This window comes from Lactuca serriola, chromosome 6, assembly GCF_051521515.1.
Source record: "Lactuca serriola cultivar US96UC23 chromosome 6, Lser_US96UC23_V15, whole genome shotgun sequence".
Classification (NCBI taxonomy): Eukaryota; Viridiplantae; Streptophyta; class Magnoliopsida; order Asterales; family Asteraceae; genus Lactuca; species Lactuca serriola.
Genome location: NC_136413.1, coordinates 74,079,163 through 74,151,251, shown reverse-complemented (window position 1 = coordinate 74,151,251; position 72,089 = coordinate 74,079,163). Strand labels below are relative to the sequence as shown.

General features: G+C 37.2%; 3 protein-coding genes and 1 pseudogene across 4 annotated transcripts; all 4 read left to right on the top strand.

The window, feature by feature from the left end:
• Positions 1-43,223: 43,223 nt before the first annotated feature.
• On the top strand, positions 43,224-48,067 carry LOC145059254 (labd-13Z-ene-9,15,16-triol synthase, chloroplastic-like). The gene is made up of 2 exons (XM_079007102.1): positions 43,224-44,234; positions 47,323-48,067. The coding sequence occupies exons 1-2, from the start codon at positions 43,250-43,252 to the stop codon at positions 47,916-47,918; spliced, it is 1,581 nt and encodes a 526-aa protein (XP_078863228.1). The 5' UTR covers positions 43,224-43,249; the 3' UTR covers positions 47,919-48,067.
• A 1,451-nt stretch (positions 48,068-49,518) lies between these two features.
• Positions 49,519-51,537, top strand: LOC145059126 ((S)-N-methylcoclaurine 3'-hydroxylase isozyme 2-like). Its single transcript, XM_079006982.1, has 2 exons — positions 49,519-50,562; positions 50,680-51,537. Exons 1-2 carry the CDS (start codon positions 49,600-49,602, stop codon positions 51,298-51,300), a joined length of 1,584 nt encoding a protein of 527 aa, XP_078863108.1. The 5' UTR covers positions 49,519-49,599; the 3' UTR covers positions 51,301-51,537.
• Positions 51,538-60,918: 9,381 nt separating this feature from the next.
• LOC145059125 (flavonoid 3'-monooxygenase CYP75B137-like) lies at positions 60,919-62,777 on the top strand (annotated as a pseudogene). The gene is made up of 2 exons (XR_013686644.1): positions 60,919-61,892; positions 62,079-62,777. The product of XR_013686644.1 is annotated as a flavonoid 3'-monooxygenase CYP75B137-like (transcript).
• Positions 62,778-69,568: 6,791 nt separating this feature from the next.
• Positions 69,569-70,261, top strand: LOC145058254 (uncharacterized). Its single transcript, XM_079006187.1, has 2 exons — positions 69,569-69,800; positions 69,974-70,261. The coding sequence occupies exons 1-2, from the start codon at positions 69,657-69,659 to the stop codon at positions 70,055-70,057; spliced, it is 228 nt and encodes a 75-aa protein (XP_078862313.1). The 5' UTR covers positions 69,569-69,656; the 3' UTR covers positions 70,058-70,261.
• The last annotated feature ends 1,828 nt before the right edge of the window (positions 70,262-72,089 follow it).

Sequence of the window (72,089 nt, the reverse complement as noted above, 5' to 3'; positions counted from 1 at the left end):
AACACATGCAAAATGAAACAATAGGTAAACAATTAACATAAGACAGTAACATTACTAATAAATAATACTCTTTTATTTAATCATCAAATGTTAATTACAGTTTATCTACTACATGTTTCTAAACTATCTAATCTAAACTAATATCGTCCTTTAGCCCGATGCTCCTAGCGTGCTGCAAGTGCTTAACCCTGCTCAGTCCCATCGTAAGCGGATTTACTGGGTTATCTTCTGACGATACCCTCTTTACTACGAGGAGTCCTTCTTCCACCCGATGTCGAATAAAATGGTATTTTCTGTCGATATGTCGAGATCTGCCATGATCCCTCGGTTCCTTGGTCAAGTCAATCACTCCTTCATTATCACAGAAAATTTCCACGAGCTTCTTTATGGCTGGCACAACTCCAAGATCTCCAATGAAGTCGTTCAACCATATTGCCTCCTTTGATGCTTTGCTCGCTGCAATGTACTCTGATTCGCACATTGAATCAGCCACGGTCTCTTGCTTGGAACTTTTCCAAGTCACTGCTCCTCTATTACAGGTAAAGACCCATCCCGACTGCGAACGGTAGTTGTCCCTGTCGATCTGAAAATTGGTGTCACTGTACCCTCACACCTTTAAGTCATCACTCCCACCTAGGACTAGAAACCATTCCTTAGTCCTCCGAAGGTACTTAAGAATGCTCTTGACTGCAGTCCAATGCACTTTGCCAGGGTTCCCTTGATATCTGCTAACCATGCTCTTAGCGAAGGCCACATTAGGTCGAGTACAAGTTAAAGCATACATAATCGAGCCAACTATGGAAACGTATGGTACTCGGCTCATTTCTGATATCTCGACTTCGGTACTCGGATTCTAAGTCTTACTCAACTTGGCATTACTTTGGATCGGTAACTCCCCCTTCTTTGAATTCTCCATAGTAAAACGTTTTAGTACCTTGTCCAAGTAAGTATTCTGACTAAGTCCTATTAGTCTCTTACTTCTGTCTCTCACTATCCTTATTCCCAAAATATAGGAAGCCCCTCCGAGGTCCTTCATAGCGAAGCACTTCCCGAGCCAGGACTTAACCTCCTGCAGTGTCGGGATGTCGTTTCCTATGAGTAGTAAGTCAGCGACATACAATATGAGGAAGCTAACTATACTCCTACTGGCTTTGACATATACACATGATTCATCCTCACTTCGTAGAAACCCAAACTCTTTGACTTTCTCGTCAAAGCAAAGATTCCATCTACGAGATACTTGCTTAACTCCATAAATGGACTTTTCAAGCTTGAACACACTATTGGGATGCTTCGCATTGACAAAACTCTCCGTATGAGACATGTAAACATCCTCAACCATCTTCCCATTAAGGAAAGCGGTTTTGACATCCATCTGCCATATTTCATAATCATGAAATGCGGCAATGGCCAGCATCACCCTAATAGATTTTATCTTGGTGACCGGTGAGAAGGTTTCATCATAGTCAACTCCGGGAGTTTGAGTGAAACCCTCCGCGACCAATCGCGCGTTATATGTGTGCACATTCCCATCCATGTCGGTCTTCTTTTTAAAGATCCACTTGCACCCGATCATCTTACGTCCGGGCACATGGTCAACCAAATTCCAAATTTGGTTGTCATACATGGACTGAATCTCGCTGTATATTGCCTATTTCCACTTTGTAGACTTTTGGCCTGCCATGGCTTCCTTATAGCTTTTAGGTTCGTCTAGATTTATTAGTGTACTATCAATAATATACGTGTACCCTTCTGTAGTAATATGAAAACCATATAACTGGGGTTAAACTCTAACTCTTTCGGAACATCTAAGAGGTAAGGATTCGTCAATCGGTTCAACCGGAGTTTCCTCCTCGGGTTGAGCGCCAGCGTTAGAGGTTCCTTCATCGCTCGACTCTTGAATCTCTTCAAGATCGATTTTCCTCCCACTGTCCCCTTGGCTTATGAGTTCTCGCTCTCGGAAAATCCATCTCCTCGCAACAAAGACAACATTTTCACTCGGTTTATAGAAGAGATATCCAAAGGATTTCTATGGGTAGCCATTGAAAATACACCGCTCACTACGAGGTTCGAGCTTGTCATGAGTCTCTCTTCTTACAAAAGCCTCGCAACCCCAAACATTTATATGTGCCAACGAGGGAGCCTTCCCTGTCCACATCTCGTGAGGTGTTTTGGCAACCTTCTTCGTAGGGACTAAGTTAAGGATATGGGCGGCAGTCTCTACGGCATACCCCTAGCATGAGATAGGTAGTGAAGCACGACTCGTCATGGAACGAACCATGCCCAACAAGGTTTGATTACGCCTCTTAGCCACATTGTTCAACTGTGGTGTCCTCGGTGGCGTCAATTGCGAATCGATTCCGCGTTCCTTAAGATAATCATGGAATTCAAGACTTAGGTACTCACCTCCTCGATCGGATCGAAGCATCTAGATTTTCCTGCCATACTGATTCTCCACTTCTTGTTTAAACTCTTTGAACTTTTCAAAGGTTTCTGACTTGTGGTTGATTAAGTAGATATACCTATATCTATTATAATCATCGATAAAAGTCACGTAGAAGCGGCTCGCATCCCTTGTGGTTGATCTAAAGGGCCCACACACATCGGTGTGTATGAGATCCAATAGACCCTCACCCCTCTCACAAGTGCCAGTGAAGGGTGGCTTGGTCATCTTTCCATGTAAACAAGACTCTCACACGTCATCGTCCCTAAGGTCGAATGACTCCAACACTCCATCCTTTTGGAGTTGGGCTATGCATTTCTTCTTGACATGTCCATGACGACAATGCCACAAGCATGCTTTATCCAAACCATTGGATGAATCAACACACAACACATCATTTCCTAAGTTATCTACAACCATCACAGTTTCATATATTCCATTATAAGGCAATACTTCAAAATAAAATACTCCATTTAGATAAGAATTAATAGAACTCTTTTCATTATCAAATGAATATCTAAAACCTTGTCTATATAAACCATGAAATGAAATGATGTTTCTTGCCATATCTAGCGAATGGAAAAATTGTCTAAATCTAATCCTAATCCACTATTAAGCATTAAAGAGTAAATTCCGATCTTGGTTACAGGCGACAATCTTCTGTTCCCCATGATCAAATTTATCTTCCCATGCTCAACATCCCTATCTCTTCTTAGGCCCTACAAATCAGAAAAATGTGAAAACCACATCCTGTATCAAGTACCCAAGAAATGGAATGTGATGAATCATTAGATATAATTATGTAAATACCTGCGTAGGATGGCTTGACGTTTCCATCCTTGATGGCATGCAGATATTCTGGGCAACTTCTCTTCCAATGCCTTTGTGGCAGTGGTGGCACTCTGCCTCCTTTGGGTTAGAGTTGGGTTGGCAGAACCAACTTTGGTTCCACTAGAAGAGGTACCATCTTCGCATTTACCCTTGTGGTTGCTCTTTGAAGGAGCCTTCCTCTTCTTACCCCTCCCTTGCCCAATTGCCAAAACAGGGGTAGCGGTTGGAGTGGGAGTTGATGCAACAGACTTATCCTTGAGCTTGCTATCAGCAGTTCTAAGCAAGCCTTGAAGCTTGCTCAAGGTGACCTCTTCCTTATTCATATGGTAGATCATGCGGAACTGGTTGTAGCAGGGAGACAGGGAGTGAAGGATGATGTCAATCGCCAACTCTTCATCAAAGTTGACATTTAACTTGAGAAGACGATCAACATATCTCTGTATCTTTTGTAGATGAGCGATAAGGGACTCTCCACTACCCATTTGGTTAGTGATCATCGAAGTGATGATCTCATACCTCTCTTGCCTCGCACTTTAGTGGTACCGGTCCAGCAAGTATTGATGCATCTCATAGGGATACATGTCCTCATAGGACTTTTGGATTCCAGAAGTCATTATCGCCAACATGATGCAATGGACTTTCGTGGCATCACGCTCGTGGACCTCAAACGCAGCAATCTCTTTGGGAGTAGCACTGTTCATATCAATCTCCTTCAGCTCCTTATCTAGGACATTCTCTTTGTCCTCATAACGTTTGACCATTCTAATGTTACGGATCCAATCATTAAAATTGTTTCCGTCGACTATCACCCTCCCATACAATTTCATGAGTGAGAATGAGTCGGAGGAACTTGAGCCGGAAGCGTTGTTGTTGTTGTTCATGTTCGACGTGTGAAAAGAAAAAGAACAATGTTTGATTAGAAATGAATCCCTAATTAAACACCCAAAATGAGAAATTAGGGCTAGGATCCAACAGCATTATTTACATATTAGAAAAGGGATGTCATAATCTAACATGCAAATAACTTGAAGGTAAGTGAATGAGGATTCACTAATTCTCCACCGTGAAAAATGAAAAGAACATTAAGTTTTAAATGTCTTGAAAAATCCTAGATTCTTTTAAGATTCATTGAACCTTTCAATGGCATGTTTAAATCTCGATATGCCCCTAAAGTTTGTGACTGGGATGTCGAGGATCAAAAAGCGGGTGTGAATAACTATGCAAATGTACATGGTACCGTCATTGTTACAGTCACCTATTCGATGTGCCGGTTAGCAACACATGCTCCATCAAACTATGACAAACAATGAGTCACCCTTTGCTACCTTTACTTAGACCCAATTAGTGTGCCGGTTAACCACACACGCTCCACTAACGTCTTAGTTACTTTAGGCAAATTGAATTGATGCAATCTAAGACGTTAGTGGAGCGTGTGTGGTTAACTGGCACACTAATTGGGTCTAAGCATAGGTAGCAAAGGGTGACTCATTGTTTGTCATAGTTCGGTGGAGCGTGTGTGGCTAACCGGCACATCGAATAAGTGATTGTAACAATAACGGCACCATCTACATTTGCATGGTTATTCACACCCGCTTTTTGATCCTCGACATCCCAGTCACAAACTTGAGGGGCATATCGAGATTTAAACATGCCATTGAAAGGTTCAATGAATCTCAAAAGAATCTTGGAGTTTTCAAGACATTTAAAACTTAATCTTCTTTTCGTTTTTCATGGTGGAGAATTAGTGAATTGTCATTCACTTACCTTCTAGTTATTTGCATGTTAGATTATGACATCCCTTTTCTAATATGTAAATAAAGTTGTTGGATCCTAGCCCTAATTTCTCATTTTGGGTGTTTAACTAGGGATTCATTTCTAATCAAACTTTGTTCTTTTTCCTTTTCAGACATCGAACATGAACAACAACAACGCTTTCGGCTCAAGTTCCTCTAGCTCATTCTCACTCATGAACTTGTGTAGGAGGGTGATATTCATCGGGAACAATTTTAACGATTGGATCCGTCACATTAGAATGGTCAACCATTATGAGGACAAAGAGTATGTCCTAGATAAGGAGTTGAAGGAGATCGATATAAACAGTGTTACTCCCGAAGAGATTGTTGCGTTTGAGGCCCACGAGCGTGATGCCACGAAAGTCCATTGCATCATGCTGGCAATAATGACTTTCGGACTCCAAAAGTCCTATGAGGACATGTATCCCTATGAGATGCATCAAGACTTGCTGGACCGGTACCACTAAAGTGTGAGGCAAGAGAGGTATGAGATCATCACTTCGATGATCACTACCCGAATGGGTAGTGGAGAATCCCTTACTGTTGGATTAATGTCTAAGTCCATAACTATAATAGGTAAGACTTGACCCGACCCGACATGGTCCATTTGGGTTGCATGGCATCATGCACTCGGATAGACTATAATGAGAGAAATAAGACACTTATGGTTATTAATATATTATAAGTTCTAGTATATTAATAATAAGAATAATAAGATTATTTAATTAGTATTGATCAAGAATTAATCTAGGATTAATTAAGTGATCAAAAGAAGACTAATTAAATATATGGGTTGATTGTGTAAATCATCCATACTTGTATAGTGGGCTAATGCTCCATGGATAATCAAGTTGGGCTAAAACCCATAGGATGGTCCATGGATGCTCCATGGTGTATTTGAACCCATGGATCCAAGGAAATGGAAAGTCATGACAATTAGGGTTTAACCTAATTGTAACACTATATAAAGATCTTATTCTTGACAAAATTGGCGACTAGTATCATTCTAGAGAAGGGCTAGCCGATTTCATGAGTTGTGGATTTCTCTCAAGTCATTCCAAGTGTATTTGGTGTTGTGTGAACCATTTGAGGTGTCACACTCGGGGCACTAGGCACTCAAGCTTCATGAAGACTTTCTACATCAAAGAGGTATGTATTCTATCTTGTTATATTGATAGTTTTATATGCTAGATTAGGATAATACCTTGGATGTTCATATTTGCATGTATAATAGAGAAAACATAGATCCAAGGTATTTAGGGTTGCATGTACACTTAGGAGTGTTAGAATGCTCAAAACCCAACAGTGGTATCAGAGCCTAGGCTTGTTTTCAATTATACTTGATGCAAATTGCTGAAAAATGCTAAAAAAACTCGATTTTCTGGCTTTCTGGGCACTGGACTCGCCGAGTCCACTGATGAACTCGCCGAGTCCATGAGTAAACTCATCCTACTCGCCGAGTAGGTTCATGCACTCGACGAGTAGGAGCCCCAGACAACATATTTTCGAGGTTTTTGGCTAGAAATGGACTAGGAACATTACCCTAAGTTGTTTTTGAACTTATAAACTTGTTTTTGATGTGGTAACGTTCATGCTAATCCAATTTCAAAGATAATTGTCAATAGATTCATGTTTTGAATTAGTTTAGTGATTAGACTAATTACATGAAAAAGTTTAATTTGAATTATCTTGTTCTTATGAGTTGCTTAGATTAATAGAAAAGTTAATTGATTATGTGTTTTCAATCCAAATTAATCTAAGAGTTGATTCTAAAATGTGTTTTTGTAACTTTTCCTCAAGTTATATGAAAAGTCACATTTAAGTTTCATAAAACTCATAAAAGTTGGCAATGGTTACAAAGATGAAGAGTCTTGTCCTTAAGTTATGGAGGTTCAAGAGTCACTTCATTAAGTAATAAAATATGTAACCTTAATTAATTCCATAAGTTATAAAATAAAGAAAAGTTAATTCTTTTATTAGTTTAAAGTCTTCCATAACTTGTCCTCAAGTTATGGAACTTGAAGAGTTTTTGGATTAAAACTACTTTAAACACATAAGTTATGGAATTAATTAGTTTTGAATAGTTTCAAAACTTGCCCTCAAGTTTTGGAATTTGAAAAGTTTTCACTTATGAATACTTTAATTGCAAGTCAGCCCTTTGAATTTTAAAGAGTTAAAATTCAACCCTTATACTTTATAATATTATAAGTTAATAATATATATATATATATATATATATATATATGTGTGTGTATAAGAGTAAAGTCAGTCTTACCACTAGTATGCCTCATTCACGAAGCCGGTCTATAAGGTGGGTATAAGGTTGTTGCCTATAAAATGGCAACTTAATGGGTGTCCACTCTCACCCACCGCTTGCTTGACTGGTGGAGGGTCGTTAGCCGAACGGGTTTGACAGGACTATAATTCTCCCTTCATTAAAAGTATTAATGATAAATACTAAGTAACTAAACTCTTAATAATACCCAATCTTAGTTACTTAGGAAAATGTGAATAAGGTGCTAATCCATGAAATTACACTTTGCACTTTGTTTAAGCCGGTTAGTGGAGCGTGTGTGGTTAACCGGCACACTAACTCGTATTTAACAAGGTAGGCAAAGGGTAACTTAATGTTTATCATAGTATCGATGGAGCGTGTGTGGTTAACCGGCACATCGATTGAGGGGTAAACACTTAAGGGTACCAAGTAATTTGCATGGTTACTTCACACCTTGTTTTGTGATCCTCGGCATCCCAGTCACAAAACCTGAAGGGCACACTCGAGATTGAAACATGCCATTGAACAGTTCAATGAATCTCTAAGATCTAGGAGTTTCAAAAACCAATTAAAACCTAATAATTCACTTCGTTTATCTTGGTGGAAATTGGTGAATTGTCATTCACCTACCTTCAAATATTCTATAGCTTGGATTACGGCATACCTCTTCTAAGTTATAAAATAGTTTGTTGGGTCCTAGCCTTAATATTTCATATTGGGTGTCATATTAAGGACTTAAGATCAACTATCTTGAATATCTCCCAAAAGATGTCTAGTTTAGACATTTATGATCTTCCCAAATCTCTTGAAACAAGCTTTCCTAAATGAAGATGATGTCCCATGGAAATCATACTTCTTTCACCTCCTCCAATTATTCTCCCTAACCCACAAGTTCAAAGGTCACTCTGTAACATCCCAAAATATCAAGAGTAGAGTTGAAGGGCTAAAAGAGTAAGTTGTGAAAGAGTGACTCGGCGAGTCCATGGATGGACTCGGTGAGTAGAGTCGCGACTGGGTCGCGTGCTAAGTAGCCGACTCGGCGAGTGAGTGAGGTGGACTCGGCGAGTAGGCGTTGATTGGAGAAAACCCTAATTCTCGGGGTTGAGCCCTATATAAAGAACATTATGTTTTCCTCCCAGCCTCTTTATCACCCCTAAAGCCCCAGAAAACCCTAAATCGCGGTGAAGCACCATTGTTGAGTGGATTGGAGCTTGGAGAAGTATTTGTTGAAGGAATTTTGGGAGATTGAAGGCTTGGAGCAAGGGGCTTTGCTTGGATCCGAATTACATTGCAGTTGGGGCATCTCTTGGAGGTAATATCTCGTTCTTGGGCTGTTGTTATGTTGTTTCTTCATTTTGGGGTTTGTGGGAACTTGTCTATGGATGTAATGGGAAGTCTAGAGGTTAGATCTGAGGTTGCTACCTCAGATCTGGAAGGGAGAAGAATCAGAGAGCATGAAAGTCCCTGTGTTGGAGTGTTTAGTGAAGCTTTCATGTCCCAAACCCTAGCCCAATGTGCAAATGGCCTAGATCTCTTTGGATTCACGTAAAGTTTGCCACTTTACGTGATGGATGAGTGGTATGAGGCTAGACCTATGTTTTGGAGCAATTGCATGGCCTGGAATGCTTCTGAATGGATTCAGACCGGTGGTACTCGGCGAGTCACATGGGTGTACTCGACGGGTTGCTTGAAGATGAGCTGGGACTCGGCGAGTTGTAAGAACAACTCGGCGAGTTGGATGAAGATGGCCTGGAACTCGGCGAGTTGTATGAACAACTCGGCGAGTAGGTTGATGATAGTCTTGGACTCGGCGAGTCTGTTCTTGGACTCGGCGAGTCTTGTCGAAGAGTCCCGATATTTCCTGGTTGAGTCGAGGATCGGTGAGTCAAGGGATGACTCGGTGAGTTGTGTGCGAGTGGACTCAGAGTTGTTGGACTCGGCGAGTCTCGGAGTGACTCGGCGAGTTAGGTCGCGGATTGAGTGAAGTTCTGATTATAGGAACTCGGCGAGTCATAGGGTTGACTCAGCGAGTAGGGTCAGTCAGGGGTTGACTTTGACTGAGGATTTTGATTTTGACCAAGGGTTGACCGTTGACTTTTAGGGTTTGGTCAGCAATGTGGCCTTTGGGCCAAGAGAGGGGTAAAGTAGTCTTTTACCCTTAAGAGGGTGCATTGAGAGGATTGATTCTAGTCTCGAGAGTTATAGTCATAAGAGTTTTGCCTTACATGTTAGGCGGTGGCGAGTTCGAGATTCAAGTATGGAGATATCTGCCTTCTGCTTGCCAGGTGAGTCTCCTCACTATACTTTACCTTGAGTAGGTAACCAGAGTTATGTGACAGAGTATTTGTATGCTATGTATGTTATGTGTTGTACTGCATTATTTCTATGTGATTTATGCTGTGCATGTTGCAGAGTTGGAACCGAAGGGTTCCTAGAGTTAGAACCGGAAGGTTCACAGAGTTTGGGTGCACGGACCCATAGAGATATAGCCTCGAGCGGCTAATATGTGTTATGTGTGTGGTATTTTGGGGAACTCACTAAGCTTCGTGCTTACAGTGTTTTGTGTTATGTTGTTTTCAGGTTTCTTTCAGTATCACGGGACGGCACCGGCTTGATTGTACACACCAGAGAAAGAGTCATGTTTGAGGATCCTGGTTTTCTATACAATTGAAATGGAGTCATGTTTTTGTAATTCGATTATGAATGAGATTTTAAACAGGTGTTTTTAAGAATTAAACGATTATTTTTAAATGAAAAATTGTTTGAAATTTTCGGTGTTACAAGTTGGTATCAGAGCCTTGGTTTGAGGGATTCGGATGCGCCTTCGGGCAAACTGAGGAAGTAAGAAAAGTTTTCAAAGAAATCATTTTATAAAGCGAATAAGAGTTCAAAGAGAAAACGAGAAAGAGCAGTGTGTACAATCAGCCAGAGCCCGAACAGTGATTTCCCAAAATACCCTTACTTTTGTGTTATGAGATATTTATGATGCACTTTATGAGATATTATTGCATGCTAGAGACAGGCTAGGTATTCCATATCTTAGGACTAGAGTGGCCTGATTTGTGATGCCTTAGCCTAGGAATTGCTGTGATATGCGATGTGCTTTTGAGTATGTGATGAGTGAGAATATTTGATTGGAATCCTTTAGGGGATTTGAGTAGAGGAGTAATCTAGGGGAGATACCTAGATGAGTACTGTGGTACTTGGAGAAAGAATAGTTAGAGCCCGCGAGGGGAACAGTTGCAGAGTTCGGTGGTACTTCCAAGGATGAGCAGAGCAAGCGGAGTTATCACCCAGAGTGAGTTATATATATATATATATATATATATATATATATATATATATATATATATATTCTTCGATGCTCGAATGCTGCTTGCTTCGTGCTTTGTGGAACTCTCGATGATGGGAGTCAGCTACCAAGCGAATATGACGATATTCAGGAGGTAGATGGCCGGCATCATTAGGAGCTCTTCAGCAGCTGATGGCAGAGAAGTGTGGGAATCTGGGAAGAGCCTAGGGAGTAACCTTAGCCAGATGAGTGCACTGGCAGAGTAGAGAATTTCGCTGGGGAGCGAGCGCGCGACGGAATTGGTGAACGAGAAGGTCGAGCAGCTACTTAGGAGCTCCGGGATAGTCCGTGTGGAAAGTATGGGTAGATGTGGCAGGTAGTATGGGCCCGTACTACTGAAAGCAGAGGACCCATACTTGATACAGGGAGTATTCTGAAGGTTCTAACGAGCGTATTAAGGAGTGATGTATGGTTTGAGTACCATACATCGGAGCAAATTGAGGAGTGATGTTATGGTTCGAGTACCATACATCGGAGCAGATTGAGGAGTGATGTTATGGTTCGAGTACCATGCATCGGAGCAGATTGAGGAGTGATGTTATGGTTCGAGTACCATACATCGGAGCAGATTGAGGAGTGATGTTATGGTTCGAGTACCATGCATTGGAGCGGATTGAGGAGTGATGTTATGGTTGAGTACCATACATCGGAGCAGATTGAGGAGTGATGTTATGGTTCGAGTATCATACATCGGAGCAAATGGAGGAGTGATGCTATGGTTCAGGTACCATACACCGGAGCATATTGAGAAGAGATGTCATGGGATGAGTACCATGGTTCGTAGTGAATGATGCTTGTGATTCTCTAGTTATCCGGTCACGATTGATGAGGTAGAGATTGGACGCTATGGGTTTTAGGCCTGTAGGCCATGATTGAGTTTGGAGAGGCGTCCCTCGAGAGGGAAGTCGAGAGCTTATCAGAGTATTTTAGTAAGGAGTTAGAGGGAGAGGAGAATTTCGGTCTGAGTTAAGCAATCAGTCGATAGAGGAGAGGTCACCTTCTATGTGAGTGGTGCTATTTATGTTCGTGTGCGGAACATGAGAGGCCTGATGTTTTAGTTTTGGGCTTGGGGGTAAACCCTGCAGGTCGTTATTGATGATGATTTCTCCCAGAGTATCAGGTAGCATGTGTGCTGCGAGACAGTGATTTACCATGAGCAGATAGTCAGCTGGGACTGAGATAGTCAAGGACCATGTTACGCCTATTTGAGCATAGTAGGGCGTATTGTAGAGGTATCAGTGGGGAGTCCAGTCGAGTTTAGCAGTGCAGAGAGTTTTCTATCTATGTTGGGTATTGAATATGGGAGTGGGTCTCTATTCTTGGGATGATCCCGGTGCGGGAGCGATGGTTGATGAGTTGAGGTGAGGGGTATGATGATTTTGTGGTTCAGTCTATGAGCCAGAGATGTTATTGAGCAGTTGAGTTGTTTGGTGCTAGATTGGTACGAGATTTGGAACGACTAGGGGCAGTCGTGTTGAGAAGTTTTTGAGGAGTCCATCAGAGGTTCAGAGTATATGAGATCGATTGATTTCCTTAAAGGGGGTTATCGAGCGTTGTGTAGCACTTTCCAGGGGCAGGTGCAATTTTGCTGGTGAAAATAGTTGTGGGTTGGTTGTGTGCTAATTGGTGATGGTTCGAACCTTGAGTGGGGGAGAACCGGGTACCGTATGTAAGAAAGCAGAGATTTTCCAAGAGCAGTTATAAGTGGAGTATAGAGATCTTCGGTAAGAAATCATGAGACCAGGGATGTCGGTGATCGAGGGAAGGGGGTCAGAGTGAGTTAATGCGGGAGGTACTTGTTTGAGAAGGATGAATGTCTCCACGGCAGGTGTCTAATGGTCAGGAACCTGGTAGTGGTCAGTGTTGTTAGAGAATGATTGGGCAGCCAACTCCCGAGTCGGTATGCGTATCCTTACGTGGATTTTGAGCAGTGGGAAAAAGGGGCTTCGGAGAATTATCAGCGTATTTCGTAGCGCTAGCGTTTTCTCGTATTCCAATTGAGAAATTGGATACACTGAAGTTGCATTTTGGGAAAGATGTAGATCTAATTATGGGGTTCAGAGAAAATGTATTATTGTATCTATATGATGCTTGGGGGCAGGAGATCAGTGGTTATGGCAGGATCTTGTGATGATTTGGTTGGGATATTCCGAGGTATCCGGGTATGATATCTTTATTTCGGGGTTACTCGTGAATCTGGAGTTGAGGCGACTTGTGGTGTATCAGGTATCTACGGATCTAGTGGGAGCCCTTCGAGTATGGGCATCCAGGGAGATTATTAAAAGAGTGGACCTTCGCAAGGGTGGGCATTTTGATATGTCGATTGCCTCCAGAGTCTGTGATGCATATTCGAGTCGAGTATGGGTAGCTGCCTATGATAGTTTGCGGAGCATGATCTAGTGGAATTAGAGGGTGTTGTGATACTGCGGGGAGCCGTAGTACTTACTAGTCAGAGGGTGTTGTGATACTGCGGGGAGCCGTAGTACTCACTAGTCAGAGGGTGTTGTGATACTGCGGGGAGCCGTAGTACTTACTAGTCAGAGGGTGTTGTGATACTGCGGGGAGCCGTAGTACTCACTAGTCAGAGGGTGTTGTGATACTGCGGGGAGCCGTAGTACTCACTAGTCAGAGGGTGTTGTGATACTGCGGGGAGCCGTAGTACTCACTAGTCAGAGGGTGTTGTGATACTGCGGGGAGCCGTAGTACTCACTAGTCAGAGGGTGTTGTGATACTGCGGGGAGCCGTAGTACTCACTAGATGGCAAGAGAATGTGATGATGGAATGATCTCTGATCAGTGTATGATGTGGAAGAGTTTTGGGCTTGAGTATCCCTAGTATTGAGTTCTGGAGCCTGGGTGTTGAACCGGGGGCGAGACTGGGGTCACCGTCTCTGTCGGGAGATACGGCGAGATGCGCAAGGGATATGCGCAGCAGAAACCAGAGATCAGAGTTGAGGCGATCCTCGGTGGGATTGTATTTTCTTGCATGAGGAAAAGAGAATTTTGTGACTTGTGCGTCCCTGGGCCGGGATAATGGTCACGGGGAGGAAGTTAGTGGGTTATTTGGATCATGATATGGGTGACCTTTGGAGGCTCAGCTGTGGAGTCAAAAGCTGGCCTGGTGCTCAGTCTCGAAGAGGGATATGAGAAATGAGCTAGAGCTTATCATGATGATGTCTGAGGACACTTCGGAGCGAGCGATCGATTCAGACGCTCGAAGACATGCTTCGGGCATGTGTATTAGATTTCGGAGGGAGTTGCGGCACGTATTTATCCTTGGTTGAGTTATCCTATATCAACAGCCATCTTTAGTGCATTGGTATGCCACCCTTTGAGCTGTTGTTTGGGAGGAGGTGTCGGACCCTCATTTGTTGGGGAGAGGTAGCGCATGGACCCGAGGGCCCTTGCGAGCAGATCCAGAGCATGTGTGATACATGGAGTAGTGGCAAGGTTGGCTAGTGGTTTCCCTGGGTAAGGGAAGAGAAACGTATGTAACCCCCGGGGGGGGAGTGTTGGGTCACAGAAGTGAAAGTAGTAGTGAGAGTGGATGATTTGGAGTATGGTGGTTGAACATTGTGTCTGTGACAATGGTATGGAATGACATCATGTTGGGATGTCTGCTGAGGACGCGGAAGGGGTTCCGCGGGAGTAGGGCCAAGAGTCTCAGGATGAATGCGGGGAGGGAGTCGGGGACTCCCAGCTTGATTCTGATCAGGGTATTGGATATGTACTTGAGGTTCATCCTGGGGGGATGTTGGAGGATATCATCAGTACATCGGGTTTTTCCCAACCCGAGGGTACTGGGCAAGTTCAGCATGCGTATGTGATTGCAAGAGGAGAACTCGTAGGAGTTGCTCTGAGATTGAAGAGTGGATCTTTCTATCAGCACGGAATGGACCGAGTGGGATTCGGATCAGGGATCCGATGGTTCATGGCTTTCTAGCCCTTATGGGTCGAGCGATTGTTGAGATTTGGAGCAGTGATACATCTCGGGTAATTCTCGATTGTTGAGTGTGATTATCAGAGGGTACAGCCGGTGCCCGGTTTGAGACGGTGGTCAGGACACCGCAAGGAAAGGGGAAGTGAGTTCGAGTTCGATGGTTATGCTTTGAGGAACCTGGTCCAGTTAGGGCCAGGTGGCGCGTCATGGGACTATTTTGGAGTCGAGTTGCCATAGGCTTCGAGGATGAAGCCTAATTTAAGTGGGGGAGAATTGTAACATCCCGAAATATCAAGAGTAGAGTTGAAGGGCTAAAAGAGTAAGTTGTGAAAGAGTGACTCGGCGAGTCCATGGATGGACTCGGCGAGTAGAGTCGCGACTGGGTCGCGTGCTAAGTAGCCGACTCGGCGAGTGAGTGAGGAGGATTCGGCGAGTAGGCGCTGATTGGAGAAAACCTTAATTCTCGGGGTTGAGCCCTATATAAAGAACATTATGTTTTCCTCCCAGCCTCTTTATCACCCCTAAAGCCCCAGAAAACCCTAAATCGCGGTGAAGCACCATTGTTGAGTGGATTGGAGCTTGGAGAAGTATTTGTTGAAGGAATTTTGGGAGATTGAAGGCTTGGAGCAAGGGGATTTGCTTGGATCCGAATTACATTGCAGTTGGGGCATCTCTTGGAGGTAATATCTCGTTCTTGGGCTGTTGTTATGTTGTTTCTTCATTTTGGGGTTTGTGGGAACTTGTCTATGGATGTAATGGGAAGTCTAGAGGTTAGATCTGAGGTTGCTACCTCAGATCTGGAAGGGAGAAGAATCAGAGAGCATGAAAGTCCCTGTGTTGGAGTGTTTAGTGAAGCTTTCATGTCCCAAACCCTAGCCCAATGTGCAAATGGCCTAGATATCTTTGGATTCACGTAAAGTTTGCCACTTTACGTGATGGATGAGTGGTAGGAGGCTAGACCTATGTTTTGGAGCAATTGCATGGCCTGGAATGCTTCTGAATGGATTCAGACCGGTGGTACTCGGCGAGTCACATGGGTGTACTCGACGAGTTGCTTGAAGATGAGCTGGGACTCGGCGAGTTGTAAGAACAACTCGGCGAGTTGGATGAAGATGGCCTGGAACTCGGCGAGTTGTATGAACAACTCGGCGAGTAGGTTGATGATAGTCTTGGACTCGGCGAGTCTGTTCTTGGACTCGGCGAGTCTTGTCGAAGAGTCCCGATATTTCCTGGTTGAGTCGAGGATCGGTGAGTCAAGGGATGACTCGGTGAGTTGTGTGCGAAGGGACTCAGAGTTGTTGGACTCGGCGAGTCTCGGAGTGACTCGGCGAGTTAGGTCGCGGATTGAGTGAAGTTCTGATTATAGGAACTCGGCGAGTCATAGGGTTGACTCAGCGAGTAGGGTCAGTCAGGGGTTGACTTTGACTGAGGATTTTGATTTTGACCAAGGGTTGACCGTTGACTTTTAGGGTTTGGTCAGCAATGTGGCCTTTGGGCCAAGAGAGGGGTAAAATAGTCTTTTACCCTTAAGAGGGTGCATTGAGAGGATTGATTCTAGTCATTAGAGTTTTGCCTTACGTGTTAGGCGGTGGCGAGTTCGAGATTCAAGTATGGAGATATCTGCCTTCTGCTTGCCAGGTGAGTCTCCTCACTATACTTTACCTTGAGTAGGTAACCAGAGTTATGTGACAGAGTATTTGTATGCTATGTATGTTATGTGTTGTACTGCATTATTTCTATGTGATTTATGTTGTGCATGTTGCAGAGTTGGAACCGAAGGGTTCCTAGAGTTAGAACCGGAAGGTTCACAGAGTTAGAACCTGAGGGTTCACAGAGTTTGGGTGCACGGACCCATAGAGATATAGCCTCGAGCGGCTAATATGTGTTATGTGTGTGGTATTTTGGGGAACTCACTAAGCTTCGTGCTTATAGTGTTTTGTGTTATGTTGTTTTCAGGTTTCTTTCAGTATCACGGGACGGCACCGGCTTGATTGTACACACCAGAGAAAGAGTCATGTTTGAGGATCCTGGTTTTCTATACAATTGAAATGGAGTCATGTTTTTGTAATTCGATTATGAATGAGATTTTAAACAGGTGTTTTTAAGAATTAAATGATTATTTTTAAATGAAAAATTGTTTGAAATTTTCGGTGTTACACACTCAAGCCCTATTGGCAAGGCAAGGTCTAGGTGTGATCACATCTTGGAGATGTAGTCACATATTGACAAGTCGGGAGAGTTGGGTGTCAAAGTCTTGAGAAAGTTGGTGGTTCAATCATTTTCTAAGTCACATAGTGAGCTCCTTTGGGAATCCTATGAACCAGACTATGACAAGACCCTTAATGATCTTATCTATTTGCTAAGATCAAATTCCTATAACTTTATGGACATTGACAATGATGACATTGGATATCCAGTAAAGCTCTCTCTTCCCAATGGAAAGGGATCGGCCATAGTCAACACGGTTGACCAAATGGTAAAGAGAGAAGCTAAGTCTGTGATAGTCCTGTGTACCATTATCAAAGGGTCCATATGTTTATATTGCCAAAGAAAGGGGCATTGGTTGCAAAGCTGCCAATTTACCTAAGGGTGTTAAAGTCAATAAGTTTGACTCTACTTCAGGTAAAGTCCACTATCTAACTCTGCTAAGTTTATATTATGAGATTCTTGATACATGATGTGACTGGGTCACATGTTGATGTTTTAAGAATCCAAGAAAAGTAAAGAAACTTAAAGAAAGAATATGTTGAATCTGATCGCGTAGATGGATTTCTATCGCATAGTTTGAAGATCGGATTCTTGAGCTACTTCTTAGGAGTTATGATATATTGCTTAGGAATAGATAACAACAAAGTTTTCATGTGATTTTGCATTGTAAGGATAGTTTTTCCGCAAAGTTTTAAAATAAAAGGAAAATTTTTTATTTTATTTATTTTAAAATATCCTTACAATGGCATTTGTGAAAATCTATGTTGCTTATAAGATTCCATTAATAGCAAGAGTGGAAATATGAAATTGATTCTTTCATTTGTGGCAATGTCAAAATTTACCAAATAAGGAAAGATTCTCATCACCCAAGTTTCAATTGGACCGGAACTTGGAATCATGCAAGTTATATAGCATGACGAATGAGAACTTTCAAGTATTGGAAAAATTAAGACTAATTACTCGTTAACATGGATGTGTGAGTCAAGTAAAGGACTAAGGGATCGAGTACACATTCTTGTGCACTGATTAAGTGCACCACAAAAGATTGATAAGACTATTCGTCATAGTTTACTAAAGGTCAGTAAATATGGTTATACTTACAAGCTTAAGTGTAATTCTGAGACATTGGAAAAGGTTCCAATGTAAGGCAGAGCGAATAAGAAGAATCAAATTAGGCAGAAGGATAGAAGTTTCTCAAATCTGAAAAGATGGGAGAGTACCTTCGTATTAGTTTTTATGATTATCTTAATGATTTAGAGACCTTATCACAATTCATCCTCTAAGTGCTTTCTTATAGCTAAGAAGAGAAACTATGAATTGTTGAAGTGGTTAAATCAAGAAGATGATTCATACTTCGTTCCAAAAACAATTCTTAGAGTCATACTCCAAGATTGTAACTTGAGTGACATGTCTTAAAGAAGGTTTAAAACACTTGTTAAATGTAAGAGTAAAAGTTTTCTACTCTTGTACATTTGAAATTGGTAAGTTGTGATGTTTTGGATAAAACAAAGACCAACTGAGGCCAATTGTGTGAAGTGTTTGTCTTGATTAGAATCCGCACTATCTCTTGGATGTTTGACAAGGGAGTCTTATATGTCAAGAGGATAGTGGGAGTCTTAAAGGTCTTGAAAGTCTCAAGAACTAATCAAGAATAAAACCTGAAGTTCTTCACTAGCACACGACTTGAGGTTTATAACCTATCGTGTTGACATATTTTGTGCCCATTCCAGTTAAAGTTGGCTTTGCATATGAGTTCTTAGAGTTCTCAATGTGTTGCACAACAACTTGGAAGCAATGGCAGGCCCTTGAGCTGCCAGGTGGTAAGAAATTAAGATTGAGTTCAATCCATATGAGTTTGGATTTGTCATTATCCTTGTCTTGTGACTATGGTTTTGAAAATTCACATGGATAAGAACACATACACCATTAAATCTAAGTGTCATAAGGTTTCTCTCCGATTCATGAAAATGATGGTGAGGAAACACTTTCACTAAGTAGATTTTAGCTAGATAGAAATTGTGATATTTGCATTCTCAAAGTCGTTAGTGGAGCGTTTGTGGTTTACCGACACACTAACCTGGACTTGTGAGAAGTGGCAAAAAGGTCTAACCATTATGATTACGGCATCCCTCTTCATAATTGTTTAGACACACAAGTGTGCTACCTAAGGGAAGGTGTATGATTTTGATAAAGTCTTATCAAAACAATCTAGTATCAGAAATCTGAACTTTGGTAAGAAAGTCAATGAAGTATTGATTTCTAGAAGTCCAGCTGATTTCTGAGTACATGTCAAAGCTAGTGGGAGCATAAGTGTTATGCTAATAATCATCATGTTAGTGGGAGCATGATAATTATGATAAGGTTACAAGTTAGCAACGTTAATTATAGAAAACAAAAGGTTTCAATTGGGAAAAAGTTGTTTTGCTATAATTAAGGGAGAGGAAATTATACTTCATCTCAAATCTATAAGCTTAGATCGTGAGATTTTAATCATTTAGTCAAGGAAATATATATGAATTTTATGTTGGAATGGCTCAACATAAGGAAATTCTGTATATGGGTCCATTATTTGCGTTCTAAAATTCGATTATGATTACGGCATCCCTTTTCATAATCTGAATTATGAGAACTTGGCAATATAGAAATGGAAATGTTATAGCAAAAGACTGGTTTAGTCTTTATGTGAAACATCATGAATCGTGTCCCATATGCTTCGGATATAGGATCGATTACATGTGCTATATTCATGCTTTCTAAAATTTTCCAAATGCCTGGGGCATTACGAAGGGAAAAGGTTTAGAACTGGATATGACTAAAAGGATTAAAAAATTTTCGAGGACAATCTAAGGTTTACCAAAGATTGGTTGCTCAAGGACAGTTGGAAGTATAGTGATAATTCTGGAAGGACCATATTGACATAGTCTGTAAGGAGGAAACTCTTGTTCAGAAGTGATAAGTCAAAATGGAATCTGGGAATGTTTCAAAGTTAGAAATTATTCAATCTATGTAAGATTAGGAAACTTAATGCAAGAAGGATGTTTCTAAGGAGCTGATCTCCTTTGGAATACTTTGTAATGATTGTTGTCAAGTGTTTCTGACTTTGTGCATAATCATTACAAGAGGATCAATGCATATAAGTTTAGAATCTAACAGATTTCAGTAAATGGCATGAATTTGGAATTCTTGCATTTGCAGTAAGGATTTGGGACTGTGAAAAGAGGATCATTGGAGTTATGTTCAATTGATCTAGTTCACAAAGTAAAGATCATAGACAAACATAGTATGCATACTTGGTGTGTGGCATGACTAGTGTTTAGAAAACATAGTGTACATGCTTGGAGCATGGGACAACTATTGTTTTAAATTCAAGAATAAAGTTGATAGCTGAAACAGTATACAATGAATAATGTGTAATCATATGGTGATAAATAAAAGGTGTTTTATTTATGTTCATAGGTTTTGATACCATATTGGATTCAATTATTATTGTGTTTCACTTTGCATGTTTTGACTTCCCAAATAAACTAGGTTATTCTTCCGGAATGACTAAGTTATTCAAACCATCCACAGTCGGTCATATGTTGGAAGTAGATATGAATTAAGACTGTCATGGGTTGGCTTGTATAGGTCTAAGGTGTTGGACAAAGGGCTACAACACTCATGAGTGCTCATAAGTTCTGAGTATTGGATTCAACCCGTGCTCATTGGAATCACTTCATGGATTTTATCACGAGTGATCATGAGACGATAATATCTTATATTCTTCAAACCTAGAGATATGAGTTGTTACTATGAGTTGGTTGTACATTGATTGCACGAAAACGCATTCGGTAACTCGCTGCTATAAAACGTGCCTTTGGGTATGATTCAACAAGTAGTAGAACAAGCCATATGAGTTGAAGTTTATCCATTCCTTTTACCTTCGGGATAAAAGTGATATCTATGGGCCCCTAGATGATTTGATGATGACAAATGGAAGTGCTCGGCCGGGCCAGGACTGATTTGATTTGTTCAATTAGTTAGTCGTCATAAATCGGAAATCGGGAAACAACAAATGGACAGAGAGAATGATTATAATCCATGTCTCAGTCCATACGATATCTAGAATGGAGGAATATATGATCCCTTATCTAATGGACAAGTCACTGACAAAGGTCAGAGTTCATCTACAAGGTCAGAGTTCGATAGAAGCTTTTGAGAGCTACGATTGCCAGTCGGTTCCTTAAGTCATACGCAATATTTGTTTTAGACTTATCCAAGTGGGAGACTGTTGGATTAATGTCTAAGTCCATAACTATAATTGGTAAGACTTGACCCGACCCAGCATGGTCCATTTGGGTTGCATGGCATCATGCACTCGGATAGACTATAATGAGAGAAATAAGACACTTATGGTTATTAATATATTATAAGTTCTAGTATATTAATAATAAGAATAATAAGATTATTTAATTAGTATTAATCAAGAATTAATCTAGGATTAATTAAGTGATCAAAAGAGGACTAATTAAATATATGGGGTGATTGTGTAAATCATCCACACTAGTATAGTGGGCTAATGCTCCATGGATAATCAAGTTGGGCTAAAACCCATAGGATGGTCCATGGATGCTCCATGGTGTATTTGAACCCATGGATCCAATGAAATGGAAAGTCATGACAATTAGGGTTTACCCTAATTATAACACTGTATAAAGATCTTATTCTTGACAAAATCGGCGACTAGTATCATTCTAGAGAAGGGCTAGCTGATTTCATGAGTTGTGGATTTCTCTCAAGTCATTCCAAGTGTATTTGGTGTTGTGTGAACCATTTGAGGTGTCACACTTGGGGCACTAGGCACTCAAGCTTCATGAAGACTTTCTACATCAAAGAGGTATGTATTCTATCTTGTTATATTGATAGTTTTATATGCTAGATTAGGATAATACCTTAGATGTTCATATTTGCATGTATAATAGAGAAAACATAGATCCAAGGTATTTAGGGTTGCATGTACACTTAGGAGTGTTAGAATGCTCAAAACCCAACACTTACCGCTCATCTACAAAAGATACAGAGACATGTTGTTCGTCTTCTCAAGTTGAATGTTAACTTTGATGAAGACTTGGCGATTGACATCATCCTTCACTCACTGCCTCCCTGCTGCAACCAGTTCGGCATGACTTACCATATGAATAAGAAAGAGGTCACCTTGAGCAAGCTTCAAAGCTTTCTTAGAACTGCTGAGAGTAATCTCAAGGATACGTCTGTTGCATCAACTCCTACTCTAACCGTTGCCCCTGTTTTGGCAATTGGGCAAAGGAGGGGTAAGAAGAGGAAGGCTCCCTCAAAGAGCAACCACAAGGGTAAATCCCAAGACGGTACCTCTTCTAGTGGAACCAAAGTTGGCTCTGCTAAACCCAACTCTAACCCGAAGGAAGCAGAGTGCTACCACTGCCACAAAATAGGGCATTGGAAGAGAAGCTGCCCAGAATATCTGTAGGCCATCAAGGATGGAAAGATCAAGACATCCTACACAGGGATTTACACAGTTAAATCTAATGATTCATCACATTCCATTTCTTGGGTACTTGATACAGGATGTAGTTTTCACATTTGTTCTGATTTGTAGGGCCTAAGAAGAGATAGGTATGTGAAGCATAGGAAGATAAATTTGATCATGTGGAACAGAAGACCGTCGCCTGTAAACAAGATCGGAATTTACTCTTTAATGCTTAATAGTGGATTAGGATTAGATTTAGACAATTGTTGCTATTCGCCAGATATGAAACACCCATAAAAATTGAGCCAAATTAAAACTTTTTAATACATTTTAAAACCATCAGGTTATTATAATTTGTTTTCAAAATAGTTTCGACATCAGAGTATCCCCAGAATCAATTCATAAAACCATAAAATATGAGGAGTTGTACGATCACGCCTTTGCCTTCCTGCGATCATCTGATGTACCTGAGACAATAAACTGAAACTGTAAGCCCGAGAGCTTAGTGAGTTACCCCCAAAATACCGACCTCAAATAGCCATAATCCTATCATATCATATCAACAAATATAGAACAGCATGCATAATGAATCATCAACCTGAATGGACCGCCTCACAGGCCTTCACTCTATCTGGAATGCTCTTCGAGCCTTCGGCATAACTGGACCGCCTCGTAGGGCCTACAGCCTATCCGCACCGCTCGTTGGGTATGTTGGCCTGCAGCACAAAGCAAGACCGCCTCAACCCTACCCAACCACATATGTTGACATACATACAACACATAATCGAACAATAACACAAATCATACCGATTGTTAAGCATAGCATCACCCTATCTACCAAGATATCGATCTAACAGATCATGATAGCATAACAACACCCTAACTACCAGGATATCGATCTAACAGATCATGATAGCATAGAAACACCCTAACTACCAGGGTACAGATCTAACAGATCATAACAACATAGCAACAACCTAACTACCAGGGTACAGATCTAACATATCATAACAGCATAGTAACACCCTAACTACTAGGGTACAGATCTAACAGATCATAACAACATAGTAACACCCTAACTACCAGGGTACAGACCTAACAGATCATAACAGCATAACATACTAAATCCAGGATAAAATCCAAAGGGACCGACCTAATGTCATAGACCCTGTCAGTATAGTGAGGAGAGCTCACCTGGCACAGCTGAAGTCCTGCCGATAAAACTCCAGCTGTTGGTTGACAGATTCCCGAACTGTCAACATCAAACAACACCCAATTAATAATTGGGTTCCAAGCCCAAAGTCCAACTCACACACTAAAGGCTCAATAGTCAAGTAATGGGCCAAAGCCCAACATATGGCCCAATTTTCCAAATTGGGCCCACACCCTCATATGGGCCTTACCCTAAGCCCATCAACATATTCTAGTTCATTTGCTTGATCTTGGATGACCCATTAATAATCTAATCATCAAGGTCGAAGAGAAGGCCCAACAATAAACCCAAGTAAAATTAGGGTTTCTCATAAAATGACGATTAGGGTTAAGTGTTTCTCACTTAACCCATTAAGGACTTTAACCATTAAGTCCGTTATTGCCTTAGGTTAATTTACCAATGACTATTATTTAATATTTCAAGTTTATCAAATAATTCTCACATGTGTGTGTGTCCTGATCGATTTCCACAATTTAGGGTTTTATGCTCTTAGGGTTTTCTAACCCAATACTAGTTCATTAGTCCATTGGTTGGGCCTTTAGGTCACATTGGGCCTTATTGGGCCCATTAGGGTTTTAGTAGATCAATTATGGTTTCCTTGGGCCCATTAGGGCTTCATTGGGCCCACTTTAGCCAGGCATTCCCCAAACGAGTCAATCACAACAAAGCAAGCACACCGCCACCCGACACGGCGGCAGGAGGCGGCAGTCACCACCTCACGGTGGTGGTTAGGGTTTCTTTTCATTAACACAAAATCTAATTAAACTTTACAAAGGTTGAATTTAAAAAAAAACACACACACACACACAACCACTAAGAAACACACACCCATGGTGGTGCATGGCGGTAGCCACCACCTCACGGAAGTGGTGGTGGTTGTTCTTGATTTTTTCCCAGCCAGCAAATCCTTACACAACAAAACCATACACCTACATGCCCTTTATTTGCTCAAAAGGTCTAGCCACCATCCCCCCGGCGGCTCACGGCAGCGACAACAACACCAAAAAAACAATAGCAGCGATGGCGACGACGATAGCCACCACCTCGCTGTGGTGGCGGCGTTTCCACCTGATCCCAACCCAGCAGCACATCCGCTCACACGATTACACGCCGGACTTGAGTCCAAACACAGCCACCTCCTCGGTGGTGCCTAAAAATCGGAGAAAATGAAGAAGCAACCCCTCCCGATGGTGAAACCCGACTCCCGTCGTCTTTCACGATGACCTTCTGTTTATCCTCGACCTCCGACAGCGAGGTGGTGATGGCGATGCTTGAACCCAACTGGCAGAGACGCAATCCTCCCTACTTGCGACTGAAATGGCGCACCCCATCGATTTCCATCTTCAGCCTCCAATAAAAGATGACGGCAGTGGTCATTGACATGGCGGTGGCTATGGTGGTTTCTGACTTCGACGCCAGCGATGCAGCAATGGGTCCGAGCTTACGGTGGTTCACCATTAACGGCGACTGGACAGGGGGTGTAAGGATGGTGAAGTTGGCGGCTGAAGTATTAAGGTAGGGTTAGGGTTTTAGGTGGTGACGGGTAAAGAGATTAAATACCCGATCCATTGAACAAATTTCCATAATAACACATTTAGTCCCTCTCTTCCCTTTTCATACAAAATAAAACCCTAATTTACCCTTTAAACCCTTGTTTCCAATAATCCTTTTCATTACAAGTCCAACATTTACAAAACAACCCCTTCCTCTATAAAATATTCTCAATTAAGATCCGTAAATTACCATTTGACCCCTCCTTCTAGAAATCCTGACAATCCAAGTCCAAAATGTTACCAATCAGCCCTTGACTTATGAAAATCTTTACAAATTAAGTCCTACAATCACACTTTAACCCCTAGAGATTGAAATCTTGTCGTTTGGCTTCCCGAAACCAACTCTCAGATAATTATTATTTCTCGGGGTTCCCGAGTTTATTATTTAAATCCCTATGTTTTAAACGGGATGTTACAACTCTCCCCCACTTAAATTTGATTTCGTCCTCGAAATTGTCTCTTATCATTTAGTGCCCACCAGACAACTTGACCTACATGGCCAGCACTACAAGAATACCCAAGCCTTCCCATGGCAACCGAATGCCACCCTCGCAGGGTTTCGAAACCTGAAGATAAACGAATTCCTTGTAAATGATCACATCTACCCAATCCAAAATCTAAAGTCTGGGGATGGTCTAGCTCCCTGACAGACTGCTCATACTGAATCATCTGTAACATCCCCCTCTGGCACGTATCACAATATTGTCCGCTTTGGGTCCCCAGTTTGAAAATTGAAATCACAAAACCAGTTGAGTTTACGGCCGTACAGGGTTCATGGTCGTACACAGAATTTGATTCATAGTCAAGAGTTGAACACGGTCAAATAGTAGTTCACGACCGTACACAATGATGATTTCGCGGTTAATGAGTGACTTACGGTCAAGCAATGGAGCACGATCAAAAGATGATCACAGTCAATGAGTAAGAATGGTTCACGGTCAACTACGAAGAACACAGTCAATGAAGATGAACGGTTCACGGCAGTACACAGAGTTCACGGCCATAAACACTTCAAACAGTAAACTGCAAACACCTAGAAACTATTCAGAACAGATGATTTTGATGCTAATTTTGATTCCTTTTGTCTTGAACTTCATGATCCAATGCAGAAACTCCGTAATTAAGCTTTAAACAGTCACGTAATTGAAGATTACTCCAACAAAGAACACTACTCGAATGATTTTTGACACCGGATTGGCTCTGATACCAATTGTAAGTCCCACAAACATGAACCAACCAGTGATCAAAACCCACAATCAAGCAGATGACAATAAGCAAAGAAAGATTAGAAGCAAGGAAGTTCCAACAATGCACACGTTTGAATTCAACCGTAAAAGTCTAGTAAATTCGGAACACACACACGTCTGACTAACTAACTTTTACTTTGACACAATTTGACACTATTTATAGGACACGACCAACCGCAAATGGGTTCATAGCCGTGGACACCTTACAACCGTGAGCAACCAGCCGCAAACACCAAAACACATGACCAAACCCTAATCAAGACCTATACAAGATAAATGCCTAGCCCAAACCACCTAATTGTGACCTAACAAGTGTTTTTCCGCAAAATATAATATCTTAATAACCTAGAAGACCTATCAGTGGTATCAGATCTTTAGTTTTGTATTTAATTGTGTACTAAAATGAATTGATCAAAATTAGGGTTTACGAAAATTAAACCCTAAATTCATAAATTTTGACTTGGCTAGGGTTTTTCAAAACCCTAGCTACCATCCCGTTATTTTCGAAATTTTGTATATATCAGTAGCATTTTCTAGTTTCCATAATTATTATTCTAATAGGATTTAGAATTACTCCTATTTTAATAGGATTTAAAATATGAATAATTAAAACCTGATAAACCTTACCCTTTTTCGATAATTTGAAGGATAAATGATTAAGATTAAATTTGAATTTATTTAATTCATTATTAAATTGGTAAATAATTATATAATCAATGTGTTTAAATTATTTAATTAATTGTTTCATTTCTAAATAATATGATTTAAATTTATTTAAATAAGATAAAAGATTAAATCATTATTTAGTTTAAAATTAATTATTATCAATTGTTTAATTCGAAAGATTAATTTTAAACCCTAGTATTTTGAAAAGTTTTAAAATACACCTTATACTTTATATATGATTAAAAGTTTAATATATTATATGTATAAGACAAGCTATTCAATCGCTAGTACACTTCCTTCACGAAGCTATACTATAATGAGGGTATAAGGAAGCAGACAATAAAATGATTGTCATTAGGTGTCCACACTCACCCACAGCTCCCTTGTATAGTGAAGCATCGTTAGCTGAACGAATTTGATAGGACATAACCTCTTAAAAGTATAATGCTATTTAAAGTACTAGAACCTTTTGAATAAGTCTCAACTCTAGTTACTTTAGAACAAAAATGTGAAGTGTATGTTAACCCATGAAAACGTACATCACTCCTTATATGTCGTTAGTGCAGCATATGTGGTTAACCGACACAATATTTTGGGACTATAAAGTTGAGTGATGGACAAATCGAAAATTGTCATTGTTAATGGAGTGTGCTTGCTTTACCGGTACATTAATTTGAAATGATAAATGACATCGAGCTTGTCAAGCGGGTTTGTGTGGTTATTCACATCTTATTTGTGTTACGCAACATCCTAGTCACAGATTTAAAGAGCATAATCCGAGATTAAACATGTCATTGATAAGATTCAATGAATCTCTAACGTTCTAGGAGTTTCACGCTAGATTGAAATTGGTAATTTTTTATTACCTAGCTTGATAAATTCACAATTAGATTACGAAATCCTTATTCTTTATTGTGAATTGTGTTTTTGGATCATAGCCTTGAATATTTATTTTTGGTTAAAATATTAAGCATTTAAATCACTAACTAAAAACTATGTCTCTTTACAAAGATGTCTGGAAATGGTGATCTCGCTATTACTCAATCCTACTCCTCTAACTTAAATTTCTTTGTACTCTCGATTTTGTCGAAAGAGAAGCTCACCAGTTCCAACTACATGTACCGGATGAGAAAATTGAAGATGAATATTTGATATGATGGTATGTCCTCGGAAAGCCTTTTGTTGAAATCGATTATTCCACTGCTATTCCTAAGTAAATTACCTCATACAACAAGCACTCTGATGACGCCACAAATGTTACTTGCATCATGGTGGCCACTATGGCACCTAAACTGGCCAAGTTCTATGAACATTATTAGCCATATGAGATGGCTCTCGACCTTACTGGAAAGTTCCACAAGAAGGCGAGACAAGAGTGCTATGAAGTGGTCAAATCTTTCATGGAGTGGAAGCCTAAGGAAGGAGAATTGGTTTGTGCTCACAAAAAAGCATGCAGAGGTACATGGAGCAACTGTTGGATTAATGTCTAAGTCCATAACTATAATTGGTAAGACTTGACCTGACCCGGCATGGTCCATTTGGGTTGCATGGCATCATGCATTTGGATAGACTAAAATGAGAATAACACTTAAACTTTATTAATATATTATAAGTTCTAATATATTAATAAGATTATTTAATTAGTATTGATCAAGAATTAATCTAGAATTAATTAACTGATCAAAAGAAGGTTATGTAAATATATGGGTTGATTGTGTAAATCATCAATACTTATATAGTGGGCTATTGCTCCATGGATTATCAAGTTGGGCCAAAACCCATATGATGCTCCATGGTGTATTTGAACCCATGGATCCTAGGAAATGGAAAACCATGACAATTAGGGTTTACCCTAATTGTAACAACTATATAAGCATCTTATTTTGTGCAAAAATTGGGGCAAGAGAAACAAGGGAGGGCAAACCGATTTTTGAAGTGTTATAATTTCTCTCTAAGTTATTCCAAATGCATTTGATGTTGTGTGAACCATTTGAGGTGTCACACTTGGGGCACTAGGCTCCCAAGCTACATGGAATTAAGCACCAACAAAGAGGTATGTAATTCTACTAGATTTTATATTACTTGTACTTCATAATATGCTAGTTAGGATAAATACCTTGGAAATTGATATTTTCATGTATAATAGAGAAAACATAGATCCAAGGTATTTAGGGTTGCATGTACACCATAGGAGTGTTAGAATGCTTAAAACCCAACAGTGGTATCAGAGCCTAGGCTTGTTTTCACTTATACTTGATGCAAATTGGCTGAAAATCGAATTTTGGTGCTGTCTGCACAGCAGACTCGCCGAGTCCATAAAGGGACTCGATCAGTCCAAGTGTAAACTCATCTGACTCGTTGAGTTTGTTCATGCACTCGACAAGTTGGACCTCCAAACAGCATATCTTCGAGTTTTGGTGCTGGAATTGGTCTAGAATCATTACCTTTGACTGTTTTGGACTTATAAAACCTATTTTTTAAGTGGTAATGATTATGCTAAACCAATTTCAATGCTATAATCAAATTTTCATGTTTTATATGTTTTATGTAATTCTTGAAAAATGTTGATTATGAATGTTCATGCTTATGAGTTTTTGTTAGATCATATGAATCATGTACAAATTGTTTAGTTAGTATAATTCTTGATCTTAATGAAATTGTATGGACTCCATAATTTGTCCTCAAATTATGGATTACCAAAATTTTTTGTGTTACCTTGTTTATGAGTTGATTTAGATTAATAAAAAAAATTATGTGTTAGTTGTTTTCAATCTATATTGATCTAAAAGAAGTTGATAAAATATGTTTTTGTAACTTGTCTTCAAGTTATGTGAAAAGTCATATTTATGAATCTTAAAAAACTCATAAAAGTGTCATAGGTTACACAAAAATGAAGAGTCCTTTTCATTAAATGGTTTTATGACTCCATAACTTGTCCTCAAGTTATGGATGTTGAAAAGTCACTTCCTTAAAATTGTTATTAAAGAATAAGATGTTACATAAAAATGAAGAGTCTTCATTTTAATGAACCATTAAACTCATAAGTTATGAAATGAAAGGTTTTGAATAGTTTCAAAACTTGCCCTCAAGTTTTGGAATTTGTAAAGTCTCACACACATTAATGCTTTAATTCCAAACTCTACAATATTAATAGTTAAAATTCAAACTTTATGGACTTCATTAAATTAATTGAAGTGTTTAATTAAAAGCGTTAATAATTCCATAAAGACATGGTTTAAGTTTAATTAAATTAATAGTATAGTTTAATTAATAGATTAAACCATCAAGTATTTTAAATGTTTAAAATACACCCTTATACTATTATTATAATTTTAATTATATAGATATCTATAAGATAAAGTCAATCTTACCATTAGTAGGCCTCATTCACGAAGCCAGTCTATAAGGGGGGTATAAGGTTACTGCCTATAAAATGGCAGTTTAATGGGTGTCCACTCTCACCCACCGCTTCCTTGACTGGTGGAGGGTCGTTAGCCGAATGGGTAGGAAATGACTATAATTCTCCCTTCATTAAAAGTATAATGATAAATACTAAGTAACTAAACACTTGTTAATTCTCAATCTTAGTTACTTAGGAAAATGTGAAATAGGTGCTAACCCATGAAATTACACTTTGTACCTTACCAAGTCGTTAGTGGAGCGTGTGTGGTTAACCGACACACTAATAAGGACTAGTAATAGTGGCAAAGGATAACTAGACTTTATTATAGATCGGTGGAGCGTGTTTGGTTAACCGGCACATTGATTAGGTGATAAAGTTAAGGGTACCAAGTCAATTTGCATGGTTATTCACACCTTGTTTGTGATCCTCGGCATCCCAGTCACAAACTTGAGAGGGCACAATCGAGATTCAAACATGCCATTGAAAGTTCAATGTATCTCAAAAGATCTAGGAGTTTCAAATCCAATTAAAACGTAATTATATTTCGTTTTCATGGTGGAAATTGGTAAATCGTCATTTACCTACCTTCAACTATTTTATAACTCGGATTACGGCAACCCTCTTCCAGTTATAAATAGGTTATTGGATCCTAGCCTTAATATTTCATATTGGGTGTTATATTAAGGACTTTAAATCAACTAACTTGAATTTCTCCCTTATAGACGTCTCCTTCATACATCTATGGTCTTCCCAAATCTTTAGGAACAAGCTTCCTAATGAAGATGATATCCCAAATGGCAACCAAGGTGAAAGATCAATCCCTTTGTTGCGCATTAGTGGGACTGGAAATCATACTTCACCTCCTCCAATAAATCTCCCTATCCCACAAGTTTCAAGACTTGATAAGTTCTAAGTCACTCAATCTCTATTGGCAAGCAAAGTCTATATGTGCTTACATCTTGGAGATTAAGTCACATATTGACAAGCCGGGAGAGTCGAGTGTCGAAGTCTCGAGGTAGCTGGTTGTTGACTTTGTTCTTCAGTCACTCCCGGATGGCAGATCACGACATGACCCTTAATAATCTTACCTATTTGCTTGATGATGCTGAATCAGCAATGATTTGGAGCATTGCCAAAGCAAATTAGATTGGAAGATCTACTTCCCAAACCTATTTGGACATTGACATTGGTAACATTGGAAGTCCAGAAAAACTTTCTCTTCCCAATTGAAAGGGATTGGCCATGGTCAAGTCATTTTGACCCAATGGTAAAGAGAAAGGCTAAGTCTGTGATAGTCTCGTGTACCATTTCCAAAGAGTCCATATTTTTCTTTTGCCAATGGAAGGGGCATTAGTTGCAAAGCTGCCGAATTTACCTAAAAGTCCATAAGGATAGTAAAGTCAAATGTTTGACTGTACTTCAGGTAAAGCCCATTATCTAACTCTATTAAGATCATGTCTGGAGATTCTTAACACATAATGCAATGTAATTGCATTTTGATGTTTTGAAAGAATCAAAGGAAGCTTAAAGAAAGAGTGTGCTGATTCTGATTGCATGGTTCAATGACCAAAATTTTGAGCCGTTGCAAAAGAGTTATGAAATATTGCTTAGGAATAGATAACAACAAGTTTTTCCATATGAATTGTAAGGATAAGTTTTTCCGCAAGTTTTAAAATAAAAGAAATTTTTTTTATTTGTTTTAAGTATCCTTACAATGACATTTGTGAAAAATTGTTGTTTATATGTTTCCATTGATAAGCAATATTAGGAAATGGATTTGATTCTTCATTTGTGGTAGTGTCATAATTTACCAAATAAGGAAAGATTCTCATCACCCAAGTTTCAGTTGAATAGAAACTTGGAATCATGCAACTTGTATTGTGTGATGAATGAGAGTTTTCATCTTTGGGAAATTAAGACTAAGTCCTTGTTCACATGTATGTGTGAGTTAAGTACGGGACTAAAGGATTAGGTTCACTTGGTTGTGCGCTGGTCAAGTCCACCACAAAGGTTGATAAGATTATTCATTATGATTTACTAAAGTTTAGTAAATATGGTTATGCTTACAAGTTTAAGAGTAATTTTGAAACATTGGAAAGGTTTCAATGTATGTCAGAACGGATAAGAAGAATCAAATAAGGCAGGAAGATAAAAGTTTCTCCAATCTGAAGAGATGGGAGAGTACTTGAGTATCTTGTTTTGTGACTATCTTAGTAATTATTGAACCATATCACTATTGATCCTCTAAGGACACCTTATTGTATTTGTTGGCTAAGCAGAGGAATCATGAATTGTGGAAATGGTTAAATCAAAAGATAAATCATACTTTGTTCTAAAATCAAATCATAGAGTCATACTCCAAGATTGAGCCTTGAGTGACATAATCTTTAGAAAGTTTAAAACACTTGTCAAATGTAGATTAAAATGCTTTCTACTCTTGTACATTTGAGATTGGTAAGTTGTGATGTTTTGGATAAAACAAAAACCAAATAAGACCAATTGTGAGAAGTGTTTAACTTGATAAGAATCCGCACCAACTCTTGAATATTTGTTTTATCAATGGATGGTTCTTGACAAGAGAGTCTTAAATGTCAAGAAGACAGTGGGAGTCTAAAAGATCCTGTAATAATTTCATGAACTAATCAAGAGTATTGTTAATCACTAGCCCACTACCTTTAGTCCATTTGAGTTTGGATTTGTCACCAACCTTGTCTTTTGATTATGGTTTTGAAAAATTCACATGGATAGGAACACATACACCATAAAATCTAAGTGTCATAAAGTTTCTCTTCGATTCATGAAAATGATGGTGAGGAAACGCTTTCACTAAGAAGATTTTAAGTAGATAGTAGTTGTGATATTTGCATTCTCATATAGTTAGTGGAGCGTGTGTGGTTAACCGGCACACTAACTAGTGAGAATTCCAAAAGGTCTAGACAAACATGTGAGCTATCTAAGGAAAGGTGTATGATTTTGATAAATTCTTATCAAAGCATCTCGTATCAGAAATCTGAACTTTGGTAAGAAAGTCAATAAAGTACTGATTTCAAGAAGTCCAGCTGATTTCTGGATACATGTCAGAGCTAGTGGGAGCATGAGTGTTATGCTAATAACCATCATGTTAGTGGGAGCATGATTATTATGTTAAGTGTTGCAAGTTAGCAATGTTAATTGTAGAAAACAAAAGTTTCAATTCTGCTTTGAAAAGTTGTTTTGCTATAATTAAGGGAGAGGATTTTATACTTCATTCTAATTCTATAAGATTAGATTGAGATTTTAATCAACTTTAGTCAAGGATATGTATGAATGTTATTTTGGAATGGTTCAACATAAGGAAATTATATATATGTTGCGTTCTCAAAATTCGATTATGATTACGGCACTCCTCTTCATAATTTGAATTGTGAGAACATGGAAAATAAAAAAATTTATAGCATGAATCGTGTCCCATATGCTTCGGACATAGGATCGATTGCATGTGCTAAATATTTATCCATTCAAAATTTTCCAAATGCTTAGGTCATTAGGAGGGAAAAAGGAATTGAACTGGACATGACTAAAATGATTAAACAATTGTTGAGGACAATCTGAGGTTTACCAAAGATTGGTTGATCGTGGACAATTGGAAGTATAATGTAAACTTTGGAAAGGACCACATTGACATATTTTGAAAAGAGGCAACTCTTGTTCAGAAGTGATATTCAAAATGGTAACATGGAATTGTTTCCATAGGTGGAAGTTATTCTCTGAATATGTGCAAGATTAATAAAAAAAAACTTAATGCAAAGAAGGATGTTCAAGGGAACATACTTTGAATTTGAGACTTCATTTCCATGGAATTGCTTTCCATTGGAATACTCTATAATGTCTGTTGCCAAGTCTTTGTGAGTTTGTGCATAGTTATTGCAAAGGGATCATTGCATATAAGTTTAGAATCTAACAGATTATAGTAAATGGCAAGAGTTTGGTGTTCTTACATTTACAGGAAGGATTGGAATTGTGAAATAAACATCATTGAAATATTGTCAATTGATCTATTTCACAAAGAGAAGCCGTATGTAAACATAGTGTGCGTACTTGGAGTATGGCATAGCTATTGTTTGGAAAAACATAGTGTGCATGCTTGGAGCATGGCATGACTATTATTTTAATTCAAGTATTAAGTTGATTAATCGAAACATGAATAATGAGTAATCAATATGGTGATTAGATAAAAGGGTTTTTATTTACACTCAAAGTGTTGAGGCCATACAAGATTAGTATTATTTTTGTGTTTCACTTTGCATGTTTTGACTTCCAGAATAATTAGATCATTCTTCCCAAATGATTAAGTTATTCAAACCATCCACGGTCAGTCATATGTTGGAAGTAGATATGAATCAAGATTGTCATGAATTTGGCTTGTAAGATTTGTCTAAGGTGCATTAGACATAGCAATGGTTGCTACAACATTCATGAGTGCTCATAAGTTCTGAGTATTGGATTAAACCCACGCTCATTTGAATCACTTCATGGATTTTATCACGAGTGAATCATGAGATGATAATATCTTATATTCTTCAAACGTAGAGATATGAGTTGTTGACTATGAGTTGGTTATACATTGATTGCACGAAAACGCATTGGTAACTCGATGTTATAAAACGTGCCTTTGTGTATGATTCAACAAGTAGTCAGTACAAGCATATGAGTTGAAGTTTATCCATTCCTTTTACCCTCAAAGGGATAAAAGCGATATCTATGGGCCCCTCGATGATTTAGTGATGACAAAACATAAGTGCTCGGCAGGGCCTGGACAGATTTGATTTGTTCAATTAGTCAGTCTTCATAAATCGGAAATCAGGAAACAACAAATGAACAAAAGGAATGATTATAATCCATGTCTCAGTCCATATGATATCAAGAATGGAGGAATATATGATCACTTATCTAATGGACGCGTTATTGATTTGTTCAGAGTTCGACAGAAGCTTTTGAGAGCTACTATTGCCGGTCGGTTCTTGAAGTCATACTTGCAATAATATTTTTAGACTTATCCAAGTGGGAGACTATTGGATTAATGTCTAAGTCCATAACTATAATTGGTAAGACTTGACCCGACCCGGCATGGTCCATTTCGGTTACATGGCATCATGCATTTGGATAGACTAAAATGAGAGAAATAACACTTATGCTTTATTAATATATTCTAAGTTCTAATATATTAATAAGATTATTTAATTAGTATTGATCAAGAATTAATCTAGAATTAATTAAGTGATCAAGAGAAGGCTATGTAAATATATGGGTTGATTGTGTAAATCATCCATACTTATATAGTGGGCTATTGCTCCATGGATTATCAAGTTGGGCCAAAACCCATAGGATGCTCCATGGTGTAATTGAACCCATGGATCCAAGGAAATGGAAAGCCATGACAATTAGGGTTTACCCTAATTGTAACAACTATATAAGCATCTTATTTTGTGCAAATATTGGGGCTAGAGAAACAAAGGAGGGCAAACCGATTTTTGAAGTGTTCTAATTTCTCTCTAAGTTATTCCAAATGCATTTGATGTTGTGTGAACCATTTGAGGTGTCACACTTGGGGCACTAGGCTCTCAAACTACATGGAATCAAGCACCAACAAAGAGGTATGTAATTCTACTAGATTTTATATTACTTGTACTTCATAATATGCTAGTTAGGATAAATACCTTTGAAATTGATATTTGCATGTATAATAGAGAAAACATAGATCCAAGGTATTTAGGGTTGCATGTACACCATAGGAGTGTTAGAATGCTTAAAACCCAACAACAACTCCGTAGGCTTAATGTGTCATTTTATGATAAATTGGCCATTGATGTGGTCCTTAACTTATTATCTCCTTGTTATGAACAGCTCATTTCGACTTATCATTTGAAAAATATGGAGACAACATTGATTGTCTCTATAATTTGTTGCAAACTGTTGAATTGTGGATGAAGAAAAATCATGCCTTTACTACAACGAATGCTCATGTCGTGGCCATTGGATATGACAAAGGGAAAAAGAGGAATGCTCCTTCCCAATCTTGCAAGAAAGGGAAGGCCCATACTGGAAGCTCTAGCAGTGGGTTAAAGTCAAAGCCAAACTTTGATGTCCCTATGATCAGTGATCCAAAGGAGGTCACTTGCTTCCATTATGGAGAAAAGGGTTATTGGTGAAAAGGCTACCCTAATTACTCGCAAGACATGAAGGACGGTAAGATCAAGGCGTCCTCTTCAAGTATTTACACTATTCAAGTTAATAACACATAACTTTTTCATTATTGGGTCCTTGACACAGGATGTGGTTTACATATTTGTTCTTGTTTGTAGGGGCTAAGAGAAAGTGAAGAGGTGGAGCATGGGAAGCTCAATTTGATCATGGGGAATAGGCGATCTTCAAATGTTACCAAGATTGGAAATTATGAGCTTATGCTTAGTAGTCATGTTAGGGTTAATTTTATTAATTGGTGTTATTTGTTAGATAAGACGCGCAACATTATTTCATTTCATGCATTATTCAGACAGGGTTTTAGATATTCATTTGATAATGATGTTGATTTTATTTATGCTTATTATAATGGTGCTTTTATGTTTGAAGCTTTACCTTGTAATGGAGTGTATGAAACTATGACTTATGATGATAACCTCGGAAATAGTGTGTTTCATATTAATTCATCCAATGGAGTGGACAAAGCGTGTTTATGGCATTGTCATCTTGGGCAAATAACCAAAAAACACATCACCCAACTCCAAAACAATAGAGTGTTGGAATCATTTAATCTTAGGACAGAAGATGAATGAGAATCTTGTCTTTTGGGAAAGATGGAAAAATCACCTTTCACTGGAACATGTGAAAGAGGTGAAGGATTGTTGGGCGTAATACATATGGATGTGTGAGGTCTATTTAGATCAACCACAAGACATGCTAGTCAATACTACGTGACATTTACAAATGATTATAACAGATATAGTTATATCTACTTAATCAAACATAAATCAGAAAGCTTTGAAATGTTCAAAGAGTTTAAGCAAGAGGTTGAGAATCAATTAGGCACGAAGATAAAAATGCTTAGATCTGACAGAGGTGGTACTTATCTTAGTATTGAGTTCCACGACTATCTTAAGGAATGTGGAATTTTTTCACAATTGACTCCTCCCAAAACACCACAACACAACTTAATGGTATGTGTGAGAGGCGTAATCAAACCTTACTAGATATGGTTCATTCCATGATGAGTCGATCTTCTCAACCTATTCATTTATTGGGGTATGCCTTAGAGATAGCCACTCATATTATGAATCTTGTTCCAATAAAGAAGGTTGTCAAAACAACTCATGAGACGTGGATAGCTAGGGAAGGCTCCCTCGCTCGCACATATCAAGGTATGGGGTTGTGAAGCACTCGTAAGATGAGAGATGCATCAAACACTTGAACCTAGAGCTGATAAGTGTTATTTCATTGGGTACCCACAGACGCCTTTTTGATACATGTTCTATAGACATAGTTAGAATGTGGTCTTTGTAGCTTGAAGAGGAGTCTTTCGCGAGACAGAGCTCATATTCAAAGAGGACAGTGGGAGTACTATTGATCTTGAAGAAATTCAAGAGTCATTCAATGAAAGAACTTCAAAAAAAACTAGCACTCAACATGAGGAAGAGGTTCCAATTGAGCCAGTTGACAGCTCATTACCCATTCGTCGTTCTAGTATGGTTAGCATGCTAAGTTAGTTCTATTGTTTCCATATTAGTGTAGATGGTGACACATTTTCTGGTGATCTTACACTGGTAAATATGAATGATCATGCTAACTAATAGGAAGCAATGGCAGCCCCTGAGGTTGCTAAATGGAAAAAGGCAATAAACGTTGAGATTCAGTCCATGTATGATAACCAAGTATGGAACTTGATTAATCATGCATCTGGTCGAAAGAGAGTCAGGTGCAAATGGATCTTCAAGAAGAAGACTGACATGGATGGGAAGGTACACACCTATAATGCTAGGCTTGTTGCAAAGGGATTTAGTCAAATCCTAGGGATTGACTATGATGAGAACTTTTCACCAGTAGCGAAGATTTAGTCTATTAGGATCATGCTTGCGACTATTTGCACTTCATGATTATGAAATTGGAAAGATGGATGTTTAAACCATTTTCCATATTCTGAAACCATTTGAGGACGTCTACGTTAGTCAGCCAGAGGATATTTTTACTTGCCAAATTTTCTAATAGGGTCTGTAAGCTTGAAAAATCCATTTATGGATTAAAACAAGCATCTCGTACTTGGAATGTTTGCTTACACAAGAAAGTTAAAGAGCTTGGGTTCTCTAGGAGTGAAAATGAGTCATGTTTATATGTCAAACATAGTGGGAGTATGGTGACTTTCCTAGTCTTGTATTTTGATCACATCCTCCATATAGGAAACAAGATCCCAACTTTGCAAGAATTTTACTCTTGGCTTGGGAAGTATTTCCCTATGAAGGATCCATGGGAAGAGTCCTATATTTTAGGAATAAGGATTCATCAGGATAAAAAGAATCATCTTCTTGGTCTTTTCCAGAGTACATATTTGGATAATATACTGAAGCGTTTTAGTATGGAGAATTCAAAGAAAAGGGAATTGCCTATTCATAGTACTATCAACTTGAGTAAGACTCAAAGTCCAAGTACTGGTGAAGAGAGCTGACATGAGTCAAGTCCCATATGCTTCGGTTGTAGGGTCACTCATGTATGCAATGACATGTACATTCTCTGATGTGTCTTATGCATTCAGCATGGTTAGTTGGTTTAAAGGAAATCCCGGTAGATACCATTGGATTGCGTGTGAAGAATATTCTTATGTATCTACGAAGAACGAAAGAGTTATTGCTAGTTCTTGGCAGTAGTGATACGTTAAGAGTACGTGGTTACAATGATGCCAGTTTTTAAACAGACCAAGACAAATTTTGTTCACAGTTTGGCTGGGTATTCTTACTGAATGGATGAGCAGTTACTTAGAAAAGTTCCAAGCAAGAAAAAGTGGTTGATTCCACGTGTGAGTCTGAGTAGATTACAACAAAGTAAAGCATCAAAGGAAGTGGCTTGGCTGAAGAACTTTATCGGGGATCTTAGAGTTGTTCCAATTATTTAGGAACATATGGAACTCTTCTGTGATAATGAAACTGCGGTTTCTTTGTTAAAAGAACCAAAGGATGATGGTAGATCCAAGCATAACGACATAAAATACCATTATATTCACCATTAGGTAGAACCTGGACACCTTTTGGTGAAGAGAGTATTATCATAAGATAATGTTGTAGATCCTTTCACAAAAGGCTGCGAGCATAGTCAAACATTACCAACATGCTAGGAGCAAACGCCTAAGAGAGGATATTAGTTTTAGTAGTTAGTGATATGTCTGAAAGTTTTAACACAATAAATTTAAGTGATTTGGTGAATGAATAATAGAGAATTATTTATGAGTATCGTAATTCCTTATTCAATTATTTATTCTTGTGTTTCTTTTTGCATGTTTATACTTCATGAGTAATTTGAATTATTCAAACTACCACAGTCGTTCACACTTTTGGAAGTTAGTAGTGAATTAAGATTGTCATGAAGGGAATGTAGATTGTCGATTGAGGTTAAGATATTGCAATTTGAGTAGCTACAATATTGATGAGTATTTTGAAAATAGAGATTTTAGGTATTGGATAAACTCACGCTTAAAGATTACTGCAGGGATCTTGTCATGAATAATTCTAAGATGACAATATCTTCTATTCTTAAAACAGAGATATATAGTTCATAGTTTACGGATCAGTTATACATTGGTTTACTCAAAAGCATCTCGTAACAGGATGTTATAAAAGGTTATTCCATGTGTGATTTGTTGTGTGAATTGTATGAATATGTAGTCAATATAAATCGTTCCATTTGCCCTAATAGGAAAAGCGATATCATTGGGCCTCATCGATGATTTGATGTTGATTAAATAGTGTTGGGCCAGCCATGACTAATTGATGTGTCATGGAAATCAGGAAAAAAAATCATGGACGATGAGATTGATTCTGATCCATTTCTCGTTTCCATATGATATATTGTAGAATAAAGGAATAGCAGATCTATTCTCATAGGGCCAATAGCTGATTTAAATTAGAGTTTGACAGTGGCTTTTGAAAGCACTATTTGCTATTTATTTCAATGTCTATACTTGCAATTATAATTAGCGAATTATCTAAGTGGGAGACTATTGGATTAAGGTATCTAAGCCAATAACTAAATTGGTATATTCTATAATTAGAAGCAAAGTCCTTTTTGGTTACCCTCAAAACTAGTATTTGGATAGAACGACTTTTGGAGGAAGAGGCTGATTTGTTAATTTATTATATGGTTAATGAATTAATTAGAAATTTAAATAAATTAATTATTAATATATAATATGCTCATTACCATGAACCACCTATACAAATATCAACACGAAACTCATCTTGAAAATTTGAAGTTGTCTTGTTTTTCCTGAGGAATGACAACTATAGCCTAGGGACTACTCACTTATGTTCGTTATATTCCTTAACCTACAAATGTAGAGTTATATATATAAACTCGAACCCTCGATTTAGAATACAACGCAAGGTTTTAGGTTAGATATCTTAGAAATGTTTATACTACATGGTCTAAACCACAACTAAACATAAACTCATCACTTATGTTTAGTTATGGTTAGACCAATACATAACTAAACTTGGATTCGATAGTTAATAGACTGAAACACAAAGGTGAACACTTAAGCGTACCATTAACACCTTACAAAATAAACTTTACATGTCAAAAACAAACCAAAACACATACTCTAAAAACACGCCGAAAATACTAAAATACCAAGGATAGACATATCACTAATCATCATCCTTATCACGACCCTATTGGGTACCAGTTGGACCCGCCTCATCATCTGACCTTGGGAATGGTGGATGATCAAGCCCATGATAGCTAGTAAACTGCTCATAGCATTGCCCACCCACTAATACCCCCTCTTAAGAACCTCGATATCTTGAGCTAGGTAATGAATATCAATCTTTGGCTTTGGTCCTGTTGTATTGTCGTTGTAGCATGTCTAGATCGATGCTCTCTCTGTGGCATAGGCTAGGACATTACCTGCTGAAGTGACAGAACATTATCATTGACTTGAATTCTTTATGTATCATCAGGACTTCGCTTAACCGTGTGAATCTGCTCCAGAGCTTTAACATCCATATCTCGACGAATGAACTAAATCATTTCCTTGGTGTTAACACCAAATGAACGGGAAACCTACTGACAAAATTCCCTCCATATATCTTGCTCTGATGACCTAGTGGCCATACGTGCTACAAACACAACCAGTGTAAATGGAAGGACAAAGTGAACCTGGAGATTTATGACGCACCACATATAGAACAAATCACTCTTTGACACCTTGTCACACTCGCCTCGGTGACAAATACTGGTAGTACCTTGTCACACTCGCATTGCTCCTTGGTATGCCTAGATACATAAGGTTCGTTGGCATGCACCTACATACCAGATGATCTATAACCAGTCGGCTGCAAGACAATACAACTCTTTAGATAAGGCATAAAATAAGGATTATTTACCTCCTAGTGTAAATACCCAACCATAGTTCCAACTCGATAATGCTACTACAACGTGGCATCCCTCTAATCCAGAAGGTAAATGCATATCGGTCGCTCCAATATCTAGAGTCGGTATCGTATCATAGGAAGGTGCGATAAAGCAGTAGTTGTGATTCTAAGGTTATAGTAAGGATGGTAGTTTTAGTTTTATTTTTTTATTTTTTTTTCAAATCAGAAATTTAAATCTTTGATGTGGGAGGTTTCAGCCGACGTCTAGGTTTGTTAGAGAAGAAAGTAAATCTGAGATAAGAAAGACGAAGGTTAATCTTATCGGAGACAAGAGAAATGAAAACGAGGAAGATGATTAGCTTAATGAGAGATGAATTTGTAAGCGTACGTATTAGTGAATCCAATTCAAATTTGAAAGATAATTACTTCCTGATTTCTTGCAATTAGCCGATTGATTTGTTAAGAATTTTTGTTGATTTTATGGATGTGAAGGGGATAGTCGGTATTTTATATTGTAAATTTTTGGGTGGGAAGAAAGTTGAAAAAAAAGTGACGAGATGAGACTTGAGAATAAAAATATACGCTTTTATTAGGCTATCCTGGTTGTGAACCCACGTCGTGATCTTCCTATGTGGCATACATGTGACAAATTAACTCACCGGTGAACACTTTCTCGTTCGTATACCGGTGGGTGGACTGTGGAGTGACTTCTAGTTGATGGGAAGACGGAACAAGGCAGACCTTTTGATTGAATCATTCATTTTTCCCTCACATTTTCTCTCATTCTCTCTCCTCTTTTTGCCCCTTCACTACCAACCCACCGTTGAACACTATTTCGACCACCTAGTAGGTTGGTTGTGAAATAGTAAAATACCTATATGATACGGAGTTGGGTTGTGGTTTGATTGTGACCATTCCCTACAACCTTGACGTGATATACTCATCTATCTTGAATTTATTTTAGTAAACTCAATATAAGAACGTACATTAATAGATTATTAGACAATATATAATAATCTTATCGATTATTTAAACAGCTTCACGTGGCTTTAACTTTTGCATTAATTGCATACCAATTTTGACCTGATTTTCTCTTAATTAAAATATCTTTGTTATTTTATTGTATCCGTTGTACTATAGTGTTTTGGCGCCTTTATCCACAACTTGGGGTGTAATTGTGTAAATCCTGCCATTATACTTGCATTATTGTACTCATATTCATCGATTGCAAAATGGCACAACTAAACAGCCTGTGGTCATGGTGGTGGGAAGTGATGAGCAGCAACAAAAACGAGCTTACTCTGCCCATTTCAGCAATAATCTTGACTGGTTTGTGGTACATATGGACAGTTTCAAGCTCCTCCAATGGCAGATCACCACTGCCACCAGGTCCATGTTCCTTGCCAATTGTAGGCTACCTTCCATTTCTTAGCCGTGATCTGCACAAACAGTTCGTCAACATGGCTCACAGTTATGGTCCCATTTTCAAGTTCCATCTCGGAAGCAAACTTCATGTCGTGATAAACAACCCTGATTTAGCAAAAGTGGTGGTTCGTGAACAAGACGAGATATTTGCTAACCGTAATGCCACCATCGCTGCATTAGCAATCACTTACGGCGGCCAAGATGTAGTAATGTCTGACAATAACTCGGATTGGCGAAACCTTCGTAAGATATTTGTCCATGAGGTCCTAAGCCACAAGAATGTCGAAGCATCCAGGTACTTTAGAAGGGATGAAGTTAGGAAAGCTGTCAAAAATGTGTATAGTAAAATCGGGAAAACAATTGACATTAGTGAGATTTCTTTCTCGACAGAGGCCAAAGTCCTAACAAGCATGCTTTGGGGAAATACTTCAGAAGAAAAAGCAAATGGTGGCCAGATTGCAGCCGAGTTGCAGATCATTGTTGCCAATATTGTCGAGTTGATGAGCAAGCCAAATATGTCTGATATCTTCCCTAGTCTTGCATGGCTTGACATACAAGGCATCAAGCGGAACATGAAGAGGCAACTTGATCGATTGGACCGAATTTTTACAAGAATCATTCACGATCGAATCGAATCTAACTCCAACAAATCCAACGATGCAGTTGGTCATGAAGGAAAGAATGATCTTTTACAGACCTTTTTAGAGTTCAAGGACCAAAAAAATCCAACATCAATTAACATCACGCAAATAAAGGCACTTCTCCTGGTAATCGTTATTATAAATAATTTAGTCCAATCTCGAGTTGATATTCTTTGAAAATGGTGTTACATCTCCATGCTTAATAAAAACCTCTCCTACATGCCAGGTGTCCTCTTATTAACACTGTCTCTGCCACGTGTCTTTCCACCATCAATCTCCTCTTATTAACACTGTCTCTGCCACGTGTCTTTCCACCATCAATCTCCTATCTGCTTTTCCCGCCCATACAATCACACCATCCATTGAAATTGAAATAGTTAATTGATAGAGTTTCCATATCTATAGCCGATAATATTTCTCTTTATATGTATGATCCCAATTTTTGTGGAAGAAAAATAATTCTTCTTCTTTTCTTTCACACACACAATAGACAAGGTCGCACCCATACTTCCCCTTACTCTATCGTCGCCACCACTAATCGCCTTCCCCACCCAGGTTTGCTTTCTCCGCTGCTCTTTGCTTCGTGTCTCTGTGTCTATGTGGTACTTAAAATGGAGGAGATGAGAGAGGTAATGCAGATTATGGAAGATATGAAAGGAAAATTATCATCATCGCCACCACCACTATCTCGATCATCATCACCACCACTCATTGCCGCATGTGGTTTTTAGAAATATAAACAAATTCAAGGTAATCTAATTCAAATCAAACCCCGGAGGAGGCTAACATGTATTTGGATTAATCTTGTGAGTATTATTGGTAACAAATGAAATTACCCTTTGTACAAGTTAATCTTTATTTTTTTTTTCTTAAACAACTCTTAGAACTTTGGAGCTTAAAGCAACCCTTCACATCCAGTGATTCTAATTTGGGCCTTTTTTCATTACTTAATATAATAAACATATATCGTTAAAATTAATAGAATCTAGGGCTATTTCAAGAAAACAGTAAATAAAATCCCAATTTTTGTAGTTTTATTGTTTGCTGATCAACTGTAAATTTTAGATAAAAAATGGTATATTCTGGAGCATAACATTTTAGATTTGAGCATGTATTTGGTTCTTATTGACTTTATGGTAAAACAGTTTTTATTTGGTTTTTATTTGAATGTTTGTTTTTTGCAACTTTTGATTAGATTTGGTTTTTAGAAAATCGCATGTATTGTGAGTTTTAGTTTTGGTAGTCTAATTAATAGATTTCATTTAACCGGCTGGTTAAGATGAACTCTGATGTTGATGAAGGTTGTATAGATGTTGGTCCATGTTGATGAAGGTTGTATTGATGCTGATCCTGAGTGACTAGGGTTAGAGGTTAAATAGCAGGTTTCAAGGTTGCAAACTTGCAATTGGTAACCCTCATTCTGATTTGCAATTTTCTTATCGATATAGTTTTTAGGTTGAAGGTCACATGGATCATTTTGTATAAAAGTGCTAATCATGTTTGCTTCACTTTCCCCTCATGAAACACCATTATTTACAACATTTTTTTGAACGAATTGTAACAATAAACTCAATTTTCTTTGTGCTTTCTACACCTTCTACAGAATTAAAGACCTCTTTGTGGGTTCATTTTGTCATTCGAAAGTCCAATTAAAGATAATTGTTTCTTAAAAAGTGGTGTTCATTTAAATCTTCATCTATATATAAAGAGAGTTCCCATGTATCCTAATTTCAAATAGGAAACAATAGCCTTTTGAAGGCTATACTGGGGAGATTTGGAAGCTTTATGTCTTTAGGATACAATGTGTTCACTAAAAAGATCTATAAATGTGTATTGGATGTTCTTACCAAGGCATGGGTGAAGTACACCTTTACAACCTCTATGGACGGATGGTTTCTCATGGGTAAACAATGATTTTTGGATTTTTTTAAAGTTGTCATCTATTTTGATGCAATTGGTTTGTGGTGGTTCTCCATTTACAAAGAAAAAATATGGAGTTGCTCCCATTTACAGGTAGGGTTAGAGATATTTTTGTTTGTGTTTATGAAGTTAAAGAATAGAATATTTGCTAATTTTTACTATTATTTGATCCATAGAGAAAATGGAAATAAGAGCAATGTTCTGCATCAAGTTCGTAGTCAAATCACAAGCTACAATTTATGATGGTTATCCTTGGTTTTTGTTTCTATGTATAATGTTTTGATAATGTTTCCACTGAATGTTTGTTACAGGATTTTATTTCCATTTTGGTGGGCAATGGTGTACCTAATATAATGAGAAGATTTTGAATTTGAGGAACTTCTGAGTCATCCTCTAAAGATTTCTTGCATTTTCGTTAGTGTATAATGAATTTGGTGGATAGTTGTATACTTATTGGAGAATAGTTGTTATTAGCTCATTCTTTCAGGTAATTCAATGTTACCTTTCCTTCACAAGATTTGGTTATTTAGGTTTACAATAAATAAAAAAATTATCCAATTATAGAAGTTCTAGATTTGTGTTCCGTTGTTTTTTTATGGCATCTTAATTTCTTGTGTTTACATATCAAGCGGCCAATGTAACCGCAACAAATGTCAATGAGTTTGACCTAAGGGTGGATTTGTGATCTATTTAGGATCTGCTCATAGTTACTACCTCATTTATCAAAGCACATACTGTCATACTTTATGTTTAGAGTATTAGAGGTGAGTTGTTAAGTAGCTAATTTAAAATATTTGCACCCAGGTTTGTTTGTAAAAACGTAATCATCTGTTACTACATGTCAAAGTGGTCCTTGACCCTTAGTTCTAATATAAAAAAATGATAATTTCTCTAGAAAATTGGAAAAGATCCAAAAACTAGGATGTTTGTAAGATTCTCATGTTTCTAAACTCTTTAATAAACTGAATAGAATAATTTGTGTTAATACGTCATGGAATCCAAGATCTAATTATAGAACCAATATTGATGATTAAATAATAAATCATATATTGTTTTTGGTTGTTTTTTTAGACCACTCCGCCTTACTCATTGTTGTGGTATCTTGGATGTAATGAGTCTACTCAATATTTACTCTTTTTATATCTTTTTGTTGAAGAGACACAACCCTCATGTTTAGATGATTGTGTTTAGTAAGAAATGTAGTGAATCATAATATGTTTACTTATCCATAATAGCAACATAGTTTCCTTTCTTCATCCATTTAGATGATTGAATGTCTATGTTTTTATTTTCATTTTATATAATTATATCTCATTATACAACGACAACATTGATAGAATGGGCAATGGCTAAGATTATGCATAATCATGACATAATGAAAAGAATTCAAGAAGAATTACTAGAAATCGTAGGACCCAACAAGATTGTCGAAGAATCTCATCTCCCGAAACTACAATACCTCGATGCAACTATTAAGGAAACATTACGGTTGCACCCTGTACTCCCTTTCATACTTCCAAGGTCACCAAGCCAAGATTGTGTGGTAGGTGGATATACCATTCCGAAGGGTTGTACAGTGTTTCTTAATGTTTGGGCCATCCATCGGGATCCTCGGTATTGGGACAATCCTTTGGAATTCAATCCGGAGAGGTTCTTGACAAACAAATATGATTTTAAAGGAACCAATCTCAACTTCTTCCCGTTTGGATCTGGGAGAAGATTGTGTCCGGGTGTTCCATTGGCGGAGAAAATGCAATTGTATATATTGGCCTCGCTCTTGCACTCATTCGACTGGAGCTTGCCGGAGGGTGAAGACCATGACCTCTCGGAAAATTTTGGAATTACTCTAAAGAAAAGAAAACCACTCTTCGCAGTCCCATCACAAAGGTTGCGGAACGCCAGCCTCTATATGTAGTGTTTTTAGTTAAATTAAAGTTATAAGTTCAGTCCCACTCATCGATTGTTGGTGGGGTCCTGTGTATTTTCAGTTTGTAGCATTTTTATGTGTGTTAAATGGAGAGCCGATTAAAGTCAATGCTCCATGCAAAATATAACAATGAGGCTCTAACAATAATTTTTAAAGGAAAAGTGATTAATTTCTTAGATTCTTGAAAAATAGATTGAAATCTCTTGGTCTTCTCCACCAATTCTTTTTTCTTTTTGCCAATGCCTGCCTTACTTAATACCAAATGTTTTTTTATAATAATATAAGTAGATAAATAAAAATAACCTTAAAATTATGGAAGCTCTAACCCATGGTCCATGCTATCCCACCCACCACTCATACCACTGGTTAAATGTCTTAGAGTATAAAAAAGTTGAGACAAAAAGAGAGAGAGAAAGTCAAATTTTCAATCAACCAAACCATTTGAGGATGGATGGATGAGAGTTAATTATATTATATAACTGATTATTTCCTTTAAAATAAGGATTTAACCTCATATCAATAGGAATATAAAATAGGCTATAAATAGGCTTTTGGTGAAACATAAACCCTAGTAGGTATTAAAAAAAACCTAATCATTAACAACCTCGCAATTTGATATGAAGGAGATGATTAAATTGGAAAAGTAAACAAATGAACAAAACACAAAGTTATGAATGAACACAACAGCAATAGTGGTGACACAGCTCGTATGATGGCGACTAATAGTAACTGCTCGTCGGAGAAAAATAGAGAAGAAAAGGTTGTTAGAGGCATTTTCGTAGTACAGGAAGAGCAGAGCAGCAACGACAATAATCACATAATCGACAGTAGAGGAGTCCGGAGAAAGTCAGCGAAAAGAAAAGACGGCTCAAGCTACGGTAGACTGAGCCAATTTCAACGAGATCGAAAAAAAGAGGGCAAAAATGATATCTCGCTTTTTTAAAATGGGGCTGAGAAAAGATGATACGTGACACTAAAACTACTTTTTTATTGAAATAAGATATGTTTTAAAAAAAAATAGAAAAATGTTTCATAATTCAAAAATCTTTGAAACTCTATTACAAGATATATGAGAAATCAAATATCCTCTTTTCTTTTGTTTCTATTAATCTTCATACTCATTAGATTAAGACAAATATCAAAATCAAGAAACATGATTAAGAGACAAAATTTATTGATTCAATGTCTCTAATATGGATAAGAATATAAATAGAAATAAAATATAAAAAGATATTTAATCTTTTATTATTTTAATCAACAAGGAAAATTTTAAGGCATAAAAGCAAGCTAGGAGATAAAATTACAATGTGACAAGGACGTGAACCAGAATCATATCACGTATCTCAACAAGACCCATCAAATTTAAAAAAGTATCAACTAGTTAAAAAGTTTACATTAATTTATAGTAATAAATGATTTAAGCTTTTCAAATTTAATATTTAATATAACAAAATATAAAGCTGTCTTTATTTAAAGAATATATGAGCGAGAAATAAGGCTTCACGTGTCTTTATCTTTTGCATTGCATACCAATTTTGACCTATTCTTTTTAATTAAAAATATTATTTTAATTGTATTTGTTATACTAGTTTGTATTGGTGCCTTTGGCGATAACTTGGGATGTAAATCCAACCATCGCATTATTGTACTCAAATTCGTCGATTGCAAAATGGCACAACTAAACAACCAGGGATCATGGTGGTGGGAAGTGATGAGCAGCAACAGAAACGAGCTTACGCTGGCCATTTCAGCAATAATCTTGACTGCTTTGTGGTACAGATGGAAATTTTCAAGCTCCTCCAATGGTGGACAACCACCATTGCCACCAGGTCCCCGTTCCTTGCCAATTGTAGGCTACCTTCCATTTCTTAGCCGTGATCTGCACAAACAGTTCGTCAACATGGCTAACACTTATGGTCCCATTTTCAAGTTCCACCTCGGAAGCAAACTTCACGTCGTGATAAACACCCCTGACTTAGCAAAGGTAGTAGTTCGTGAGAAGGATGAGATCTTTGCTAACCGAAATCCAACAATTGCTGCCTTAGGCAGCTCTTATGGAGGCCGAGATATTGTGTGGTCAGACAGCAATTCAGATTGGCGTAACCTTCGTAAGATATTTGTCCAGGAGGTCCTAAGCAACAAGAATCTTGAAGCATCCAGTTGTTTCCGAAGAGATGAAGTTAGGAAAACTATCAATAACGTTTTTAGTAAAATCGGAACCTCAATTAACATTAGCGAGATTGCTTTCTCCACAGAGGCCAATGTTCTAACGAGCATGGTTTGGGGAAACACTTCAGCTGAAAAAGCAAAAAGTAGCAATTTTGGAGCAGAGTTGCAGATGGTTTCAGCGAATATTGTTGTGCTCATGGGACAGCTGAATGTCTCTGATGTCTTCCCTAGTCTTGCATGGCTTGATCTACAAGGCGTGGAGCGGAACATGAAGAGGCAGCTTAATCATTTGGATCAAATTTTCACAAGCATTATTGACGATCGAATTGAATCTAACTCTAAAAAATTGAAGCATGCTGTTGGGCATGAAGGAAAGAAAGATGTTCTACAGGTTTTATTGGAACTCATGGATCAAATGGATGCAATATCAATTAACCGGACTCAAGTAAAAGCACTTCTCCAGGTAATCATTAGTCTTTAATTTAAATAATGTCCAAAGTCCGGACTCCGAGATGATAATCTTTGAAGATATTGATCATTAAAAAATGTCATGATATGGTTAAAATTTTGTTTTATTCAGGACATTATGGTAGCAGGAACAGAAACATCGACAACACTGATAGAGTGGGCAATGGCAGAGATAATGCAAAATAGTGACATATTGAAAAGGGTTCAAGAAGAATTAGAAGAAACTGTAGGACTTGACAACATTGTCGAAGAATCTCATCTCCCCAAACTACAATACCTAGAAGCTACTATTAAAGAAACATTTCGGTTGCACCCGGTAGTTCCATTCATACTCCCAAGGTCGCCAAGCCAGGATTGTATTGTCGGTGGATACACCATTCCAAAGGGCTGTACAGTGTTTTTGAATGCATGGGCAATCCATCGGGATCCTCGTTATTGGGAGAATCCACTGGAATTCAATCCAGATAGGTTCTTGAGAAACAAATACGATTACATAGGGAGCAATTTAAACTTCTTCCCATTTGGATCGGGAAGAAGATCGTGTCCAGGTGTTCCATTGGCTGAGAAAATGCAGATGTATATCTTGGCCTCGCTCTTGCATTCATTCGACTGGAGCTTGCAAGAGGGTGAAGTGTATGATCTCTCTGAAAAATTTGGAATTACACTAAGGAAAAGAGAACCACTCATCGTTGTCCCTTCACAAAGGTTGCCAAACCAGAGCCTCTATATGTGATCGATGTTGATTAAACTGTAAGTTTGAATTGCTCCACCGGATGGTTTGCTGGCGCATTTCATATGTGGTTCCTTTAGAAAGAGCGTATTAATATGTATTATTATGTTTGTCGAATGTGTATGGATTTCTAGTTTGAGAGAAATGTGAGAGGCTTTGAATGTTTTCACTGATTGCTTAAACAAAATTATAGAGACAAAACTAATACATACATGAACTAAGGGGAAATTCTCAAACTAATTTTCTACCAGAATATGGGATAAATTGTGATCACCCTTAACTACCAAAATTATAGAGCCCTTGAACTTTGTCATTTATGTCTCCACAAACCCAGCTTTATAAGCTAGATTGTCAAACTTGAGAGGGATATGAATTATTATAACATCCCAAATTTCGAGTCCAAAATTTCAATTTTGATATAACGATTTACAAAAAAAAAAAAAAAAAACATTTATAAGAAAACATCCTCAAGTCATATCATTTCATAAAACCATAATCTCATGTCTGAAAACGTATCATAAAAGTAGTAACAATGTTAGAGTACAATCCCAAAAAATCTCATACTGCGGAAATCCAATGCGTGTGTATGATGTGCAGCTACCGCGCCGGCTCCTTCCCCTTCGCTGAAGAGGTACCTGGAACAAAACTGAAAACTATAAGCACGAAGCTTAGTGAGTTCCCCCATCATACCACATACCATACAATCACATAGCCTACATACTACCGAGCAATTCTGGGGTGCCCAACCTACCCGGTACGGCCATTCTGGGGTGCCGACCTACCCGTGTCAAGCCTTTCTGGGGTGCTAACCTACCCATCGGTCCTAACAACCGATCCTCGGGGACTATTCCACCCCCTACTGCTACTATATATCACATATATCATAACATAATCATACTATCAAACATATATGGGGTGTCCGAACTACCCTTCGGTCCTAACAACCGAACTTAAGGACTATTCCCCTCCTACTACCACTATCACATATAACATATCATGCCCACATACAAACATATCATAACATACTGTCAGACCTATCTGGGGTGTCCGACCTACCCTTCGGTCCTAACAACCGAACTTAGGGACTATTCTCCCCCTTCTATCACTATCACATATAACATATCATGCCATCATATAACATATCAGGTAGTAGCAAACCTAGATGATTATCACAAAGACAATCATCTAACATACAACTCCTACTGGTGGGCCGGCATTGTGGCCGTAGACCCACCGCTACTGGAAGGTAACTCACCTCGTACAAATGACTGCTGATAAACTGGGTGAGAAACCTTTGTCCGCTGCTGCTCTGGCGACTCTCCGACTATAATTTCCATAAAGACACTTAATCAAAAACTGATAACTAATCTTAGGGTAAAATGACCATTTTACCCCTTTTACCCAACTGGACATACCGAAGTCCCAGTTCTAACTTGTTAAGCCAATCCTCCTGTGGCCCTTTAAGGATTCCCTAAGGGCCCATTACCATTACCGAATTGGGCCTTATTCCCTAAATGGGCCCAAAAATGTCCAAGCCCATCATAAACAATCCTCAAGGGCCCAACTTGGCCCAAGAAGGCCCAATACTCAAGTTCTAAGTCCTTAAGTCTGAAATCATGCTTCACAGTGGGCCATGAGGCCCAAAAGTCCAGGCCCATTTTCTTTAGGCCCAAAAGTCCATTAATCCTCAAACTGCAGGCGTACGCACGGCGTAGCGGGCATGTACGCCCAGCGTACGCTGCCTTAACCAGAGATCGGGGTTTTGACCCAATACGCGGCACGTAACGAGGAGTACACCTAGCGTACTGGCCAGTTCCCTAAAGGCTTAATATTTGACTTAATCCAGTAAGTCCTTTCGTCCAAACTGTAGATCCAGGTCTTTTAAGACATCCTCAACCATAAAGTCACGAACTTTATGTACTTGCATGCAAGGTTGGGGTCAAAACATGACTTCAGTCCATCTAACTATCCCCAAAACTCACTAACCCTTGCATGGTTGTTGCTTAACCATGAAGATTCGATTTTTATGACTCCTAGTGCCTCTAGGAATCCAAAACGACAGGTATTATGGTTTGAAGTCGTCAAGATGCAAGAACTCTCAACAATGGAGTCCAAAAGTAACTTTAAACACTCCCAACAATAAATCTAAGAAGATAATGGTCAAGGTTGGAACTTGATACCTCAACTAAGTCAGAAATGGTGCTACTCTTCTGGATCTACAAGCTCTTGGTGGATCCTTGCTCCTTCTTCAAGTTCCTTTTTCTTCCAATGCCCCAAAACTACACCAAATGCTCTCCAATGGCTAAGAACACACAAAAGTAGGCTAGGATTTTCGAAATGACTACTTAAGGGAGTTAGGGAGGCTGGTCCAAGGTCATAACATCCTTTATATAGGGATGAGTCCCAAAAATTAGGGTTTAAAACACTGCGCGTGTACGTTGGGCGTACGCGGTTAAGCCCGCATCTTGGAACCTTGATTACGCTGGGCGTACATGGGGGTTATGCCCCGTGTTCGTCCGTCATCATCCCCATCGTGAAGGCCCAAAGGCCAAAGTCTGAAACTATAAAACCATTTCCTTATATAAATACAAATTTAATACCTCATAAATCTCATGCGCTACAATTATATCTACAACTTGGAGTTCACTTAGTAATCATCTTAACCATGCTAATTCATTACATACTGTTTGCATTGATATGTACTCAACTTTGACTAATAATATGGAAATAATGACATGTTATTTTGACTTCCAAGACACAAGGTACCACCAAAAAGAATAAAGTATCTAATTACAAAACAACATGTGATTCAATGATTGGTTAAGACCAGTTAAAATAATAAAAAGCTTCAACCATAAAATTATCGTCCTTGTTAAAGAATAAGTCTTGAGTCATTGTATCATTAAGCTAAGATATCTTAATGCATGAAGAGTTGTGTCATAATGTGCTTTTCATGGATTTTTCATTAAAATGACTAATGTATTGTACTATGTAAGAGAGATCATGACATATATGTAAAGAAGTTCTTATTGCAAATAAATTGTCGATATATACATAGTGAGGTCTTTTCATGTAACACCGTAAATTTTCAAACAAAATTTTCAATTTAAAATCATATAATCCTCATAACACATTTCACAAAATCTCATTTATTTAATTTACAAAACGCATCTCCATAATTGTTTGAATAATAATCCAGGATCCTCAAAATATAACTCTTTTTCTGGTGTGTACAATCGAGCCGATGCCTTCCCGCAATCCTGAGAAAAACCTGAAACACATATCACATAACACACTACGCACGAATTTTAGTGAGCTCACCAAAATACCACAGATATCCCAATAGCCTCTCATGGCTATACTCAGATAAGACACTCCGGTCAAAGTGTCTCAATGGGACCCTTCGGTCCCAAAACTCAGGTGGACCCTCCGGTCCTAACTCAATAAGCCCATAATAATAATACTCAGCATAATTCATAAAGACGTAATGCAGAATATCAAAATACACAGGTAAGCACTTAAGACATCTCAGTCACACAAGGATACCACTCATGGTAAGTATAGTGAGAAGACTCACCTCGGATGATGAACAACTCCTATAAACGCTGCTGCTATGCGCCAGCCTCTAACTCTGAGCCGAACCCACAATTAACCCAATTAGGAACTAAGTCCAAACTCTCACTCATTAGGTCTAAAGGTAGTCTACTAACCAGCCCATCAATAACCTAAAACCCATTGGGCCCACCAAGGCCTAATAATAAATGCGCTCTCCTGAGGCCCAACTCTCAAATCTAAATGGCAAGCCCAACTCAAGGGCCCAAAGCACATATATAATCCTCTGGTCCAAAACTCTATTGCAACAAGCCCAAACTCCAGGCCCAACACTCAAGGCCCAAATATGAGACTTAGCCTAAAAGTCCACAGTGAGGTTACGCGAGGCGTACCTCCCTTAGTACGCTCAGCGTACTCACGAGTCCAGATTGGCCATCGGGGACACTGTGTCAGTATGCGGGGTATACTGGAATTAAGCTCATCGTACTTCCTGGATTCACTCTTTCTACTCATTTGGTCTTAATCAGTTAAGACATTGGCTCATATCACAAATCAGGACTCCCTAATAGCTCTTACTCCATAAAGTAAGTGACTTTAAGCCTTTGCATGGCTGAGAAGGTCACAGACACACAAAACTCTCACTCTCTTAACTCAAAATGCTCATAACTCATGCATGGCTAGATTCCAACGTCGCAACCCCGAGACTTCCTCATGCCCGGGTTGCAGCCCACAACCCTTATCTCAGACAATCCGAAACAGGATGTTACATTTCATGGATTGTCCATAAGAGGAAGAAAATGAAACTTTGGTGGTAGATATGTTTATGTACCAACAAAATCAGTCACTATATACATCGTGAGATGCTCTTTAATAAACATTTGTTGGATGAACAACATGCCACTATCGATAATGTTAAACTTAATACCATGAAAATAAGTAATGTATCGAAGATCGTTATCCAGATTTGGTCGTGAATAAGGAAGGATTGTGACTTTCAAAAAAATAAGGAATAATCATTTGGAGACTGATAGAATCCTTTGGTTTGTAATGCTTGGGAAAGCTTTGCAAACCATTAACGAGAGGCTTTTTTAAGCCATACGAGGATGTCTTCAATTTAAAAACGAGATTAGCAGACTCAACATTCATGTAGATCATCATCAAGAAAAGCAATATTTACATTGAGTTGTTGAATATTCCAACCCCATTTTACTGCCAAAGAAGGGATGCAAGATACAATATTGAAGTTGAAAACAAGAGAACATTTCATGAGAGTCGATACCTTCTTTTGTGTAAAACCTTTTACCACACTAATCATGTTGTATGCCTTTCAATCGATCAATAATCCTTGTACTTGACTTTGTGAAACAACAATAAGACTTACCTTTTTTCCTTTTGGAATTTTTACAACATCCCATGTGCTTTAGAGATTAAAGTATCAAGCTCATTCTACATGCCTTCTTCCTATTTGGGACCACCTTTTCCTTGATGATAAAATGCTAGTTCAGGAGCATGAGTTGCAATAATAATTAAATGCAAGAATGCTAGAGGGGAATACAGTGTAATGTTTATTGACATCCATTATCATGGATAATAAAGATGGGTAATCATATGTCTGCAAGTATGATGAAAGTCTTTAACATTGTTTCAAATGTATTTCAATAAATAGGAAGGATGATGAAGAATTTGTGTGGTTCGTTGATAACGCTTAAATTATGCATGTGTTATATGTGTTATTTTATTCTTTTTTTATTCTAATATGGATAAAACGTACTTAAATAATATGTTTGGAGTTGTGGTTATTACAACGTTGCTGGAGCGAAAGGAAGCAAATTAGCTGAAACGGAGCTATAGACTGGGAAAAAACATGCGAGTTGCAAAAAAACGTTGAAAGAAGACTTACGTGACGCACCCTAATAGTATATGTGATGTATCCTCATGGACTAACATGGAGGTTACGGGAAACACTCACACACACAATGCGTCCACAAGACCGACACAATGTGTTTGCTATTGCAGCGGATCGGCTACGGCTAGGTTAGACATAAAAGCGTGATACCGTATTACCATTTTAATAAAATATTTTCCCATAATTGCCAAAATATTATTCAACCACTATAAATAGTACAATACATGGAAAAGGGCTAACTAAAGTGGGCTTACAATTACAATGGGCCACACAACAAATATACACACAATATAACATATACATATACAAACAAATGGTTAGGTTATTTTGTTTCTAGTAACTATTGTGTGTCAGAATGCATAGATCTGGACCATCGGATGGAATATAATCAAAGGTAATGATCTGAGGGTCTATGATAGTAGAATAGGATAACATATACCATATAATCACATAAGTTTCAGCATAAGGGCATTTTAGTCAATTAAACTATATTAAAAAAGGAATTTTTTAGATTTTTAGGGATAATTAATTCATTTATTTTTAAAAATCTGAATATTTTAAATTAATTCAAAATTAGAAATTCGATTTTATTCTATCAGAATGGTAGAATGTTAACCATAAACTAGTAAATATATTCGTCGATTATATTCTGTCAGAATAACAAAATGTCAACCATAAACTAGTAAATACATTCTAAAAAGAATACACAAAATCAATTCTTGAACTAATAATATCCAAATAATTACATTGTATGATTATGATTCATTGAATAAATAACAATATTCTGAAAGAAAAAAGAAAAAAAAACATCACAATCTAACAAAAACACTAATTTATTCTAATAGAATATTATTTTTTAGCAATACTTTATACATTGTAGCATAACATATTCTGGTATAATACACTCTCGTTCTCTATGTTTTCTTCCTTCTCCACATCAATGTTAGCCTCTTCAAAATCTAAATCCACAAAGAAAACATAATCAAGTTTCAAGCCATTCCTATCACAAAGGCAACAAAATCATCAAAAATCCAACAATAAACACTAATTCATTCTAAAAGAATGCAAACATTCTGAAAGAATGAATTTATATAAATAAATTCTAACAGAATACACACAAATCCATTCACATCTCATACTCAACTTTCACATCATAATAGACTAATTTCTTCTAAAAACAACACCAATTGGGTTTTTTTATACATTGCAAGAGAGAAAAAGTTTTAAAAAAAAAAAAAAAACAAACACTAATGGTATCCTACTAAGAATTAGTCAATTACCAGGAATTTGGCTTGAAACATCTCTTATGCATTCTATCGAACACCTTCTGTGCATTATCAAATGCTTCTGTGTAAAAGGAAAATCACCAACAAACAACCATATAAGTGTGACCTGATGTGGAATAAAGAAAAGAAACAATAAAAAAACAATCAAATTTATTGAAAATCTAAGTGATTTGAAGTCATGAAGAAAAAATAAAATTGTTTAAAAAAATTATAGAACCTGTAAACTGGAGAGGAGGCATTGTTGGAGAGGAAATCAAAATCGAACTCACAAATGTAGAAATCAAAATCTGACTCACAAATGAACCGAAGTCTATTAGATTCGAAGACCACTCGAAATCACCCTCCTCCACCATAATTATGATGTTTGACAAAGCGCTTTCAACCACCGATACCATTGCCAACACCAATTGAGACTTTCCTACACCACCACCAAAAAGAAAACAAGATAATATATGCGCATACACAGATAGGCAGATACACCAGCAAAGTGACTAAGTGAGGATAAACAAACATGTGCATCAGGCCATAAATTGAAGTTGCGAAAGCAGAGTGCTTTAGAGTTACACTTCGACTTACTTATTGCGATCGAAGAAAACAAAATCGAGTTAAAATAAAGTTCAGGAAAGCAATCTATTCTTACTTTTCAGTTCGATATCTATTGGTCATGGCCAAGGGACAGTACGTGATGCTGATGATCAGAGAATACCGATGAGGGGGTGGGGTTGTTAAGGTGCTGGGCGGCGGCTGGAGGAAGACCGATGATGAAGAGAGTCAATTGTTTCTTTTTTATTATGATTGAAGGTTTTAGTGGGGTAGGGTTTTAATAGGTAAATAAAACCATCAATTCTTAATTTTGGTTATTAATTATTGCACATGTGTAATATTACTAATGTACCCTTATTAACTTAATTAATGATTAAATTATTCCTAAATTCTCATTGGTGCATACATGCACACAATACTTGCTAGAAACATTTGAACCTAGCTCTACAAACAAATATATATATATATATATATATATATATATATATATATATATATATATATATAACGAAAACAACGATTCAGAATGACGTGAGGCATAACGTCTACTAGAATGGTGCGGTTTTAGAGTCAAACCGAACCGCAAACCACAAGGTGCAGTTTTTGAATTCTAGAAATCTTTAGGTGCGGTTTTGCGGTTTTTAAGTGTGGTTTCGTTTTGTACCGGGTCGGTGTCGGTTTTAAACCGATTTAAACATATGGTGCGGTTTTTTATGTTTACTGGTACGATTTTTTTTAACCATGGTGTTCATGTGCAGATTTATGATTGTATGACATGCTATCATTTTGTTTCCTCATATTTAGAAGCTGTAATTTTGAGTTTTTTATGTTTTTTACTTGATCATTTCATTTACAACCCATATTCTCAAGCTCATTTTTTTTATTCAATTTGTGCTTAAAAGTTACAAGCTTGCAAGTTGTAGCCCACGTAGTGTTTACATATTAAACCTAATATCTAATTACTAATTATCATCAAGTTCAATATATAATATATGTATAAATTAGAATTATTTAGTTTTTTAAATAACATGTATAATTGTATAGTATAAATTAGTGATTTATTTTATTGTTAATAATCTTGATGTGTGGTTCGGTTTTGGTGGTCCGGTTTCTAGATAAAAACCGAACTGCACCAATAAATTCGGTTTTTCAAAAAAATAAAATCCGCACCATCGGTTTTTGCGTCGGTTTCGACTTTTCGGTTGCGGTTTACTGCGATTTTTGTTTTATCGGTTCTGTTTTTGCTCACCCTAGTTTTAGAGGGCATAATAGTTTTAATGACGTCACTTACTGTTGTTTTGTATACAATTTATAATCATATATATTCGGTATATATAAATATAAAATTCTTAAAGAATTATTTTTTAGGCATGATAGGAGACGTGTTTTGCGACCAAGAACGTCTAGGCGAACGATGTATAAAAGTATTGCCTAGCTTGCGTTATTTAATTATTAAAAATATTAAAAACTATGTGTGAGACCCATGTATTATATGAGTTTATTTTAAAGAAAAACTAAATACAAAATTCTAAACATTTAAGAAGTATGAATTTATAAGAAAAGTAAAAAAATGTTAAATTATAAAAATTAAGGTGTTTTTTTTTCTGTTTTAAATTTAAACAATTAATTTAGATAAATAAATAAAGAAAAATAATGAATCTTTAATTTAATAATTTTGAAATTATAAAAAAAGTTTATTAATGAAATTAATATGCATTTATTATTATATTAATATACTATCTAAAATTTAATAAAATGAGAAAAACCATAAAATGACATATAGAATAAACATTAATATAAAATAATCATTAACAAAATAAATAAGAATGAGACATGTATCAAAAATATTTTATTTATTAGAAAATATTAATTAATTAATAATTAATATTTTTGGTCTGCGTTGTTTGGGTTTTGATTTAAGGGACAATAACCGGGCCTAGTGATGGTAGCCAGTAACTAACAGTCTGAACTTTCCGAGAAATGATTATAATATAAGATTTCTGATTAAACAGATATTTATTAAACCGGGAATCATGGATCTGTATTTGAATCTTCTAATACAGTCCAAAATATGGTCAAATTTTCGCTTCTTAAATTAATACTAAAGACGACGATTATCATATCTATCATTCAAAAGATATGTAAGCGAGAAGCAAGGCTTCACATGTGACTACAATAATGCAAATGGATGGCAGTATTTCAGCATTAATTGGCTAAACTTGAGAATATTATAAATAAATAAAACTACTATTTTAATAAATTACTTTGACGAATAATTGGGGCTTAAATGCAGCCATCGAATTGTATATATTATCGTACGATAGTCATATTTATCAATCGCAAAAATGGCACAACTTAATAATTACCATGGATCACGGTGGTGGGAAGTGATGAACAACAACAAAGACGAGCTTACTCTTGCCATTTCAGCAATGATTTTGATTGCTTTGTGGTACAGATGGACATCTTCAAGCTCCTCCAATGGTGGACCACCATTGCCACCAGGTCCCCGTTCATTGCCAATTGTTGGCCACCTTCCATTTCTTGGTCGAGACCTGCACAAACAGTTCCTTAACATGGCGCACAGTTATGGTCCCATTTTCAAGTTCTATCTGGGGAGCAAACTTCATGTGGTGATAAGCACTCCCGAGCTAGCAAAGGTAGTGGTTCGTGACAAAGATGAGATCTTTGCTAACCGCAATTCAACAATCGCAGCCTTAATAATCACCTACGGGGGCCAAGATATAGCATTCTCTGACAACAACTCGGATTGGCGTAACCTTCGCAAGATATTTGTCCATGAGGTCCTTAGCAACAAGAATCTTGAAGCATCTAGTTGTTTCCGAAGAGATGAAGTTAGAAAAACTATCAAGAATGTTTATACTAAAATCGGAACGTCAATCAACATTAGCGAGATTGCTTTCTTGACAGAGGCCAACGTCCTAAAGAGCATGGTTTGGGGAAACACTTCAGCTCAAAAACCAAACGGTAGCCATTTTGGAGCAGAGATGCAGATGGTTTCTGCGAATATTGTTGAGCTCATGGGACAGCTGAATGTCTCTGATATCTTCCCTAGTCTTGCATGGCTTGATCTACAAGGCGTGGAGCGGAATATGAAGAAGCAACTTCGTCTTTCGGATCAAATTTTCACAACCATCATTGACGATCGAATGGAATCTAACTCTAAAAAATCAAAGCATACAATTGGGAGTGAAGGAAATTAAGATCTTCTACAGGTGTTATTGGAGCTCATGGATCAAAACGATGGAATATCAATTAACCGGACTCAAATAAAAGCACTCATCCAGGTAATCTGTATTCAGTAGTCTTTAATTTTAATTATGTTGAAAGTCAGAGATGATATTCTTTCCAAATATCGATCATTCAGAGATAGATCCAGCAACATGAAAAAGAACACGTGCGAGTCAACCCTTTTTTCTTTACATCGATAAGCAAAATGTCATGATAATATGGATGAACTTTTGTTGTATCAGGACATTATGGTGGCAGGAACAGAAACAACGACAACGCTGATAGAGTGGGCAATGGCAGAGATCATGCAAAATGATGACATAATGAAAAAAGTTCAGGAAGAATTAGAAGAAATCGTAGGACTTGACAACATTGTCGAAGAATCTCATCTCCCGAAACTAAAATACCTAGATGCAACTATTAAGGAAACATTTCGGTTGCACACAGTAGTCCCTCTCATACTCCCAAGGTCGCCAAGCCAGGATTGTATTGTAGGAGGATACACCATTCCAAAGGGTTGTACAGTGTTTCTGAATGTTTGGGCAATCCATCGGGATCCTCGATATTGGGAGAATCCGTTAAAATTCAATCCAGAGAGATTCTTGACAAACAAATGTGATTTCAATGGAAGCAATTTAAACTTCTTCCCATTTGGATCAGGGAGAAGATCATGTCCTGGTATTCCATTGGCCGAGAAAATGCAAATGTATATCTTGGCTTCGCTATTGCACTCATTTGACTGGAGTTTGCCGGAGGGTGAAGAGCATGACCTTTCCGAAAATTTTAGCCTTACACTAAAGAAAAGAAAACCACTCATCGCTATCCCATCACAAAGGTTGTCTAACGTAAGCCTCTATATGTAAGCTCTTTGTTATGTTGATGGAATGCACTGTACCAATTTCTAGTTAATTTTAAATTAGTTAAATATAAAGGTTAAAATATTTGAGAATTTTGAATTTATAAAAAATTAAGAAAAATAATAAATTATTATAATTGAAATGTTCTTTATCTTTTAACTTTAAACAGATAATTTAAATAAATAAACAAAAAAAACTAATAAACTTTAATTTGGAAAATTTGAAATTAAAAAAGTATATCACAAAATTTATGGGTTATAAGACCCGAATCCAAAATTGGCAACCTCTTTTTGTTGGTGTCAGTGGGCCCTGGGTGTGTGAGCGGTGCGGTCCTACAAAGCCTCCAATTTTAAGGGGCCTCTAAATTTAGAGACAATACATAGTATTGGTCTTAGAGTTTTTATAAAATGCATTTTAATGTGTTGTTATTTAAGATTATAGAATGCATTTTTAATGTGTTGTTATTTAAGAATATTAATATTTAGCTATATCCATAATGTAAAATTTGGTTGCAATCCTAAAGTAACGTTAATTATGAAAAAAGAAAATCAACGGAAAAAAAAATCTTATCATAATTTCTATAATTTATAAACAATTTAAGGAAAAAATATATATATAAAAATATATGTTTCTAATATAAGTTCAATCAAACATTATAGTTTTTATAAAACTCACTAAAAAATAAAACCCTAACAATGTTAATAACGGTGTCAGTAGATCGTCGATGTTGCTTGTCTCTTTCATTGGAAACAACCGTTTTTTTTTCTTGAATCTTGATATCTCGTTGGGTTTGTGGTAGTCGTCTTGTTCTCCTCCAAGTCCTTCGATTGACTTCGTAACAAAAAGTTAGTATCTTTTATCTTTTTATAATCCCCTAAATCTCAATCGTGCTTAACTTCTTTCTCTCCTCAAATAAATGTTCATTTTCATTTGAATAATTTATTTATGAACTCATAATGAAGTAGAGAAAGAAAAAAATAATGTTTTTGGTTTGTAGATTTAGCTTTTCAATGTTTTGGTATAAAGGGGTCATATAATATAGTGTCCGATGAATTGTGTCACTCTATCACTATGCTTTATAGCTTTAGCTTTTCGATGTTTGGAATAAAGGGTGCATTAGTAGATTTTATGGTAGAGGTGGGGGAGGGGGATAATGGGCTTCCCATTTTTTTGGCTTCTAGTATTAATATAATATAGTCTAATACTTGCAAATGTTAGAAAATAAGATTTTTTATGCTTTAACTTTTTTAACATTAACTTTTTGATAAATATTACAAATATATATTGTCAAGTTATTAACATTGATTTTTTTTTTTGAAAAAAAGATGGATCTGTCTAGAAAGTTTGAACTGTGTTGTTCTAAATATAAAAGAAAATGAAAATAATAACAATTTATTTTATAGTTAAAGATGATATATCAATTAATTCATCGTCAAACAAATACTTGAATACCCTCATAATTAAGAATCAATTGTAAAAGAACATAAAGAATAAGAAGTTGAATTACGTGTACTAGAAACATGGATGAAGCTCATGAAGATGTGAAAAAAATTGGAGAAGAAGCTCATGATATTGTGGAAGAACCTAAAGAAGAAGAAGTTGAACTACAAGTGCCAGAAGATATGTCTTGTATAGATGAAGACATAGCCACCTTGAATAGTAATGATGATGACAAAGAAGATATTCCAGTGAACATATATGATTCTAGAACTAGAACATCTAATGAGTTAAAACATGATGTCGTTGTAATGAATTTACGATCGAGATGTTTGTTAGAAACTTTGAGTTTCGAATTTAGTGCTAGAAAATTTACTTAATAATATTTTATATATTTTTTAAGGGCCCTTACTTTGATTTTTGCACAAGGCCTCAGACATAGGGTCGGGCCTGGTTGGTGTGCATTTTGAAGGGTTATAGTGGTATATGTCATAGTTCCATTTTCACACCTAGATCTTTTGAACCCGCATGTTTGAAGGTCTTCCGGTTGCGATACAACAACTGGACTCCTTGATAATCACATGTGTTTCTAATTTCAACCTTTATTGTGTATATGAGTCACTACTAGAAAATGGCAAATAAATAACACCATATATGATAATGTATCAATAAATTTCATATTCCATAGGGCACGATTGTTTTTTGACATATATTTAATACGATTTCAAATTAATAACGGTAATTGACTAGGAATTTATTATTTTTAAGATACGTTGAATTTGTTCCACTTATCTAGCCACTCTCTGTTTTATTGTAAAAGGAGGTTACTAATTTTTCCCGCCTAATGAATGGTTGATATCACGAATTTTTGGTGAAACAGCTTCATCAATCTTAGCCCTAAGGCACCACATACAACAACTCTCGATCTTTTGGTGAAAAGTTATGTGGTACCTACAATTGAAACCCCAGCACCACAGCCACAACTTCAGAGCACCACCACCCTCTAACATTGATTTGCCAACATTGCTCACATCCAATACGTGTGTTACACTTTTATTTCCATACGTCATATATTTCGGTAAATAAATATCTTCTCATTTCGTATTAATAGGTTGATGTTTGTTAATCTCCTGCACCGTCAAAATTCCTTATATGATTCTTCATTCTTTATTCTTTCATCAACACTGAACCCACCTAATGCATGAGCATCATCTCTGATTCGCACATTTTTGGTGATGGAAAACAATCAGGTAACCACACGATGAGAGCTTCCAAAAACATTGTACGAATATATAAGTCATGTAAAATTAAATGTACACTTTGAGTAATCATCTAATTACACATGTAACTAACTACTTGGTAAACTATAAGGACAATCTAGTTTTGACTTTGGCTAGTCAAAACCATGTGGCCCTTAGCTCATGCCATATATTGTGTGTTGGTCTTTGTTCTTGCACTCCATGTTTGTAAGAAACACCATACATTCCTTTATGAATCTCATTGACTCAAGTATATATCTCTTAGTATATAAAGAAGAGAGAGTGACAAAAAGTAGCTAGTTTTTTTACTTATTCTTTTCTTCATTTTATCCCATAAACTGTGAACTCTTGGAGCTCTCTTCTTTCTCCATCTCTTGCAATTACATGCATGTTTGGAATGATTAAGTGGCTTCTAGTTTTAAGGTTTATTTGGTATAAAATTTTAATGATTAAGGATAACTTAATACAAGTGAAAACCAACATGTTTTAGTGGTTTACTCTTGATTGGTGTATACCTCTAGGGAGCTTCTACTTTGGAGCTTCATGTCTCACTTCATCAACTTCCATTTCCCTTGAGAATCAAAGACTTCAAAGGTTGTAATGTTTTCTTTTCTATGCTTGTTTTAATCTTTCCATACTTTGCAAAATGATTCATGGTGTGTTAATCACTTTAATCGCTTCCTTGCCGAGTCCCATGAATCAATCTAGTACCATCTTGAACAAGGCCCTCTAGTCCTCAAAATCAATCATCTTGCATATTTTTGCACCATTTGGACCCAAACCACCATGGTCACTTAGGCCTAAACAACTACCATAATCATTCTCTAACCTTAATCGTACAATCGATAGGGATGGAAACATGCTACAAAATGAACCATAGTGCCATAACATACTATCTACCATCTACTAAGTCGTTAGTAACTTCTTCGACCCTTCCTGATCCCCGTACAGATCTTGTGCTTGCAGTAGTGTGGGCCCATACCACCTTCCACACATATCCGTACCCATCCCAAGAATTGTCTCAAAGTTCCCAAGTCACTACTCACTACCATTACTAAATGTTCTAACACCATATACACATGCTTACATGAGCCACATTACTACTATTCCTAAACTTTCCTTCTAAGATTCTTCTCATGCATATGACCACACTAGCATTATTCTAACACTTTTCCAGGGTTAATCCCACCTCACCCTGCTGTCTCGTTAGGAAAGAAACTTTTATCAGTAAGAAATAACTATGTTATCTCGTTCGGAAAAAAAACTTTTATCAATAAGAACTAACTATCATACAAATACTAACTACATCCAACTAGAATTAGGCAGTCATTCGACTGAGAGATCATGCACCACAATGGTTGGACTCAAACAAGAGTTATGCATTAAGACTAAACCAAGCAATCTGAAACTATCTAATTTTAGGGAATGCAATCATAACATATTCACATAACAGTTAACTAATATTGATATAGGTTTCAAGCAACACAAAGCAATCAACAATAAAGCATTTAACCTTCAATTAGCACATAGCAAGCAATTCCTACGCTAAACGACATCTTAAATATCAGAAAATTCTAGCATGCAATTCCTGAAAGATCCTTAGCCTACTTACTAGCATGCATTTCCAGTAGTTCGCGTATCAACATATATATATATATATATATATATATATATATATATATATATATATATATATATATATATATATATATATATATATATATATATATATATATATAACAAGTATGGATATTTTGGGAACCAATTTCTTGTTCGAGCTCCGGCTGACTTAACACATCACATCACCTTTCTCCTCTTTACAAAATTCAATTCAAAAGGTTTGTGAAAATTCTCAGATCCTTATTTTGAGTTTGGAATCACATAGATGTTCATCCAAATCCCTCAAACAAAGGCTATGATACCTACTTGTAACATCCCATTTTTCAAACAAAAAATTTCATTTTTAAAATTAATATAAGCACCAATGTTCATAGAATAGTAATCAATGTAAGACCATTTGTTTAATAAACCCAAATCCATAATTAGAGTTATCAAGAAATGCATCACGAAATCTAGAAGTATAAAATTTTCGATGTGTGTGTACAGTTACGACTTTGCCTTCTCACAATTCGACGAGTACCTGAAACACATGTAATTCAAAACTGTAAGAACAAAGCTTATTAAGTTCTCCAAAACACCACATATAACACATAACAATGGGCCCCGTCCTAAGGGTATATTACAACCCATGTGAATGTTATGGTCCACCCATAGTCTTAAAATTACTTCCGTTGCTACAATCCCACTACAGTCTTTCCTGCTATGGTCCACCCATAATCTTTCACACAATTACTATAGTCCCCCATAGTCTTTTATAAAAATGACATGGTTCCCCCATAATCTTCCATATAAGTCATAAAGACAAGTAAACATATCATGACACACAGTGTCCTACATAATATAGTGAAAAGACTCACGTGAATCCCAGAGCTGAATCCGATTACTTGAAGTCTCAAAGAATCAGATACATGAACCGTCTAAACCGATCACAGACTGAACCTCATCCTATAGTTCAAAACCTCCAAGTTTGATCCTAAAAGTCAGACCGGTCAAAAACTCAATAATCAATGCCTGCACGTCGTGACTGTTGACCGTCCGTCCCGTGATCCACTAAATGATAGAATAGTTAAAAACATTCCACAATCTCATTGTAACCCTAAACAAGGTTTGCCACTAAATCTAGCTAAGCAATCTTCCTAATTAAGGACTTAATCCTTTAAGTCCAAAAGCTTAAAACTTTAGATCTGTTTCTCATAAGGGTCTTAATGGATAAAGTTTTTCCAACTTTATCCATAAGAAAAGCTAAATCACTCAATAAACGAATCCATAAGTCCAAAAGTATCCAAAACACACTTATCTTCATGAATTAAGCAAAGAGGGCTCTTGCATGCACTATTATTCCATTATGTGATCAGTTCTAGAACCAAAGATAAATCAAAAGCTTAAGAGCTCTCCAAACTCAGTAGAACAAGCCACAAAGGAACCAAAACTCATAAAAATGGACTAAAAACCCAACAACTCATAGATTTATGGAAGAAAAGAGATAAAGCTTAGATCTTTGAAGTTACAAAGGTCCAGAAGGAGTAGAAAAGGCTGAATACTTCAAGTACTAAGCTCAAAAGACCAATCTTTCTTGTTTCCTTTGCTTAAAAACACAAAACTACACCAAAAGTGGATTTATGAGAGAGGATGAGCTCCAATGCTTCAAGAGAGGCTAGGGTTTCATTAGATGTGCTAAAGGAGGTGGTGGAGGCTACAAATGTTGAAACCCTAGGTTTAATACCCTTAAATATTCCCAAATCCCAAGGCCTAAGGCCTAAGCCTGATCTAGTGAGGCCTAATTCAGCTTAAGCCCAAACTATTTCCAACCCATAACATGCCATTTAAGTCTTAAGCCTTACACTCTTACCCCAAAACCTTATTCCCTTAAGGTCCAAATTTCATCACTTAAAGTCTGAGACCTTTAGATGATAAATTTAAAATCCGACTTTCCAATTAAAGAAACATCGTGAAACTGGATGTTACACAATAGACCGTCCTAATCAGCACCAAATAGGGTAAGGGTGATCTGTTGTATTAGGTGAAAACCAGATAAAAGGAAAATATGAACAAAACTGAACAAATATTAGGCATTAACGTATTAAAAATCATCACAATGATAAAATCGACAAAACTTGACAAACTTAAGGATTTTTATGTCAATAGTCCTCTATTCCAAATGTCGCCCTGTTGTTGATAATAGACATACCAATCTAGTGGGAAGAATATTTTTTCTAAGCTTTGGTTCAAATGAAAGAAATTACACTTTACATACAAGTTAGGTCTTAAATGACTACATTCAGACCAACGTGGTTGTTTCAATAAAATCCTAAAATCATTGTTTAGCCTATAATGCAAAAAGGTTTTCATTTTGTAGTTATCCCTATTTTATAATGGTCTAAGCTAGAAAAAGCAAAGTTGCAAAAGAGTAAAACCTTAACCCTAGGATTGTCCATTACAATAAAATTCTAATTTAGAGCGAACAAGTAAATTTCATCAAACCACATGGGCCTCTTTTGTAATTTATGATTATAAAGTATTTTTTTTTTTACCTTGTATATATTGCACCTCATTGTCGAATACATACAAGCGGGACGGCGCTCTCTGGTTTCAAAATATCGGCCTCTAATCTCCGACTGTCTACCTTTTCAAGTTTGAAAATCAGCAGATGAAACTTACAGAAGTACCTATGAGATTCGGCCGCGGAGGCGGTTGTGACAGCGATGTAGTATCAAGCAAGAGAGAAGTTAGCAATAATAAGCCCCAATTCAGGCCGGCTATCGATGACACCAAACCGCTTCTTCAAGATCCGGTACTTTGTTTCTCTAATTTCACCACTCACCTCTTCTTCATTCCCAAATCAGAGTTAGATTTCTGAAATTCATGACGAATAATCTTCACACATTTGGTCAATTGATTCTATGACTGCCTCTTTGTTTGATTTCCCATCATGCAACTCTGAAGATTTTGTGTTTTTTCCTGTAGATTCTAAGATCAGACCCAATCGAGACGGAAGAAGCTGTTCTCCGATTGCCTCCTTTCCCTCCGATTACCTCAAGTTCTCAATGATTGTGTACGTATCTTTTTTAGTAATTGCGAATTAATCTGGTTTACACCTGTTCCTGTTTTAACATTTGCAAAGTTTTTAACTAATTTGAGAAGGGGTAAACCAGAAAAACGGTTTTGGCTCTAATTAGATTGAGAAAATATGTTGTAATGATGTATGATGCTGCGAATTTACCTTGAAATGGTATTGTGGTGTTTATAATATAATGAATTTGGTCTAAAACCAATACATTTCCACCAGAACAAGCATTAATTTAAATTGACCACTGTATTCATTTTAAATAAGCTGGTTTTGTGTTTGATCAAACCCTAATTAATTGAAATTAACTTTATGGAATGTAGAATTAAGAAATGTAACAGAAAACAAGTTCAGAAAGAACACTAGTACACACTTTCAATGCTTAAACTCAGTTTAGGTTCATTTATGCAAGTAGTAAGCTAATGCCAACTAGGATGCCAGTTATATCTCGAACAAATAAACTTCATTTAAACATACAACCCCATATACCTGTGTCACTTTTACATTTAAATACTTTAGCACAATGGTTAGGTTAGAAGTTTAACCAATATTAGTCATGTTAATTTCCCACTTAACCACATGTTAACACCCATTGTTCATTGCTATTCTCTTATGAAGTTCCTTTTGGAATGAAGTCCATCCCAGTTTCACCAGCATAAATTAGTCAAACATAATCAAGTCTACAATTCATCATTTCAACTAAATCCAACAATGATCGACCCTACATTGAAATATCAATTGAAAAACAATAAAACTCATGATGTTCATTATTTGATAGAGTATTACTATGTATTCACCCTTGTGTTTCAATCTTCTTTCCACAAATAGGTATGGGTCATATTTAATTTTCATAATATTAATTGCTTTACAATTTAGGTGAGCCAATTAGTCCCCAAAGGACCGCTTGACTAGCGCCTAGCCACTTCTACAAAATTGAGTGACATAATGTTTTTAATAAAATGTAGATGATTCAACCTCCAAGATTTTTCAAAGTCTAATGTCTTAATAAGAAATAATTTGGAAGTCCAATACCATGACAAGAATATACAAAAATATAATGCCATAATTAAATAACAAAAAAGTGCATTGTTATTAATTGTGTTTAGTCTATTACCTAATGTATACCAATCAAATGCAATCCAAAACATATAAGCAGACTGGGGCGGACCTCCTAGTAGTTTTTGATAAATTTTCCGGCGTAATGCAATTTTTAGGGCATGCTACCCTTAAAATCATATGTGCTACCCCTGACATTTTGTTCCGGGACCGCCACTGTTAAGCACACATGTATGCATTATACATACATAGCATCAACTTTTACAGAGATAGTTTCATTCAATAAAACCCCATAAAAATTGTTAGTTCTTGGATCTATTTTCCTAATTTTGGACATTTTTCGTAAATAATCTGCAAACGAAAGATTGTAGTAACATATGTTTTGAATTAATCATCATCCAAACACTCATTTAGCAAATAATCAACATTGAGAATTGTACTGTATAAATAGTTCATTAAAAGATCCAACACTAACTGCATCTGAAAAATATAAGGGCGTGTTTAGTTACAGGAAAATGAGTGGTTTTATGGGAAAAAAAATTCTAAGAAAAATGAGAACTAGAAAATATGTTTAGTTTAACATTTTTTCTAAAATTTTCAAAGAAAACGAAAATGTTTTGTTTTCCAAAATTATAAAGAACTTAGAAAATTTTAGAAAATTATTAGTTATTGTTTTCCATATTTTTGAATTCTATTTTTTTCTAAAATATAAACACTACCTACCCTCAGCCACCTCTTCCACCCCGTACACACTATCAAGCACGAATACCCCCACCCCACCACCATCACCACTACTATTGTTGCCATCATCCACCAACAACGACATCACCATCAGCCCCACCACCAATGTCATCGCCATTGCGACCATTATCGCCACCTTCGTCACCACCACCACCCCACCCCCACCATACTACCACTACTATTTTCTAAAAATGAAAACTGATAGAAAAATACACGTAT

Bases quoted from the DNA above. Each gene is read 5' to 3' on its own strand.
- LOC145059254 (XM_079007102.1), top strand. From the start codon at position 43,250: ATGGCACAACTAAACAGCCTGTGGTCATGGTGGTGGGAAGTGATGAGC. The intron at 44,235-47,322 runs TCCAATCTCGAG...TATCTCATTATA, and splicing joins CGTTATTATAAATAATTTAG to CAACGACAACATTGATAGAA.
- LOC145059126 (XM_079006982.1), top strand. From the start codon at position 49,600: ATGGCACAACTAAACAACCAGGGATCATGGTGGTGGGAAGTGATGAGC. The intron at 50,563-50,679 runs GTAATCATTAGT...TGTTTTATTCAG, and splicing joins AAGTAAAAGCACTTCTCCAG to GACATTATGGTAGCAGGAAC.
- LOC145058254 (XM_079006187.1), top strand. From the start codon at position 69,657: ATGAAACTTACAGAAGTACCTATGAGATTCGGCCGCGGAGGCGGTTGT. The intron at 69,801-69,973 runs GTACTTTGTTTC...TTTTTCCTGTAG, and splicing joins AACCGCTTCTTCAAGATCCG to ATTCTAAGATCAGACCCAAT.